The sequence below is a fragment of the Lethenteron reissneri genome, chromosome 65, assembly GCF_015708825.2.
Source record: "Lethenteron reissneri isolate LAM-NWPU_2019-01 chromosome 65, ASM1570882v1, whole genome shotgun sequence".
NCBI classification, from domain to species: Eukaryota; Metazoa; Chordata; class Hyperoartia; order Petromyzontiformes; family Petromyzontidae; genus Lethenteron; species Lethenteron reissneri.
The window spans coordinates 3,084,530-3,156,618 of NC_083843.1; the positions used below are offsets into that span (position 1 = coordinate 3,084,530).

Here is a 72,089-nt window from a genome sequence, read left to right on the forward strand (position 1 = left end):
CGTTTCAGCACGGATCTCCTCCTCTGACGGAGTCAGGTCCACCGTAGGAGGGAGGTCATCGTCGTCAGAAGAAGAAGCCGATGCCGGAGACGGAATAATCTTTTTTCTCAGTTGTTTTGCCATGCCGTTACACTTCTAACACCAGTGTAATAAAAGACTCGGACGCTTCTCTCTGTCCTGTGTCCTTTATTTGGGTTCGATTTCTTTTCCCTCACGGCACTCCCCCTTACTCTTCGCTCTGCAGCCCCAGGCTGCTATCGCTCACGTAGCCCCCTCACAGCACTCCCCTATATACTCTTCGCTCTGCAGCCCCCAGGCTGCTGTCGCTCACGTAGCCCCCTTCCCTCCTTGCAGACCCGCTGCTGTCTCGTCGTGCAGACCCCCGCTGCCCAACTCTGCCCTTGCAGACCCGCTGCTCTCTCTGCAGTCTCCTCGCTGCTCCTCCAGCCCCGGGGTCGGTCACTGTTGGCCGACGGTGCCGATCCTCGGGGTCCGTGTGTGTGTGGCGATCTCGCCACTCTCTCTTTCCCACTCCGCCCTGCGTGGCCTCACACTTTCCCAGTCTCCGATCACTCCCCTACTGCTTCCGGTTTCTCCCCTTATAGACCTGAACCCTCTGCCCCACGTGACGTAACTCCTCCCCCCCATAACGTCACTTCCGGAAGGTCGTTTACGCCCGCATTACATATTTAATATTTTTTTATTGTCCAGTCATCTTCGTGAAGAATAGACAAGCGCGTGCAATACGAGTCTATGTGGTGACATTGTTCACGTCAGTTCTATGACCACGTTTAAATAAAGGGAAGATTGAGGCATCATGCCACGATTGAGGCATTTGTCTGTAGACTCTTCATAAATTAAATATACGCGTGTATGCTCTTAGTTTAAAGTCATCATCGGACATGCTTAATCTGCTGCTGTATGTAACCTATTTAATTTTCTGCCAACTCTCACAACACTTGCATTGTAGTGATCCACCGAGCAGCTCCACACGAACTGATTTCATCGCTCCATCTCCTTGGTTGTCTTTCTCTTGGATGCGATTCATTCCGAGGCTGCACCTTTGTTATTCATCTTTACAATCGGCTGTCAACACGTGGCATCATAAATCCATAAACTAAACTATTTTATATTACCAGGTAAAGTCCACCGAGCTATATAGTTATTTTCTGAACCGGTCCAGGACGTCCTCTTGGTCAACTCAATCTCAAATGATGACCTGTTGTGGTGTGTAAACATTATCATTGGGGAGACAAAGGCCACCGGGCATGGTTCTGGCCACCCAACCCCTGGTGTGTTGTGCCGGTCATTACAGGTGCTCGCCATTACCACTTGCCCCAACAGTATGTTAAGGCTATGACGGAGACATTTATCTTAGTCTCGTCTGACTGTAGTATGGGTTGGTGGGTGGGGTGGGTGGCATTGTGCGCTAACATCAGTGGTGATTATCTCTTAAACGAGTGCCTAATACGATTTGTAATCATCCACACTAGGGAGATAAACCTGGTATTGCGAGAGCTTCACATCCCCCATAGCCTTAAAAGGTGCCCGCTTACACCACTGGCCTCACCTGTCTACGAAGATTACATGGGGGATCATTGTCTTCGTAAGTCTATGCACTGGTACATGTGTCTTTGTACGTCTCTGCGTTTGCAAAAGCATGACTGCACACACCCATTCCATGTTGAGTTCGAAATTTGTAGCTTGCCCCGATCTAAAGGGCGATGTTTGTCCAACTCCGTGAATGAGTGATTGTACATGCGGGAGGGAACCCGAGTACCCAGATACATCTAATTCGATGGAGCAGGTGGAGATTAATCCACTTGCTGTACTGCCATCTGCTGGCAAGCCAGGGTAAGGTGACCTCAGTGCCCAGGGGAAGGGACTGATCCACCTGGATTACAGGGGATCCCTCCCCAATGGAATCCAGTGCTGGATTTCAGGCACGCATGGCCACAGCCCGTGCTATGCAGGTGTAGCAGGGTTCCCGGAGACTTGACAACGTAGTTGGAGGCACACGCTTCTTTATTAACACCAGCACGTAACAGGCAAGCTTACAGTACTCGAAGGAGTAGCGGCCCCTTCACCCGTCTACGCTACGGAACACAACAGCCTGACTCACAGCTAGCTTACAGCTAGGTTACGGCACCCTGGATACCCAGACCGGCTCTTAGAAGAGCGTCGGTTCTGGGCTCTTGGGGCCACGCCGCTGGCTTGCCTGGTCGGCCCTTAAAAGGGCAGCGATCCCAGGAAGTTCCAGGGCCTGTCTAGCTGGTCTTCTTTCTTCACTGGTTACAGCTTAACACTAGACCCCGAGCCGTCCGGCTCGCCACCTTAAATAGCCATTCCCCCCTTGAGGGGTGGGGCTGTGGGGGATCCCAGCTCCGCAATAGCCCCCCAGGATAACAACGCGGACGTCGCAGTAAACACCTTCTTCGCGTACCGATGTAGCCACGCCCATTGTGTTTGTTTGCCATCTGCGGCAAGTCTAAATCCGGCCGTCTACAACGGCTCTACATCACCCCCCCCCCCTGTACAGCTCGCAGCCATCCTGGCTGCAACAAAATCGCAATAAAGATGCATCCCCCCCTTGAACCCGTGTGTGCCTCACAAATTTTTAACAACAACAACAAGAAGAACAAACCAACACGACGCACCCCGACGGAATAAATACCCCATCCCGTAAAAACAACATATATACAAGAACCGAGGGAGGTCGCCCGCAAGGGTCGCGTTGGCGGCCGGCCTCACAAAAGTCTGCGCGTTCTGGCGCGCGTCCTTGCAGCGGGGCCGTCACAAGGGACCCCCCCTTTGGTTCGGCCAGTGGCGGTTGTTAACAGTCCGGGTGTGAGGGTGTCTGGCACCGCTGCAGAGCGACCCCCGACCCCCCCGGGGGGGGGGGGTTGGCGGTCGTGAGCGTGTCACTCCTGGTGCGCCTGGAGGTGGAACAGACGGTGTTAAGTCAGGTGACAGCAGAGAAGTCGTACTCCGGGAGTCGGTGGACCCCTCACATGTTTGACCACGCGTGTGTGAAGTAGGAACATGGGGCGCAACGAACGGTTTTAACCTGGAGGGGTGCACAAACCACCGACGTTTCCCCCATCGGATACGCACACATTGTGGCCGCAAAACCTGCACCACCTCCACGGGCCCCCGCCACGGCCGCAGCAGTTTAGACGAGGTTGCTAGCGGGACTTGGGGACAGTGCAACCACGCCTGGTCACCCGGCTTAAACTGAAGCACGTGCACCCGACCCAGCCTGAGCCTCTCATTCACCTTCTGGCGGAGGTCAGAGTTCTGCATGGCCGCCTCCCGCGCCTCTGTCAATTTAGCGACGTTGAATTTCACATGTTCGGCCAATTTGGATTTACTATGCGGCGTGGAGATCCGCAGCTGAGTCGGAACAGGTGGGTTAGGCTCGCGGCCATACATTAGGAAAAAGGGCGAAAACCCGGTCGCCGCATGGGGAGCCATCCTGTATGCTGCCAAAACCCCCGGGATATGAAGGTCCCAATCGTTCTGGGATTCAGACACCTGCTGGGACAGCATGGACGTGATGGTCCGAAGCAGCCGCTCCACCATTCCGTCCGTTTGCGGATGATATGGGGAGGTACGAATCTTTTTCGTTCCCAGGAGCTCGCACACCTCGTGGAGAAGTTTCCCCGAAAAAATTTTACCCTGATCAGTCGGCAGCCTCTCCGGAGAACCTTTGTCGAGGACATAGCCCTGGACAAAGGCCTCCACGATGGCTGCTGCTGACTGGTTGGCGAGGGGCCAGGCCATAGGCCATCTCGTAAAATATTCTACCCCGGTTAACAGGTATCTATTCCCCCTAGGCGTAGCGGGGAATGGGCCCAGAATATCTAGTGCGACGAGCTCGTTAACTCGGGAAACTTTTACGGACTGTAGGGTGGGTTAGACCCCTTTGCTGGTGGCTTCCTTTGCGCGCACTGGGTGCATGACCCCAACAGGTCCTCCACATCCCTTGCCATGCCCGGCCATGAAAAATCTAGTTGGAGCGTGGCAAGGGTTTTGTGGGTCCCTAGGTGGAGGAGTCGCTCGTGCGCAGCCCACACGACTCTACCCCGCAATGCAGAAGGCACCACCAGCCGGTGTCGACGGGATTTGCCGTCCCAGTGCATGAGAAGGCCCTGGACCAACCCCCAGCAGTCGACATTTTCACCCCCCCGCACGATTCCCCCGATGCGACGGCGCAAAGCGAGGAGGGAGGTGTCCTCCATTTGGAGGCGCCCCCACTCCGCAACCGACAACCCCAGCAAGGAATCCCTCCCTTCTTGCTCGATAGGACCGGCAACGGAAGGCGCATCGGCGGCGGCTGCTAAAACCGAATTAGAGCTGACATTCGGAGGTCTGCAACGCCCTGAACCCAGAAGGCAAGCGCACTCAGAGGTGGGTGGCAACCGTGACAGAGCGTCCGCGTTGGTGTGGCGAGTGCCCTTACGATAGGTAGTTGCAAAATCGAAATCCTGAAGGATTTCCAACCATCGAGACAATTGTCCCGATGGCTGTTGAACCCGCAAAGCAAACTGCAGCACCGCATGATCTGTGCCAACGGTGAAACGCCGACTGTACAGATATGGGCGGTATTGTTGAATGAAGTACACGATTGCCAATAGTTCCCTATGGGTAACGCAGTATCTTTGTTCCGCCGGAGACAACACCCGACTGCCGTACGGAACCACATGTTCCACGCCCCCAATAACCTGGGAGAGAACGCCCCCGATGCCCGTGTTGCTTGCGTCCGTATCGAGCAAGAAGGGTTTTGTAAAATCCGGGTAACTCAATGGCGGAGCCCCGACTAGGGCGTCCCGGAGCGAGCGAAAAACAGCGTCTTTCTCCTTACCCCAATGAAATTTGACCCCCTTAGATGTCAAGGCATGTAAGGGTTTCGCAATGGTAGCGAAATCAGCGACAAACCGGCGGTAATATGATGCGAATCCGATGAAACTCCTGACCTCACCCACCGAGGTGGGAGTCGGCCAGGAGCTGACACATTCGTTTTGGCGGGATCAGTGGCAATACCTGAACGGCCCACAATGTGACCCAAATAGCGCACCGATTCGCGGAGCAAGAAACACTTCTGGGGCTTGAACTTCAAATTAGCAGCCCGCATTTTGAGAAAAACGGCACGCAACCTCTGGAGGTGTTCATCGAATGTTCTACTAAAGACGATGACATCGTCTAGGTAAATCAGACACGAATCCCACTGCAAGCTAGCCAGAACCAATTCCATTAATCGCTGAAAAGTTGCCGGCGCGGAATGTAATCCCATCGGCAAGTGATTAAATTGGAAAAGGCCCTGCGGCGTACGGAAAGCAGTTTTCGGTTTGGATTCCTCATCCAGAGGGAGCTGCCAGAACCCGGACAATAAATCCAATGTGGAGAAGAACCGCGCCCCTGCCAGGGCATCAAGCGATTCATCCATCCGGGGAAGCGGGTATGCGTTGGCTACAAAAATTTTGTTAAGCCGATGGAAATCCACACAAAAGCGCAATGATCCGTCGTGTTTTTTAACCAGAACGATCGGCGCGCCCCAAGGGCTGGTGGAAGGGGATATGATATCCGCAGCTAGCATGTCATCTACGGCAGATTTAACATGCTCCTTTTCGGCAGGACTCAACCGAAAGGGATTTTGGCGGATTGGCGCGCTGTCACCCGTGTCAATATGGTGTTTCAGCAATTTAGTACAGCAAATATCGTATTTATTTAGACTAAAAACATCTGAAAATTCGCGAAGGAGGACTCGAAGCCTCTCACGCTGTGGATCGGACAGGTCCACCGATCCCGCGCAAAGCGCATCGAGCCACCCCTCATCACGATCCGAATGTGGTAGCGAGGGTGAACCGGCGCTCACCTGAGCAACAACCAGTTCCTCACGAGGCACCGGCGTCGCGTGCGCGAGCACGGTCCCCTGAGGAACCACGGCCGTTCGCGACCCCACATTGAGGGCCGCGATGATGGGGTCCTCGTCCCCTTTGACCATGGTCTGGGCCGCTACCAAGTCGGGTCCGTTGACCCCGGCCCTCGATGGTCCCAACAGAACCCCCCGATCCCCGACGCCCTCCGCAAATGGTCGGCGCAGCCTAAGAGGTACGAGCATTTGAGCTCCCGGCGGTACGCGTACCGTCCTCGCGACCAGCGCCGTGTTGTATCCTAACCCTTCTTCCATAATTGAGATTAATAATATTTGATGATTTTTATATATTATCTTTTTACTTGTTTTTTTAATGAGTGAAGCGCACCAAACTGCAAAACACCAGGTGTTGTTAAGTAATGAACGAGAGGAGGGCTAGGATGACAGAATTTGCAACCTTGCTTCAAGGCAAAGGCAGTGAAAGGAAGCAGAGGCGCCTTTGTCTAAGTCACAACCACAGAAAGCCAGGAATCATCACTGATTGTGTGTTTAGGGATTCCGAGCTAATTAGAACACGTGCACACAGAAAGGGAGGTAGAAGCACGCCTTGTTCTCCTGCAGCTGAGGAAACAAAGATAAACCCAAAGAGGCCTTGGACCTGAAATTAAGAATAACATTCCCAGAGCAGAAGGTTGGAGGGACAGGGGAGAGCTGATTTAAAAAAAGTGTTGTATATCTCTCAAGGCGGGCAGACCCAGCTAAATAACACGGCTGCGGGGGTCACCAGAAGTTCGCGTTCGCCTAGTTAAGACAAAAAGCTCAATTATTCTGTATTGCTATTAAAGTAACGTTAAAGTCGGAACCTAACAACAGGGTAGGCTAAAGTTATCGATATTCACACCCACTCCAATTAAACCAGGCCACAAGTTACGCCTACTGAACCATCACCATTATTAAGTCAATATGAAATGTTATTTCCATACTTCAATACTTTCTATACAACTCGACCCGAAGCATATGACAATCAGAACCTTCCTAAGTCAAAATTGAATCGCACCCAGACAGGAGCGAATAGTCAATATAAGGTTGAAGAGGGAAGGAAATCAAGAGCACGGCGAACTGCAAACGTAAGCAAAAAGCCGGGAACAACACCAGCCCAGCAACAGCGAGTGGGGCTTCGACAGGCCATAAAGTAGAATAATAACTCCCGGGGTCAGGGGACACAAGAAGAAGCAGGCAGACAAAAACCAGAACTGACTCCAAGGTTCAACCGCCCTCACCTACTCAGGAGGGACGGAAATTAATGAGGCCTTGAATTAACGGCAGGCAACAACAACGGCGAGCAGAGATAGGGTGGGGCAAAGACTGCGGGCTATGGAATGCAACTTCGTGTCAGTAAAGCCCTGACAAACAAGTTAAGTTAAAGACATCACAATACATAATATCGCACATAACATCAATGTTAACGCTATTCACCGTAAACTATATTCCGCTTATATAACCATCCAGGCACCAAGGAATACGAATTCCTAGGATCAAGAAACTTACCCCTTAACCTAAGATATCGGAAATAAATTAATAGTAATAAGTATATGCATGAAAAGACAAAAGTAAAACTTATGGAAAAGCCAGGATAACGGGATGAATCACCACCAGGTCGAATATAAATACATAATAAAAAAAACAATGTTAAACCCAGGGTCGGAGAGAAAGGGAGATCCCGGCCGTCTTTGTATCCCCGCAGCGCGGGATAGGAGTGTGTGTACGCTCGGGGAAACACCTACACTTGGGTCGGGAACCACGATGGGAAACGACAGACCTTAGGTTACATACAGAATCATAACTGTGAAATAGTAAGGGACAAATGTTAACTTAAAACTTTTTAACCATTTCTTTGTGCGCCGGGTCGGAGAGAGTGTTGCCCCTCCCTCCAGGTTGTGCAACACGAACAAAGACGCCTATGAGACGATTTGTAACGTCTGTGTTTTGGATCATGAAGAAGGCCAGACAAGAGATAATATTGCACCCAGACAGAGAGACGACTTCGAGGCAATTTGTAACATCTGATTGTTTGCTCGTGGGTTTTATGGAGGGAGTGTGACAACGAATATACCGTCAGTGATGCACACAAGGACACACGGACATACGGACAGACACGTGGACACACCTGCCTACGGACAGATCCTGACACAGCAAAAATCGAAAGAAGTCCCGCCTTGTGGGCGGGATCCAGGGGGAATTTTCGGCATAAAGTAAAGGATCCTGAGCATTGGAAACCAGTGCAACGAGAGGGTCCACTCAGGAGCGCGACCGGGAGAGTCGGCTCAGGAGGAGTGCGACCAGTGGGTCCACTCAGGAGTGCGACCAGCGGGTCCACTCAGGAGTGCGACCAGAGAGTCGACTCAGGAGCGAGGGCGACCAGCGGGTCGACCCAGGAGCGAGCTCGACCGGGAGGATCGACTCAGGAGCGAGCTGCGACCAGCGGGTCGGCTCGACTCATCTTCAGCTCGTCAACCTCTGCCGAATCGGGGGTCTCTGCTGCCACCGGAGTGGTGAGCATCGCGGATCGGCGACAACCCAGAGCTGCACGCTACGAGCGAGTTGTGGGCGCCACCTACCGACCGGGTTCCGAACTGCGACAGCGTATCAACGGGCATCCGAACCAGTTCGCCACGGTGACAGGGGATCAACTGATACGTATGACGCGCACCGCCCCCTCACCACACGACCACCAGGCGTCTGTTTGACCTAAAGAATCGACTCCGAACACTGACTATTCAAGACAACTCTTACCACTCAAAAACACTCGAACCCATAAGCCATCCGTGGCTGGAAAGCATCACAACGAGACCGAGTGATGGCCCTCCGTCTCTTATAGGAGTATTCTTGATTTTATCTTTAATATTTAGTGGGCTGTACTCTTAATCGCATAAATTCCCAACAGATCCATCAATACGAACTGATTCTTGGCACCTCCTTCCGCCGAGCCACGCTCACGTGGGGAGTGGTGGCCCACCGGATCCTTATCAGGTGATCTGGTCCCCAATTAGTAAACTTGGTATAAGATAACGAGCTTCGGAAAAGGAGCACCGTCGCAGGCCCTTACTCCGAGCCGTTCTGAGATAACCTGCCGATGTATCTGTTGAGATTGGTGCCTTTAAGAATAATAACTGTTTTTGATTGTGTTTTTTTTTATCGCCGTATAATCTTTCAAGTATCTTTCAGTCATAATCGCCGCACGTACTCGCATCCTCTACAGAATATTCAACTGTTCCGTGACCCAAGGTGTTAACAACGTGATAAGGGTTGCGTATGATCAATAAGGAGTGCGGTACTGCGTGAACAATATTGAGTATAATCATTCATTAACGTTAAGGTTTTCTTAGCATAGTATTTGCATGTTTTAACGACTCTCTCTCTCACTAACAACCATCGCGTTATGCGGGATCCATGTGCCGTTGTCAAAGTGAAATCAGACAATCGTTGATGATACTGTATTGATGCCGTATTGACGTTCCGGGATTGAGAGTTCGCATACTATATCATAGTTAAGGTTGAATTAGTAATAAATTGATCAATACAGAAGTGGTTGTGTGATTCTTTCCTGAAATCTATGCATAAGATCTGCTTCTGCGTTGAGATTTGAACTTGGTGACCTTAATAAACACACTAATACATACTCAGTAAATGTTAAAGCGATAACGGGGTGAACCGGGGTCTGGTTATCATAACGACTTGCGTTATCATAATTACACCCACTCGCATAATTAATACGATTACCTCTCGAATTGGCATAATTAAAATGTGCGTAATTACATAAATTAACATATTTCCGGATAATTACACATTTGGCCAAATTTCATTTAATTATTATTATTTCCACTGAATATTCATAACCCACATATACAACATAATAATTTCACCCACGCACGCATACAACATAACAAATTTTCATACCCAACATATACAACAGCCGGTACCGTCGCAAACGCCGTACGGACAGTGGTAGCGGGGGATGACAAAAAGGCCATACGTCGGCCCGACGGGAGTTCAATCCATCCTTGGTCGATTAGTATACGAATGGGCATTTTGGCCAAGAAATCCGTCCCCAACAGGCACGGAACCGCCAGCGAGGAGGAGACCAATATCGGGCCGGATAATTTAATGTCCCCAATACAAGTTTGCGCGCGGATCTGTCCGATAATGCCCAACGAACCCCCATTAGCAGCGTAACATGGAACATCAACAGGGAGCAAGGGACGACTTTGAACGGGGAGAATGTTGTAAATCAAATCGGACACAATAGTCGCCGATGCTCCCGTATCAATCAAGACCCGTACCTCGACCCCATCAATATGTCCCACAACAACAGACGACCCCGACGACGCGGCAACAACACGATGAGCCAACTCGGACCACTGGGTCGGTTGGAACGCACACCCCACGGAGGTACGTTTTGGCGTGACAATGGATAATTTCTGACCCCCGTTCGTTGCGGTGTGTGAGTGAGTGGCAGGTGTGTGTGTGGGCCAACCATGTGGGGTGCCACGACTCGCCGGATTTCGCTGGGGAGACTTGGGTCGAGGCGCGACGTCCTGGCGAGGTGTCGCACCACGCTGTCGAGGAGCCCGGCATCCTGAGGCCACATGGCCCCGGAGGCCACAGTTGTAGCAGCGCGTGAGTGCTGCTGATGACTTGGGCCGATCCCGGCGGCTCGGTCCGTCCCGAGCTGAGCTGGCCGTACTCCGGACCTCCACTTCGTCGGGCGATCCACAGCGCAGATGTCTTCCGCTGGGAGGGCGGATGCAGCCACGGTTTGGCTGGCCGTCGCTTTGCTGGCCTTCCGACGTTGGGCCAGCAGGTTGGCATGGATATGCCGGGCGGCCCTCAACGAACATATTTCCGCGTCATCTTCAGCCAAGACGACGATGTCCAAATCATCGGCCAGCAGCGGTAGCTTCTCTGTGACCATGGCGTCCACCCCATCCTCGTCCATCCGTGGAAAAGCCGTTTTCGCCAGGGCCAGGAGAGCCGTGCGGTACGCCAGGGGCGACTCCTTGGCGCCCCGCTGGCGATCGTAAAACAGCTGGCGACAGTCTGAGGGTGGTCCATAGACCGCGGCGAGGAGTTGCAGCGCCATTTGCAGCGTGGCGCGCTTCGCCCTTGGTGCCGAGGTGAGAGTGGCGAGGGCATCGCTGTCAAGCATCGCCGGCAGCGCATGCAACGCCTCGTCGTCGGTCCATTTCGCCATCTCTTGATGGGCGAGGATGCGCCTCCGGAAGCCACCCCAGTCGCCTTCTCCTCCCACGAATTCCTTGAGAGGTGGCAGTCGCTGTTGCAGCGCAGCGTCCGTAGGCGAAAAACGCTCTCCGTCACTCCGTGCAGCTTTGGCGGGCTGGGCGCGTGGCAACGGCGGTTGCGGTGGTGACGTTTCGTTGTCCGCCGCTGCCGACGTGGCTTGTGGTTGGTGAGTATCGGCCACGTGACGTAGCCCCGCCTCGCCGTCAGCCTGCATTGTACTTGTGGCGGGAACTTCAAACTCAGCGTCTTTGGAAATGGCGGGAAACGGCATCGCATGTTGGCCGCCATCGCTCCGTGCAGCTCCTCCTGCCCCCAGTCGGGTAATCTGTTCCAGTGTGGCGGATGCAGCATAGAGCAATTCTGCCAGCCGAGAGTGGGCCAGCCGCAGTCCTTCAGACGACGGTCCCCACTCGTCTTGACGTTGCGGTGTGGGTGGACTTGGCTCCTGCTGCTCGAGTCCGCCCTCAGCCATTTCTGGCTCAAAGTCGGCCGTGGTTTCCTCCGCCCCCGTCTCTCTGGTACGAGTTGTCCGTCGTGTCTCCATCCTTGTAGAACCACTTCTGACACCAGATGTAGCAAGATTAACGGAGACTTGACAACGTAGTTGGAGGCACACGCTTCTTTATTAACACCAGCACGTAACAGGCAAGCTTACAGTACTCGAAGGAGTAGCGGCCCCTTCACCCGTCTACGCTACGGAACACAACAGCCTGACTCACAGCTAGCTTACAGCTAGGTTACGGCACCCTGGATACCCAGACCGGCTCTTAGAAGAGCGTCGGTTCTGGGCTCTTGGGGCCACGCCGCTGGCTTGCCTGGTCGGCCCTTAAAAGGGCAGCGATCCCAGGAAGTTCCAGGGCCTGTCTAGCTGGTCATCTTTCTTCACTGGTTACAGCTTAACACTAGACCCCGAGCCGTCCGGCTCGCCGCCTTAAATAGCCATTCCCCCCTTGAGGGGTGGGGCTGTGGGGGATCCCAGCTCCGCAATAGCCCCCCAAGATAACAACGCGGACGTCGCAGTAAACACCTTCTTCGCGTACCGATGTAGCCACGCCCATTGTTTGTTTGCCATCCGCGGCAAGTCTAAATCCGGCCGTCTACAACGGCTCTACACAGGTACAGTACAGTAGGTTGTTGGAGGGCAAGAACAGTGTGGTTGGAAAGTCTGTAGATAAGTTTATGAATGACAACAAAACAACAGAAGGCTTTAGCTGGTGGAGTAAAAAGGGGTAAGTTGTTGAGAGAGATCGGTAAATGTAGGTATTTCTATGAACAGAGCTATTCATCTATGAGCCACCCATTTAAACGCACACAGTTACTCAGAATAAATAATGTATAGTATCCACAGGCCGTGCGGATCGTAGGGGTTTGTTTGGACATACTTCACCACGCTGGCCAGTACGGGTTGGTGGTAGACATGGGATCTATATACACACCACATCAATGTCCAGCCTAGCAACTGGAAAATAACTCCAGAGGTTTTTTTGGGTTAGATCGCGTAAATATATAAATGTGTCGTTAAAACCCGCCACCACCCAACACAGCCAACTAATAAGGGTTGTCACGTAGACAGAACACGCCGTTGCTGATCATTGTTACAACGCTGTGGGCTCTCATGATAGTCTTTTCCGAGACCAAGGTGCTCTGCAAACCTTCTGGCTACCATCAAAGGTTTGTACACGAAGCCATCCAGATATACAAACACAGACATAACTTCATCCGTGATGATGGGTACAAACCGAGTAATCATTGGAAAGATGTTATTAACCATGTAAAAAAGATTTAACTACACATATTTGTACCATCTTATTTGACAGGTACTATTCTACTTTACCGAGTGTTGACATCCCCAGCGTTTAACAGTACTGCTTTTTTGTATTTGGATTGTCAGCCAACACCGGTTAAGTCGAGGTGCACCGATTGTTCTCTTTTAGCCCCGCCAACACGTTCCATTCCCTGGCTACCACATTCAGATAAGCCCCTCCCCCTTAACTTGTATTTAAGAGCTTGTTTCTTGTAATTTTGCCTCACTTGATACAGTAAATTTAGCTGTGACGGTCCCACCTGATGACGGAGACGTGTGTTGCCTCCGAAACGTCGTGATTTATTATTTTATTTATATTATTATAGATATTATTTTATTATTTATTTTTACCTACGTGACTTTACTGAAAAAACGTAAGAGTATGAAGCATCCTCAGTCTGTGCGCATGTTTCCACTGACGATGCACTCCGCCTTACGAATTGTAATCTTTTTCATCGTTTTCCAAAACAAAAATCACATTCACCAATAACACCACCATTAAAGGAAATGCATCTATATACACGATACGCGACGTTTATAGCAATTGCCATTCTTCTTAAACCCATTATGAATATGCTCTCAAGAAGAGCCATTACCTGAAACGTCACCAGTTACACGTTTTCCATTACTTTACTGTTATTAACCAATGTGTTGAGAGTTTGCTATCTTTGCTTGTGCACAACTGCCAACGCAGTGTCAAATAATAAGAATTCTAAATCTCTCAAGTTACGTAAGAGGTTTGATTTACGTTGAGAACTGACAAGCAGCTTAATGATTAAATACGTGCGACCTTTGGAGACCAACTATGAGTGGAATAATTCAGCAAACACTCGCACAAGGCTCAGCAGCATTCCGAAGTTGAGTGTCTTATCTCTTGAACATCTAAAATGTTAATAGTTTAAGCACGCGTTATTATTTAATTGTGCACTCTAAACAAAAGCAAACAAATCACTTCTGGGTAACCTTTGTATCGCTGCAACAGTGGTCAAGAGTCACCGCATTGGTGGCAAGATGTTAACAACCTCGCCTGGTATACAGGAGGTCGTGGGATCGATCCAGGCCCGAATGCCTGCTGTATATTTTTTAATCCTTTATATTAAGTTCACTTGCGACCGTGCAAATCTTTCAGTCGTTTTTTAACCCACTTCCCGTGATCCAATCGAGCTGACATTTTGCACACAGACTCGTTGTGCGTGACAATGTATTTTCGTCAAAAATTTTACACTTTAGGGAAAAATAAATTATTTTTAATTACCAATTGCTTAATGGTGGCAGGCATTCATCTGACCCATAGGTGGCAGCCATATCAAGCCAGAGGACGAGAGGACTCTAGCCGCCACGCATATAAAGGATTTATAGTGAAAAACTGTTTTTACGGGTTAATTTTTTAGTTATCACGTCTCTCTCCCCGTTGTCGCATAGATTTCTCTCCGGGTCCTACGTTTTTCCCCTCCACATTGAAAATTAATTTGAATTCAGAGTATTTGGCTGCTGCTATAAATATCCACGTGACAAGCCACTCCGTTGAGCTGTCATTTGTGATAACCAGGTCACACGGGAAAAAGAGCGACTCATCTCAGTGAGCCTTGCCTATGTGTGTCTCTGTATAAAGCCCTCTGTGTCCTGTCTAGATACCACTGTGCACGATTCTGTGTGTCTCGGTGTGTGTAGTACTGCATATGATTCTGTGTGTCTCTGGTCTGTGTGTAGTACTGACCACTATATACAGTTGTGTGTCTCTGTGTAGTACTGTACACTCTATATACACTTATATGTGTCTCTGTATAGTACTGTACAGTGTACACTATATACACTTCTGTGTGTGCCTGTGTAGTACTGTACACTATATATACACTTCTGTGTCTCGTGTAGTACTGTACACTATATATACACTTATGTGTGTGTCTGTGTAGTACTGTACACTAAATATACACTTCTGTGTCGCTATGTAGTACTGTACACTATATATACGTGTGGGGGCCGTTGGCCCCCGGGGTCTCCCCCGCCTGCATCCCCTGTTCCGGTTGCGTTGCCGCACCGCCCTAATACCCGCTAGGGTTTCGCCGGCATTCGAACGCGACGCCCCTGCTCATACAGCCTCGCGCAGCGCTCCCACGCTGCGAGCGTACGTACGCACAGCATCATCAATCAAACGCCATACTCCCCCTCACGCAGCTTCGCGCAGCACTCACTCGCTACGAGTATACGTATACACAGCCCCGCTCGCGTTCGTGCTCCCTCTTTGCGCAGCCCCACACTGTACTCGTCTCAACACCGAATACTCACGTTATGATCGCGCACCTGTATCATGCGCGTAGTGAACGTACGCGCACACACACCTCGGCGTGGCACCCGCTTCCACGTCGAATAACCATGTTACAATTGCGCACCTGTATCATACACGTAGTGAACGTACGCGCACCCACACGCGCAGCTCCGCGCACTCCAAACGCGACACCTTCTCTTGCGCCGCTCTATGCAGCGCTCCCACGTGGCGAACCACCGTATACACAGCACCACACGCGTTCACAATTCTCACCGAGATCACACGAGGCCACGATCAGCTATTAAGGATTTATTCTCGGCTACCTGGGAATTGTTGTTAAATCAGTATGAATCGACGAGGCTAGCCTACTCTGATACCCCGGGGCCTATTCCCTAGTTATCTGCTTACGATACTCTTTCACCTTCTTACTCACGGTTCGAAGTACTCGGCATCCCGTGGGTTTTCCTCGCTGCTCGTCTCGACACGTCGCACGGACGTCTGGAGGGCAGAGCTGGGAGCCGTCTTGACCGCTGGCTTCTTGGAGTGAGACCCCTCTCTGCCTCGTTACGTTCGCTTTTTATCCTATCTCCCCCGTCCCAGGCCCCGCCTCCCCTGCCCTCTCCCTCCTCCGGCGTTTATGCGCGGCGCATATTCTAATCAGTTCCATTCTCATGCCTCCCCATCACAATGGGTGGTCTGCTTGACTGCGCCGGTGCATGATGCCTTTGTTATGCCAATTATGCCGCGGCGTCCATCACAAACGCTCGCCGTGGGAATTTGTGCACGGGGTCCCCGCGTGCCTCCGCCCCTCTGATTATTCGTAATTCCAGCTTTACCCTTTAATTTCCCTAATAATGGCACCTACGCGCTCGAGCCCCTTTTTTCATGCCACTTAGGCCGTCTCGCTCCTCCCCTGCCTGTCTCGTCGATACGTGTGCGTGTGTGGGGGGTGCGTTTCAACCCCGGTGGCCGAGTGGCTCCTCGCCGCGACCATGCAATCGTAATGCCGGTCACAGCGCCGCGGTGCGAAGTAGCATCGGGGGAGGTCGTCCAATTCCCTGGTCGCCGGAAACCGTGAAGGTCATCCCGATAAGGGCTTCTCGGGTTAAAACCAGTCAGCCAGGTGATTTCCCCTCGGAGCTCTATGGGGGGGGGGGGGGGGATTGCGTGCGGGTGTGTTTATGTGAGGTGAGGTGAGGGGGATGCGGGGTCGGCTCCGCCACTTGGTGGTGGCGAGGTCGTAGATGGGGCGCCCGCCGAGCGGCTTCGTGGCGGCGGCATCACATACGTCTGTGTGTCTCTGTGTAGTACTGTACACTATATATACACTTCTGTGTGTCTCCTGTGTAGTACTGTACACTATATTTACACTTATGTGTCTCTGTGTTGTACTGTACACTATATAAACACTTCTGTGTGTCTCTGTGTAGTACTGTACACTACATATACACTTCTGTTTCTCTGTGTATTACTGTACACTATATATACACTTCTGTGTGTGTCTTTGTATAAAGCCCTCTATATCCTGTCTGTATACCACTGTGCACGATTCTGTGTGTCTCTTGTGTGTGTGTCTCTGTGTGTGTCGTGCTGTATATGTGTATGTGTGTCTCTAGTCTGTGTGTCTGTGTGTAGTACTGTACACGATATATATATACTTATGTGTGTTTCTGGTCTGTGTGTCTCTGTGTTGTACTGTACACTCTATATATACTTCTGTGTGTCTCTGTATGAAGCCATCTGTGCCCTGTCTGTACACGGCCACCACCACCAGCAGCAGCTGTGTTGGCAATGACCTGAAGCGGCCCTGGACCTCCCCTAGGTCGACTCAACACCAAATGCATCCTGCCTGTTTCGGTGTGTAGTGAACATCGCTGCTGGGCAGAGGCGAAGCCAGGCGGCTGTGGTGCTGACAGCCACCAACTCGTGAGCCGTCACGGCCTCCCTCGGCACTGCTGCTACTCGCTAACGGGACTTGTCCACACCATCTACTAATGCTAAACGGCGGAATTTGTGTGTAGTCTGTTTGCATATAAGTCTCTCTGTATATGTACAGCCTCTGTGTGTAGTCCTATACATGCTTCTGTGTGTCTCTAGTCTGTGTCGGTGTGTGTAGGACTGTACATCCCTCTTGTGTCATCTGTGTGTCTTTGTGTGTAGTACTGTACGTGATTCTGCGTATCTGTAGTCTGTGAGTCTCTGTGTAGGATGTGTATCTGTGTCTCCAGTCTGTGTGTATATCGGTGTAGTGTGTGTGTCTTTATAGTCTGTGTATAGTAATGTCTATGTTTCTATGTGTTTCTAGTCTGTGTTTGTCTCTGTGTGCGGGGAGTAGGCTGTGTGTGTGTATACAGAGTGTAGAGAGTAGGCTGTGTGTTTGTATAGACCGAGTGTTCAAGTGTAACATGCTGTGAATTGTGCACTGCACTACAACCCCAGTGAAATTAGTTAAAATCCCGTCGATGGCTCACATTTAAAGTAAGTAATATCTTAGTTTTAAATATTTTACAAATATCTAAACTGGTCCTGAACATCGCCAAGGTCGACTCCACCTTAAAAACGACACTTGGTGTAGTGTGTAAGCTTGAGTACTGGGAAGACTCAACGCCTTTCAGTGTCCCTCACCAGCCTTCATAGCTCCTCTGCTCGCTTACAGCACTTGCCCAGCGCCTCGATGGCTTGGAGAAATTAACTTCCTCGCCTGGTATACAGGAGATCGTGGGGTTCATCATGGCCCTGACTTCTATTGTATACAGTGAGGGAAAAAGTATTTGATCCCCTGCTGATTTTGTACGTTTGCCCACTGACAAAGAAATGATCAGTCTATAATTTTAATGGTAGGTTTATTTGAACAGTGAGAGAGAGAATATCAACAAAAAAAATCCAGAAAAACGCATGACAAAAATGTTATAAATTGATTTACATTTTAATGAGGGAAATAAGTATTTGACCCCCTCTCAATCAGAAAGATTTCTGGCTCCCAGGTATTGTTTATACAGGTAACGAGCTGAGATTAGGAGCACACTCTTAAAGAGAGTGCTCCTAATCACAGCTTTGTTACCTGTAAAAAAGACACCTGTTCACAGAAGAAATCAATCAGATTCCAAACTCTCCGCCATGGCCAAGACCAAAGAGCTCTCCAAGGATGTCAGGGACAAGATTGTAGACCTACACTAGACTGGAATGGGCTACAAGACCATCGCCAAGCACTTTGGTGAGAAGGTGACAACAGTTGGTGCGATTATTCGCAAATGGAAGAAACACAAAAGAACTGTCAATCTCCCTCGGCCTGGGGCTCCATGCAAGATCTCACATCGTGGAGTTGCAATGGTCATGAGAACGGTGAGGAATCAGCCCAGAACTACACGGGGGGATCTTGCCAATGGCCTCAAGGCAGCTGGGACCATAGTCACCAAGAAAACAGTTGGTAACACACTACGCCGTGAAGGACTGAAATCCTGCAGCGCCCGCAAGGTCTCCCTGCTCAAGAAAGCACATATACATGCTTGTCTGAAGTTTGCCAATGAACATCTGAATGATTCAGAGGACAACTGGGTGAAAGTGTTGTGGTCAAATGAGGCCAAAATGGAGCTCTTTGGAATCAACTCAACTCGCCGTGTTTGGAGGAGGAGGAATGCTGCCTATGACCCCAAGAACACCATCCCCACCGTCAAACATGGAGGTGGAAACATTATGCTTTGGGGGTGTTTTTCTGCTAAGGGGACAGGACAACTTCACCGCATCAAAGGGACGATGGACGGGGCCATGTACCGTCAAATCTTGGGTGAGATCCTCCTTCCCTCAGCCAGGGCATTGAAAATGGGTCGTGGATGGGTATTGTAGCATGACAATGACCCAAAACACACGGCCAAGGCAACAAACGAGTGGCTCAAGAAGAAGCAAATTAAGGTCCTGGAGTGGCCTAGCCAGTCTCCAGACCTTAATCCCATAGAAAATCTGTGGAGGGAGCTGAAGGTTCGAGTTGCCAAACATCAGCCTCGAAACCTTAATGACTTGGAGAAGATCTGCAAAGAGGAGTGGGACAAAATCCCTCCTGAGATGTGTGCAAACCTGGTGGCCAACTACAAGAAACGTCGGACCTCTGTGATTGCTAACAAGGGTTTTGCCACCAAGTACTAAGTCATGTTTTGCAGAGGGGTCAAATACTTATTTCCCTCATTAAAATGCAAATCAAATTATAACATTTTTAACATGCGTTTTTCTGGATTTTTTGGTTGTTATTCTGTCTCTCACTGTTCAAATAAACCTACCATTAAAATTATAGACTGATCATTTCTTTGTCAGTGGGCAAACGTACAAAATCAGCAGGGGATCAAATACCTTTTAAATTCTTTATATTAAGTTCGCTTGCTTGCTTTCGACCGTGCAAATCTTTTGGTCATTTATTAACCCACTTTCCGTGATCCAATCGAGCTGACATTTTCCACACAGACTCGTTGTGCGTGACAATTAATGTTCGTGAAATTTTTTTCCCAAAATTTTACACTTTTTAGGACAAAAATATTATATTTAAATACCAATTGCTTAATGGTCGTAACCCTCCACCACCCGACACGGCCAATCAGTAAAAAATGTGTCACGTTGACAAAGACAAATAGTTCACTGCTTTAGCCCACCGGTGTGTTGAAGCAACAACATTCACAATTTGAGTACGACGTTTCGCTGGTAATTACAACCAGCATCATCGGGCAATTCGCCAGAATGGTGAGGCTCTCCTGTGTCTCCCGTTCTTATATAGAGCAGCAGCAGGATGACGTCATCATTAACTCATTAACTCATCAGGTGCAAAGATTCAAGGGGGGAGTGATTGTAATTATATACTAGATTATTAATCAGGCTATTGTTACGATGCGAGTTGTAGATTAGTAATCATTTGGAATGTGTTTTATTGTGATTATGCTACATTAGTAATCAGTTAGTGGTTGTTTCCCTTATAAGTAATTGTAATGTATCTTATTTAATAATACGCTTCCAGGCCGCACTAAGCCTGTAGCTGTCTGAGCGATTAAAGTTATTTCTGTTTCTCTCAATTTCAATCGATTCTCTAATTAGTCTTTGCCAGAAGTAACTAGTTTTACACAACACTTCCACGTTGTCAAAATCAATTGAGTGTCCCTGTTGGCATGCATGTTCTGCTACTGCCGACAGTTGTGTTTGTGATAGTTTAATATTTCTCTGGTGTTCTTTTAGTCTTACACTAACGTTACGCCCTGTCTGTCCAATATAGCATCTGCCACATACACAATTAATCCGATATACACCTTCTGTTGATAATTTAGGTAATTCGTCTTTAGTGCACGTTACTAGTTGTTGAATTTTGTGTACTGTACCAAATCTTACTGTAATGTTTTGCTTTTGCAAAACACGGGCTAATTTATCAGTTACTCCTGAGATAAATGGTATTTTTATTGTTTTAATAATCTGATCGCTTTCAGCAGTGTTGCTTTGCGATCGTGATTTGGCTTTTAGTGCTCTGTTAATTTGAGCATTATTGTAGCCATTCTGTCTTAGTGCTTCTTTAACATGTTTAATCTCTCTCACTAGACTTTCACCATCTGACACTGTTTTAGCCCGATGTATGAGCGTCTTGATAAGAGAGGATTTCTGAGCTGGGTGATGATGCGAATCTGCATTCAGATAGGCATCAGTGTGTGTTGGCTTTCTGTAAACGCTGTGTGTTATTTTACCGTTTGGGCCATGCCCAAGTAAAATATCCAGGAACGGGAGTGTGTTATTCACCTCCATTTCCATGGTGAACTGAATGGCCGGGTTTTGTGCATTGAGATGATTTAGAAAATCGTTAAGTGTATCTTTACCATGTGGCCAGACAACCAAAGTGTCATCCACATATCTAAACCAAAAGGATGGTTTTAATGTGCTCGAGGCAAGTGCTCTGGTTTCAAAGTTTTCCATGTACAAATTTGCTATAGCAGGAGATAAAGGAGAGCCCATTGCTGCTCCCTCCCTTTGTTTAAAGAATTCGCCTCTCCATAAGAAGTAAGTGTTATTTAAACAATGGTCTGCGAGTTTTGGAATATCTTTTGGTAAACCTGTATTCTTTACCAGTGTATCAAGTAATTTAAGCGACTCGCTCACTGGAACCTTAGTGAATAGCGAAATCACATCAAAACTCACCAAAATATCATTAGGGTTAAGTTTAATATCTTTGATCATATTCACAAGATGTTCTGAATTTCTTATGAATGATGATGTCCTACCGATGTAAGGCTGAATTTGTTTAGTTACATATTTTGCTAATTTATAGGTGGCAGAGCCAATTGTACTGACTATAGGTCGTAAAGGGATGCCGACTTTATGGATCTTTGGTAGCCCATACAGTCTAGGTGGTTTTGAAGCCCTTGGCTTCATTAGGAATTGCTCATTTTTTGGGATTAATGAATTTGCAATGATTGCAGTAGTCTTACGTTCCAAAGTATTAGTTGGATCTCGTTTAATTTTAATGTAGGTACTTTCCTCTAATAAATCTTTAATTTTATTATCATAATCGGCTCGTGACATCACTACTGTAGTGCGGCCCTTGTCAGCTGCTAGGATTTGAATATCTTTGTTTAGACGAAGCTCTCTTAAGGCTTTTGCCTCGTTCGAGCTAATATTTACTTTAGGTACTTTACTATTCTCAATCATTTTGGCAACCTCGTGTCTAGTCATCTCTGCCTCATTATGTGGAAGGAGTCTTACTGCTGATTCTACCTCAGCAATTATCTCATCCACTGGAATTGTGCGTGGGGTAACGGCAAAGTTAAGGCCTTTAGAAATAAGATACATTACACTTATAAGGGAAACAACCACTAACTGATTACTAATGTAGCATAATCACAATAAAACACATTCCAAATGATTACTAATCTACAACTCGCATCGTAACAATAGCCTGATTACTAATCTAGTATATAATTACAATCACTCCCCCCTTGAATCTTTGCACCTGATGAGTTAATGAGTTAATGATGACGTCATCCTGCTGCTGCTCTATATAAGAACGGGAGACACAGGAGAGCCTCACCATTCTGGCGAATTGCCCGATGATGCTGGTTGTAATTACCAGCGAAACGTCGTACTCAAATTGTGAATGTTGTTGCTTCAACACACCGGTGGGCTAAAGCAGTGAACTATTTGTCTTTGTCAACGTGACACATTTTTTTACTGATTGGCCGTGTCGGGTGGTGGAGGGTTACGACACATTTATAAATAAACGCGATCTAAACCCAAAAATCGTTGATTATGAATAACATTGGTCGCGAAAGCCTACGTGTTAAACTGCTTAATGGTGCAATGCAATCATCTGACCCATAGGTGGCAGCCATCTCAAGCCAGAGGACGAGAGGACTCTAGCCGCCACGCATATAAAGGATTTATAGTGAAAAACTTTGTTTTTACGGGTTATACTTGTTCCCTCACTGTATGTGGAGTCTGTTGCTTTGCCGTGGTCGCGTGGATTTTTCTCCGGATCCTCCTTCCACCACATTTAGAATCAACATCACGCGTTTAGAGTATTTGGCTGCTATGCATTTCCACGTGGTAAGCCACTTTGTCGTGATAGCCTGGTCATTTATAAACAATACGCTAATAGCTCAGTGGGTTTTGTACTCCTGTCGTGTTTGTGTTTTGTATTTGTTGTGTAACGTTCTGACCCCCGTGCCACTACTGGACTATCTGTGACAAAATAGCTTCATAGCTCATCGGATTCCTCCTACAGCATTGTTGTGGCAAATAAATATATATAAATATATGAATAGATATTTACATGTAACTAAATATATAAATTATTGCTGCCCGTGACTCGAATTTGTGTGCGGCATGTTTACTAAATACCGGGGACGATTTTTATTTTTAGTTCCCAGTCCCTGTCACTGGGTGAAGTTCACGTGTAGTGGTGGTTGTGGTGATGGTTCTTGTGGTGATGGTTGTTGTGGTGATGGTTATTGGAGGTGGTGGTACTTGTTGTTGTGCTTGTTGCGGTGGTTGTTGTGGTGGTGGTGGCTGTGGTAATGGTTGTTGTTGTTGCTGCTCTACCGCCTTCTCTTGGCGAGCACCAGAGCCACGTGGCGCCCTCGCTGGGAGTTCCCAGCAGCGTCAGTGGTGATCACCCCCCCCCCCCCCCACATGCCGGGGCGGGCGTGGGGGGAGAGGGGGAGGGGTGACGTAGTGACGTCACCGCGTTCGGGGAGCGTGGGTGGTGACGCAGCAGCAGACGACTTGAACAGCTCGGACATTGTTTGCGCCTTTTGTGTTTGTCGATATCTCTTTATTTGTTTATTAATTTGTAGATTGAATGTGCTTGGCAGTGGCTGTGTGGAGCATTTTCTCCTCGTGTTTAATTAATGAACAGCACGAATGACGCTGTACACAACTACATTGTTGTTGTTGTTGTTTGTGTTCTGTATTTTTATTGTAGAATCGACGATACAAGCGTTACAATGCCTCTGTTGTAAGCGTACATTTATACTTTTTAAAATCAATAATTTTATGGTTTTGACTTAAAATTTTCTTGCTGCGATCAAAACGTCATGCGTTTTTGGTTTTTCATCTAAAAATTTTATTTTTATGTTTTTTTTATCTTTTTTTTATCTACGTGACTTTACCGAAAGAACGTAAAGAATATAATATTATTTTTGTTGTTGTATCTCTCCCACAACTCATGACAACACCAGTGTACAAACACATCCCCGTTCACCATTGCTGATCACTGCACCCCTACACCACAGTCACACTCCTCTGGCAGGGTGAATACATCCACGCTGGCATCACACACACAGAGCGGTACTTATTTTATCACCCCCACCCCGTGAAGGTTGTGAGGATTGTTTATGATCAGGCCCCCCGTTGTGATGGAGAGCAACGCAGCCCCTCGCCACTAACGAGGGTGGCGAGCGCCGTGCGTCGGTGGCGTCTGCCCTCTGCGCTGTTCACGTTCACCTCTCTCAAGACGCACCACTCAGATCCACAATCCTCACTGAGGCAACAACTTTACCGTACAACAACCCCCCCAACCACCACCTCCCCATCAGCACCCCAGGGTGTAGAGGCTGAGTGAATGTTTGGTGAAACGAGTGCAACAGCGCCATGGAGTCGGCACTGTAAAACGACAGCAGCCCCGCGTCCCAGTCCAGATGGACCCCGACTCTCCCCGGAGGCTTCGGCACCGACAGGGAGGTCTCTACCCCGCCATGCAGCACTGAGAAGCTGTCGCCACGTTTCTGTAGACACCAGGAGACGTCACTCCCTCCCAGGCGGCACTCAGAACCACTCCCTCTCCGTGGGATCGTCCCATACGCCACTCCAACCCGACACCACCTCGCGCTCCCCACGTCCACCTCCCAGTAGTGCTGACCCGACGGAAAGCTCTCAGAGCACAGGGCTTGGTAACAGCACTCAAATCGGTGTGGGTGATGGGGGCGACGCTGGGGGACATCGCTTCGCGTCACGGTCCTGAGATCCGAGGAAATCTGGAGGTCGTCGTGGGCTGAGTTTGTATCCAGAGTCGGCGAGCGTCCATCTGTAGTGAGTATTAGTGTACACATACTAATAATAGTTAGTATTAGTGTACACATACTACTATTAGTTAGTATTAGTGTACACATACTAATATTAGTTAGTATTAGTGTACACATACTAATATTAGTTAGTATTAGTGGACACATACTAAAATTCATTAGTTTTAGTATACACATACTAATATTCGTTAGTATTAGTGTACACATACTAATATTCATTAGTATTAGTGTACACATACTAATATTCGTTAGTATTAGTGTACACATACTAAAATTCATTAGTATTAGTGTACACATACTAATATTCATTAGTACTAGTGTACATATACTAGTATTCGTTTGTATTTGTGTACACATGCTAGTATTCGGTAGTATCAGTGTCCACACACTAACATTCGTTAGTATTAGTGTACACAGACTAATAATCATTACTATTAGTGTACACATACAAATTTTCGTTCGTATTATTGTACTCAAACTAATATTCGTTAGTATTAGTGTACACATACTAATATTCATTAGTATTAGTGTACACATACTAATATTCATTAGTACTAGTGTACATATACTAGTATTCGTTTGTATTTGTGTACACATGCTAATATTCGGTAGTATCAGTGTCCACACACTAACATTCGTTAGTATTAGTGTACGTATACTAATATTAGTTATTATTAGTGTACACACACTAATATTCGTTAGTATTAGTGTACACATACTAAAATTTGTTAGTGTTAGTGTACACATACTAATATTAGTTAGTATTAGTGTACACATACTAATATTCGTTAGTATTCGTGTACACATACTAATATTCATTAGTATTAGTGTACACATACTAATATTCGTTAGAATTCGTGTCACATACTAATATTCGTTAGTATTCGTGTACACATACTAATATTCATTAATATTAGTGTGTATATACTAATATGCGTTAGTATTTGTGTACACACACTAACATTCGTTAGTATTAGGGTATATATACTAATATTCGTTAGTATTAGTGTACGCATACTAATATTCGTTAGTATTAGTGTACACAAACTAATATTAGTTAGTATTAGTGTACACATACTAATATTAGTTAGTATTAGTGTACACACACTAATATTAGTTAGTATTAGTGTACACATACTAATAATCATTAGTATTAGTGTACACATACTAATAATCATTAGTATTAGTGTACATCTACTAATTTTCGTTAGTATTAGTGTACACATACTAATATTCGTTAGTATTAGTGTACACATACTAATTTTCGTTTGTATTAGTGTATATATACTATTATTCGTTAATATTAGTGTAAACACACTAATATTAGTTAGTATTAGTGTACACACACTAATATTAGTTAGTATTAGTGTACACATTCTAATTTTCGTTAGTATTAGTGTACACACACTAATATTAGTTAGTCTTAGTGTACACATACTAGTATTCGTTAGTATTTCTGTACACATACTAATATTCGTTAGTATTAGTGTACACATACTAATATTCGTTAGTGTTAGTGTACACATACTAATATTCGTTCATTATAGTGTACACATACTAATATTCGTTACTATTAGTATACACATACTAATGTTCGTTAGTATTTGTGTACGTATACTAATATTTGTTAGTTTTAGTTTATAAAATACTAATATTTGTTAGTATACATGTACACATACTGCTAATCACTCGTGATTAATAATAAGTGAATAATAATAATTAGTGAGTAATAATTTATAATAACAATAGTACTAAACTAACATGGCCATGGGTGTGTGTGCAGTGGTAGTGACCAGTGGTGATGATGCCAGCACCACGACATTGTGTGTCACAGCCTCGCACACTCTCACATCCACGCACAGACATTGTGTGTCACAGCCTCGCACACTCTCACACCCACACACAGACATTGTGTGTCGCTCCGCTGCTGGACGAGCGCCTCCCCGTGCCCTGGGGGGGGGGGGGGGTTATTTGACCATACTTAACCGCTCTCGTCGGTGCGCGTTGGCGATGGTGGGGATTGTGAACCTGGAAGCGTAGAGGTGCAGTACAACAATGGTTCACGCTGCATTGCCCTCTGTTGGTGTGATGTGTAAACATTTGGCACGAGCGAAACAAAGACTGCCGGGTGTGGTGTTAGCCACCCACCCCTCGTGTGCCGTGCCGGCCGTCATGGCTACTCGCCAACAGCACTGTATGTGCAGTGTTTCACTCTGTGTCGCTGTGCCTGTATTTCTCACTGGGCTGACTCTCGATCTGCCTGATGTCATCTCACTCACCTGGTATGCAGGAGGTCGTGGGTTCGACCCCGATTTTGATGCCTGCTGCTGCTGTATATTTGGAGTGTTTGTGTCTATCTCCCCGTGGTGGTCGCGCAGATTTTTTTCCGCGTCCTCCATTTTTTTACTTCCCATTTAGACTCAACGTCATGAGTTAAGATCATTTGGCTGTAACTATATATTTCCACGTAATAATCCACTTAGTTAAGTTGTCATTTGCGGCTAGTTCCCTTGTGAAAAAGAGCCACATAGCTCAGTAGACCTTACCTGGTAAAATAAAATATATTTTTTAATATGCACACCCCAATGATACGCCACCTGACTTAAACAACGTGCAGCAGCCTACCGAGTGGTGCCCGTCTGCATCGCTGCGTTTGTCATGGACGATGTTGACAGAGATAAGTGCAGAGTGCAGACAGAGACTCACACACGAGAGCCATGCGCTTCTTATTCACTCCTCCTAGCGAGATGACCTCTGTGAGCTCTTGGTGACTGAATGTGGCAGGAGGCGCATCCTGGATCTCCTGCAAGTCCGAGCTCCTGCACTCAGCACGGGACACGCAGAGTCTATGAAGGGTGCAGTCCGTCCACTCACACAGCACGGGACACGCAGAGTCTTTGGAGGGTGCAGTTCCTCCACTCACACAGCACGGGACACACAGATTCTATGGAGGGTGCAGTCCCTCCACTAAACAACACTAAGTGGCGGTGACGTCACCATGACGCTTTGTGCCAGGCTATGTGCACCTTGGGGCCACGTGAAGTGTCGAACGCCCGCTGGCAGGAGGTCACGGGGCAGACCCAGATGGTACAGGTCGACTGATTGAGACGGCTGGCTGATGCACCACCTGTGCCCGCTACTGTGCCAACTTGCTGTGCTTTAGCCACCCGGCGCTCTGCTCGTGGTTGTGAGCATCACTCCTCTGCCCACCGTTGTTGTTGGAGGGCCACTGCCTCCAACTGACCAGTAGCATCCTTCACGAGCCTCCTCCACAGAGGCCGATCTTGACACCGCTGGTACCAGTCATCGGCAATTCCACTCAGCTCCACATCCTCCTGTACCAGATCACTCCATCTCTGCTCTAGCCCGCGCTGCGTCCATTTAGCCCCCTCGATCCGGCCAAACAAAAGCTGTTTAGGCATGCAGTGGCTGGGCATGCGGGCTACATGACCCAGCGAACGCAGCCTTGCCTGCTGGAGGAGCTCACCGATGGGACTTTGTCCACATCTTTCAAGGATTTGTGAGCTCATCACACAATCCAGCCTGGTTAAACCCAGGATTGATCATTGGCTGGCAAGCCTAAACGTGTCTAACCAGCGAAGATGTTCCATTAGGGGAGTCCACATTTCGCAAGCATAGAGATGGGAGGGAATGACCGTGGCCGAGAAGACCTGAAGCTTTGTGTTGAGTGATAGACCAGCAAGTTTCCAAACAGCGTTACATAACCGATGAAAGAATGCTGCTCGACTTATTCGGAGTGAGACCTCTGCTGTTAAATTAGAGCCGGTCATGAGCACACTGCCCAGGTATGGGAAACTCTCCACTCTCTCCACAACTGCCCAATCACCGATTGGGTGTTGTGGGGGTGGAGTGCCCGACAGTACAAAATACCCAGGCAGGTGCTTGGTTTTGGTGGGGCTGATGGTAAGGACCCCCTCTTGGTGGCAAGCTCCAGGTTCAGCAGCAGCGCCTCCAACTCCTTCTCTGAGTGAGCAGCAATTACCAGATCATCGGCATACATAACATGGTTGAGCAATAGGGAGCCATCCCCTGACCACACCCGGGCATCGATCGGCCTCTCATTGTATCTGTACCAAATGGAAATTCCTCCGGTATAGCTAGTGAACACTTCACAAACTATGTGGTCAAAATAGATGTTAAATAATGTGGGAGCCAGAGGACATCCCTATCGCACCCCACGATGTACAGACAGAGAATGGCTCCGACTCCCAGCCATGTAGTTTTACCCGGGCCCGCTCACCATCATGAAGGTCCTTAATGATCGTGAGCAGAGGGTCAGGGTCTCCAAAAGCACGAAGAACAACCCAGAGCCCAGGCCTACAGATGGTATCATAGGCCTTGATGAGGTCAATAAAGCAGAGATGTAGGTCTTGTAGGAATTCCCTACACCTCTGCTGTAGCAGACGGACATAAAATATGGCATCTGTGCAGGACCGCCCTTTCCTGAAACCGCACTGTGGCCATGCAAGCCTCTCCTCAGCGTGCCAGGCAAGGCGATGTTGAATAATCCTTGCCAGGACCTTTCCCAACACACTGAGGAGTGAGGGAGTGAGATGCCCCCTTGTAGTTGTTCCAGTCTGTGCGGTCCCCCTTCTTAAAGAGGGGGGCCACCAGGGCATTCTTCCAATCCTGTGAAACCCGTACAATGGTCCAGACTTTTGTTATGATGTCATGTTGGGCAGTCTGTGCACAAACGATACCTCCCCTCAGCATTTCGCATGGGAGGTCATCTCTGCCCGGTGCCTTTCCTGGTCTCAGACTCTGGATCGCCTTCAGTAGTTACTTAACAGATGGCACCTCAGCCAGCCACTCACAGGGGGTGACTTCCTCCTCCAATTTTTGAGGCACCGCAGACTCAGCAGGGTCATCCCCATTTCGTCCCACGTTGCTTTTCTGGCTGAGGGATTTCCCCTCCCCCAGGACCTCACAGAAATGCTCAGCAAATCTGCAAACCTGTTCCTGGGGGTCGGAGATTGGATCACCATTTTTTCCTCTAATGATGGTAATAGGTGTGGCTCTGCAGGTTACTTTTTGATAAAATTAAAGAGCGATTTGTGATCGAGGGCCACTGCGGCAGACTTCATATCCTCAGCAACCCGCGATCACCACCCATCCTTGCAGCACCTCACGGCTCTCCGAACCTCCGAGCGAAGGCTGTGTTAAGCCTCCTCATTCTCCGTAGTGGGATGCTGTAGCCGATGAGAGTGGGCCTGTCGCTTTTTCTCAGCCAGCTTGAACACCTCCTCTGTCAACCAGGGTATCTTGGGAGGTCTGGATCGTGTACCCAAAGCAGCCATTGCAGCTGCATGAGCCACAGTCCTTAACCTCGCCCATTTCCCCTCGACATCAGGAGGAGTGGGGGACAATGCCAACCCCAGCTGCAATGATGATGAAATTTTCGCTTGCAACTTTCATCAGCTAGCTGAGACCATGCGACTAAGGGTTTTGTTGGCTTCCTGGGTGTACACCCACCACCGGAGTGGAATAATTGCAGGTGCATCTTACAGATGACAAGTCGATGGTCGGTGGGCAGATCAGCTCCACAGTAGGTCCTGATGTCAAAGACATTGGCCCGCATCGCCTGTTCCATCACTATGTAGTCCAGCAGATGTTCTTGCTTGGACACGGAATTTATCCATGATGTGGTGTGGATGCGCTGATGCCGGAACAGCGTGATGGTAAATACAAGTCCATGGGCTGCACAAAAATCTAGCAGCCTCCTTCTGTTGTTATTGAGATGATCTGTCCCATGCCTTCCAATTACTCCAGACCAGGTGCCAGCATCATGACCAACTCGGGCATTGAAGTCACCCAACAAGATTACTCTAACTGGAGGCGCAACTTCAGCTAGCACCTGCGACAGGAGGTCATAGAAGGCATCTGACTCATCGGCCTTGCCTGCATCCCTCCACAGATGTTCGTCTTCAGTGGGGGCATAAGTAACCATGACCACCACTCCTCGCCTCTGGTTGATGAGAAAGCGAGCCCAAAGTAGCCTAGGGCTTACAGCTTCCCACACCTCACCGCCATGCTCCCACGCTCCCTTCATTCTTTTATTCAGAAGAGCCACACCCTGTTGTTTGGCAGTCTCCTGCCCCAAGTAGAGAACTGTCCACCCCTCATGGTAGCAGGAGCCAGAGCCGGTCCACCAGACCTCCTGAATATGACAGAGATCCAGGCGGTACCGGTCCAGCTTCCGACAGAGGAGTGAAAGCCTCTCCTCCACAGTGAGCGTTAGGATATTACACGTGGCCACACGTAGTGGTTTTTTGTTGTTACTGGAGAAGCCCCGAGGATAAAGATTCAGTCTCCAGGCTCCGCCAAATGGGGTTTAGCCAGGAGACGTCATAGACGCCTGTCCCCCCAGGGCCTACGGCACAATCTCGTTTATTACATTTTGTGGTCGTGGTTTAGTGGTAATTCATTAAAGGTGGAGGGGTTACCAGCCCCTCGCATCCATCCAGAGGCCACATTTAGCCACTGTCTTGGTTACAAATGCCATGAAGGGAAAGGCCAACCGGAATTGGCCCTCCCCCCACGGCACTGCCCACGACAGCGTTGCCCATCCGGCACCACAAGGAGGCAGGGGGTTGTTTTGCCCTCCACTCACACAGCACGGGACACGCATAGTCTATGCAGGGTGCAGTCCCTCCACTCACACAGCACGGGACACTCAGAGTCTTGTGCAGGTCCATGTCTCTCGACACAAGGACAATACGGAATACAACTGCGTTTCAATGGGGTTTTATGGAATCACATCACGACCGTTCACTGATTTGTCCACCAGGTGGAAGACAAAGCTAGATTTTGAGTATGGGTTAGTACTGACCTGAGACTCTCATGCAGGGGATCCTGAAAAACATAAACCCGCATTTCACATTAACATTGACATCTTAAACAGATGCCACACCTCCACACAGTCACCTGCTGCGTATGGTGGAGCGCAACATCAAGGAAATAATAAATACCAGCAAACAGAGAATGATGAAAAATAGAGTAATCTGTGTGCTTTTACTGTTAAGCCTTTCATTATTAAATTTTGACTTAAATCTTTTGTGGCTGCAGGAATTCATATGAATGTGCTGAGATCGAAACGTCGTGAGTTTTTTGTTATTTCTTTATATTGTATATTTTTTATCTTTTTATTTTTTTTCTATCTACGTGACTTTACCGAAAGAACCATGGAATATGAATTCCTGCAGTCACGAAAGCTTTAATTCTAAACATATAATACCTATTCTTATTTTTTTTCATCGAAACAGGATTCGTTAAACTGGACATGTACCCCAACACATGACAAAGCCACTCCTTGCAAATCTAGTCTAGCAGGTAAACAAGTTGTTAAGTAACGTTCAACAACTCGTGTTTTGAACTCTGAATAAACTAATCTTTGGTATTTTACCAGGATAGGGCAACTTGGCCATGTCACTCTTGTTCAGTAGTGAGCTGCCTATCACAATGATAGCTCAACGAACTGGCTGATGTGGACATTTATAATAGCAGCTAAATTTTCTGAATGCGTGATGTTGATTCGAAATGTGGAGTGAAAAACCAGAGGACCTGGAAAAATAATCTACGCGTGCACAGAGTGAGAGAGACGTAGACTCCAAATTTACAGCAGGCATCGTCAGAGTCGGGGTAAAACCCATGACCGCCTGCATACCAGGCCAGGTAAATGGCAATGTTGTACTGGACAAGTCCAGGTCAGAATGTCACACGGAAGCAAACGCGCGTCTATTTTTGGACACCGCTGCTTGCTCCCAGATCGAAAAACAATAAAATAAGATTGCAAACAATGTCAACGTCTCACAGGGCGGTGTGCATCTGCTGGTTGGAGATAAACCCTCTGATAAACCAAGGCTGTGAGTATAAACTATTAAGAAATACTTTTTTTATACCTTTCCAGGTAAGGCCCACTGAGCTATATAGCTCTGCTTCAGAAGTAACTTTGCCAGATTTTAAAATAAAAGAATTGGATTATCGTGTGGAAATTTATAGCAAATTACAATAAACACGTGATGTGATTCTAAATGTGGAGGGAAAAACCGGAGGACCACACATCCACGAGGTGAGAGAGAGGCACAAACTCCAAATATACAGCAGAAGTCAGGGTTGGTATCGATACCATGACCTCCTGCATATCAGGCGAGGTAGTTAACATCTCAGAGCCACCACGGCGAGTGAATGGAGGTGGTGCCACCTGCAGGAATGAGAGCGGCTCCTGCACGGCGAGGGCGGTGAGCAGCTGGTTGATCTCCCGCTCCAGGCCGCGTGCTCTGCTCTCGTAGCGAGTGATGTCCGCCTGGATGCGGGACAGCACGGAGCAGCCCTCCTCGTCCACGCGCTCCAGCACCTCCCTCTCCTCCTCCCTCAGCTGCTCTCTCCGGCACTCAAACTCTAGGCTGATCCGTGCCTTGATCTCACGCAGAGACTCCTACACAGACAGTGCCGAGTTGTTGAGTCACTCATTAGGTAATGACGCAATGTGGTGTCAATGATTGTGATCATACCTCGATTATGTACATGGAGGTGGGTGACGTATGCATCGGGAGCTCATGAAGATATAAAGCACAGGGAGAATGAGAATGGGATATACTGTAAGGGGTTAATATCATAGGCAAGGGTAGTATTTGAAATACGTAAGTCTGTAGCTACACGTTGCCGAGTGTCTATCTGGGGAAAATGAAATACATCTCTACGGGTATCATTCTGATCTGTCTGTCTGTCCGTCCCACTCTGGATCTACCAAACAGTGCATGGGACTGAAATGCGCATTAAACCGAAACAATTTTCTTGCCGAGGACATTCCAAGAAAATTGCGTCAAAGTTTCTGCGAATATACAGAACAAATACACTACACATTGCTCTATTGTTTTAAATGAAAAGGTGCTGAAATAGACAAACACTGCTGATTTCGAAGGTAATACTCATGTCCACTTCCGCTTGCACTCAGGCTAAGTTGATGTGATTCAGATTTGGGTGAGCCAGAAAGGAGGAATCTCAATCGTTCATAGCAAGCATCATGGTTGTGATCAATGAAGGAATCGACAGGACAAGTCTCCAATTTATATTCCAGCATGGATCGATTCCACCCCCCCTAAACCAAAACTGCTGTCATGTTGGAAGTAGCGTCGTAAATGAAGTTTCTGTGTCATACCGTGGAAGCCTTCTATTCACGTAGTAAACGTGTGTTGCAAATCTGGCCGTCCTAAACTGGTTGTAATGGTACCCACATTTTTTTCCTGAAGTGTAAAGATACACAAAGGAATATATTTAGTTGAAGATTAAAGTTTCAGAAATATTTTGCGCTCAAATAATGGGCTTTATAAAAAAAGTGCTGACAGACAAACACGGTTGCGAACTCACACTTTGCCTTGTTAGAGTTTTATGGCGTTTATTTTGTAGATTTACATTTTGTAGATTGCAATTCACTAAAGTTGTATCCCGCGCCAATGCATGGGGCAGTGTTCGTCAATGATAAGAGCTAAGTTTAATGAAATACGATTCATAGGCAAACCAGAAAAGGGAATTGTGCGGCTGCCATCTCTTTCTGTACCTCCACGTGCCGGTAGTCGTCCCTGAGTGTCCGTGTCCGTGACGCCGCCGTGTTCCTCTTCTCCTCTCTCCCCTCCTTCTTGACTCTGAGCTCCTCCTGCGTTTTGGTAGATAAATAAATAAATACGCGGTGCTCACCATTGCCATTGGTGGATCACTGATATATCATCGTCATCCTGCATCTCTGATTAACACGGTTGTCTACGAAAGAAGTTAAACTTAAACACATACATCTGTTGTCATATTTCTGGATACGTCTCGATTTTTTATTTTAATTTTCCCACGATTGTATATCGACTGCACTGTCCATGTCATGTATTGAGACAAAGAATCCAACTGAACTACTGCAGAGCAATGCAATATCCTGTTAGACAACATCATTGACAAATATCACATACATCTATCTATTCAATCTATATAAATAAACGTCTAACTTTATCTGTGATGAATGCTGCACTTCCCGTCGTTTTCATGCAGGGGGCGCGTCGGTTTGAACGACAGAGGCGCGATTACGTTGGAATCGGTCTGCAGAACGAGGCGATTCGGTGTTGATTCCCAGAATCGATTCCCAGAATCGACTTGGCCCCCACCGACACGACTTTGCCATTTGTCTTGCAATGACGACGACAATTTCCCATTTTCCCCGCATACGCTATCACAATCAACAAGTCGCAGGGACAGACGTTCCATTGCGTTGGTAAGCACACAACTTTACCTATCTTTCTATGATGAATAATATAATAACATAAGATAACATTTCTAAACGGAGCATCGGATGCTTGCAGGAATGCGTCGTTCGTGTACAAATCTTGTGACTTTCCTGGCCGAAGGCAGTAAATGCTTTTGTGAGGGGTGCCACAGGCGCCCCCGAACAACTAGTTCTATGATATGTTTTAAACCTCTTCCAGTGATGGATGTAGTGGCTTATCACACGCCCTACTATACATAGTAACTTCGTCAAACTAAGATTTTGAATCTCACGCAAAATATGATTTCACATGATGTCAAATGTTGAGTCGGCTTAGACCATCAACTCTCTAAACTTGGGAATCCAGTTTAAACCATGGGAGGCCGACTAGATTCCAACTCAGTATTACAGCGTTACCAACTCAGCGTTCTGACATCTGAGCGACCCTGCCACCTCTCCCTGGGTCTCCCTATAAAGGGGCGTTTGGTCTTAACAGGGGCTCACCTGGTGGAGGTGAGGGGTCACGACCCACTGATGTGAATCTCTCAACCTCCTGTAACAATGTGGATAACAACGGAACATGACACTTCACCTGTCTTGTCTGTTGTGCTTTTTCCACTGTGATGACTCTGTGCCCGGAGTGGTCTCCTGCGACGGGGCAGACTGGGCAAACCGGAATCTTGTCCTGTTCACAGTAAAGAATGAGCTCCTCTCTGTGCTCCCGACACCTTCTCTCCTCCAGGTTTGCAATGGGAGCCACCAGGAGATGTTCTCTCAGCTTGGAATTCTCCAAGTGAGGCCTCAAATGTGTCGCACAGTACGATGTCTCGCATCTCACGCAGGTCTTCACTGCAGGAGTGTGGCCGTCCCTGCAGTTGTCACACACGATGGCCAAGGCCATCCCTTCTCCAACTCTGAGCTGCTCCACAAGGTTGTCGAGGGCCACGTTCTTTTCCAGCTGGGGTCGCATAGGGAAGAGTGCTCGACACTGCGGGCAGCTGAAGCTGCTCGCCGTCTTCCAGGCGGTCTCCAGGCACCGGAGGCAGAACGAGTGTCCGCAGCTCAGCGTGCAGGGGCAGACGAACGTGTCCAGGCAGATGGGGCAGCGCAGCTCACTATCCACACTCTCACTGGGAGTCGCGCTCGCCATGACCCATGGGCTTCGCTGAGATCGCTCGCTGTGTGGCTCAGAGAGACGCTGGACCAGGACGTCTCTCTTATAGTGACGGTGAAGAAAAAAGTAAAATACTTAAAATATTTTCATTGTCGTCACTGACATCACGAGACTGCATGGAATGTGAACCCGCGCCCCGAGGTGCGCAAACAGCAGCCTCGAGGTGAATACGGCTACTGTACACACCGCTACATGAACAAAATGTATCAAAGGAACTAAAGAAATGAGTTGTTAATATAAGTCGTAGAGGTTCAGTTGCGATGGCTGATTTGTGAAATGAGTATCGAGAGATAAAGTAATCTTTCCAAAGCTTAGCGTCCAATTTGCTGTCTATGGTACGACAGAACAATGGATTGCATGCCACGGTCTCTAGGAGATGTTATCTCCCTCGCATTATGGCTGCTTTATATTTAGAGTTTGTTTCTCTCTTTCTGTCTCCCCTTGATAGCGTGAATTTGTATCTGGGTCTTCCGATTTTCTCCTCTAAATTTAGAATCAACATCACGCGTTTAGAGTATTTGGCTGCTATCAATTTCCACATAAACCGCTTCATTGTACTCTCATTTGTAATAGCTAGGTAGCTTCTGACAAAAAGCCACATAGCTCAGTGAGCTTTACCTGGTACAATTAAAAAGAGTTTGTGTCTTTGTAGATATCTCATGATGTCCTGTAACTCCATCTTCGGGTAATTACCCCAACGTGACAAGTTGCTTGAATGTCATTGTGGCATCTGAGATGTAATTTGTCTGTAGCCTCCCGTGACCCATCCAGGAATCTGGAGCCTTTTGCTAGCTGTGTGAATCTATCACCAACTCTACCTGGTGGTGATGTCACCATCTCTCACCTTGTCCGAGACTGCAGATCCCCGTTCCAATCATTCACAGCCACACCCACTCTTTATTTCACCTGCGTTGTTTCACATTCACACGCACAGCTATTAAACACGCGTCCTCCATCCATTTTTCCACAGCCCCTCCCCTCCCCAAGCGCTCCGGTCTTTGCTCATCACACCACGCTGCTCCTCGGGCGTGTTGAGGCACAGCGTGGTGCGATGCACAGACGTCGTGGCAGCTATAAAAGCCTGACGGCCTCTCCTGAAGGCTTTCAGAACAACCAGAAGTTTTCTTGATTTGAAGCTTTCGTGACTGCTGGAATCCATACTCTTTCCTTCTTTCGGTAAAGTCACGTAGGTATAAAATAAAATAAATCACGACGTTTCAGGCGCAGCACAAGCGTCCGTCAACACAAGCGTCCGTCATCACCACCTGATGACGGACGCTTGTGTTGCGCCCAAAACGTCGTGATTTATTTTATACCTACGTGACTTAACCGAAAGAACCAAAGAGTATAGAAGTGTACTTCCCGGAGTAGAGCCCTTTAAGCTAATAAATTCTGTTTCATGGTTTAATTTTCCAGCAGACATCATCAAAGCATTATTTCATTAAAGACCCACTCACTGGCCCAATCATACACTCAAGCACTCACACACTCACTTGTCCACTCACTCAACCACTCACTAACCCACTCACCCACTTATAACACCCACACACTCATTAAATCATCCTCCCACTCGCTCACTCTTTCACAAAAGTTTACTTCTCTGACTAGAGCCCACTGAGTTAAGGAAGTTCTTTCTCAAGGGCGCCTCGGCTGGCAGATGTGGGCAAGTTTTGTCGTTGGAGGCCTGACTCTCGCCAACTCTCTGCCTGCCACGAGAGACCGGGGCGGTGCCTCTACCTACAGTTGACAAGGGTCGCCAACCAAAATAACAAGGCCATTTTTCTTCAAATTCGGTAAAAAAAAATATTTTCAGAGTTGCCGCCACAATGCATGTGAATGAGACATACATTTGGAACGTCTTTCACATCGTACCTAGCCAACAGCGCTAATCGGGGGTGCAGGGGAAGGACAACAAACTAAACACAACTCAGAAGCAGTTCTAAAGAAATTAGTCTGTAAATTTTTATGATTTGAAAGGCCCATAGCTCCAGTGGCTTCCTGACCGAACCGGATCAGTCTTGAGCTCAGGCAACAGCAGGTGGAATGCGTTGTACGAGTGATAACTGGCGACACCTGTTTTTCTGTATGGGGGTGTTTTTTTGCAATCAGGTTAATGGGTTGCATTTTTGAGGCATTTTTTTTTGTTTTCCATGATGCCCAATCGTTTTTTTGCCACGCGTCAATCTGCACCCTGGACACCCTCTCTTGTTAATGAGATGTTCCATATGGGGGGGGGGGGGACATTTCCCAGGTGAAATATTTGACGTTTTACCACGGGCCATCCTCACTGCTTTGGAAATGGTGGTCGTGCAATGCGTGGTTAACTTGCATAGGGGCCAAAAACAAGTCGGCTCAGCTTGTGCCAAATCAAATTACATCCGTTAAGGAGCACAGAGTGACATGATGGGAGCAAATGTCGTTATAACAAAGACAAATTGCCCACCAATCGCACCAATTTGTATGTTTTAAACGGTTTCTCTAGTTTGTATTTATTTTATTTACGAAGTATATCTCTTTCACGCTATATATTCGTTGCATATGGTTTCCCTTTATTTTGCCCATTCGGTGATAGCCGCTGAGGTCGTGACGAGATTTTTTCCATTTTTGTTTTTCTATGCCCTCAATACCGTTTCTGTCCTGCTGTAACGTGCACCGATGCCTACTTTAGTGAGGGCGATATTGTCACCATCACTGCTCTGTCTACTGTACAGTCGACGTTCACCATCCTCGGAAATGTAGGTCCCATTGTGCGCGAATGTCATTTTTCCAAATTCCAAAAATAACACCGGAAATTATTTCCCATTTTTATTTTACCAGGTAAGAACCACTGAGCTATATAGCTATATTTATATTATATATAACTATTTTTATGAAGCAACCTGGCTATGAGAGGACAACGAATGCTTATAATGTGCAAAATTTACAGCAGTCAATTACTCTGAGCATTTGTTCATTCTAAATATGGAGCAAAAACCCTGGGGAATACAGGAGGAAATCACATGACCAGGGGGAAAGAGAGAAAACATGCAAACACCAAATATACAGGCGTCAGGGTCGAGATCGAACCCATGACCTCGTGCATACCAGGCAAGGGAGTTAACATCTCACCACCACGGTGAGATTTATCTAAATTCTGATTGCACACAGCAGCTGCAATCATTGCATGCTACTGGCAGACTCCTGCACCGGTTAACGCTTGCAGATGAGACTCATTCTGGTCTCTCCAGTTCTCGGCAGGTTAAACTTTGAATACCTATTTACGTACCCACCTGGTCACAATCAGAAATAAATCAAGGGGGTTACCGAGGCAGAGTTGATGAGGGGGGTTCTAACAACGTATTAGGCAGTGGACAGGTGACGTTCCCTGGATAGTTCCAGATATTGTGAGTATAGAGGCTACGAGAATGGCCACCAACCTAGACTGACGTAAACGCACATACGTGCACAGACCCACATAACAGAACTAGTTTCTACGTCCTACTCAGAGGAACCATGGAACTTGTGGAGACCCATTAACGAACACTGCAGTGGAGCTGCAGCGCCTGCTGGGAGTAAGAAGTTATTGGAGTGGAATGAGCAGGCTGGAGGCAAGGGTGGTTGTCTTTGCTCGGATCACTCGCTGTGTGGCTCAGAGAGATGCTGGATCAGGACCTCTCACATAGCGATGGTGAAGATGGAAGTAAAATCCTTAAAACATTTTCATTGTCGTTATTGACGTTATGAGATACTGCTTGGAATGTGAACCTGCATCTTATGTGCACAAATACAATGCACACGGCTAATGTGCACACCTATTGTAATTTAACTTTAATGAACAAAATATGTCAAAGGAATCTACTCTTTAAAAAAAAGAAACACATGAAATGAAAAAGAACACTTGAAGAAATAATTTATGGTTGATATTAATGTAAATCAGAGGCTCAGTTGCGAAAGCTCATTCGTGAGATGAGTATCGGGAGATAGACTCATCCTTCCACAGCTGAGTGCACAAGTCGGTGTCTATGGTAAGACAGCAATGGATTGGGTGCCACAGTGGGGAGATGTTATCTCCCTCACCTGGTGTACAGGAGGACCTGGGTTTTATTTGACGCTTGCTGTATATTTAGAGTTTGCATCTCTCTCTCTCTGCGTGGTCGCATGAATTTTTCTCTGGGTCCTCCGGTTTTTCCCTTCACATTTATAATCAACATCACGTGTTTAGAGTACTTGGCTACCATACATTTCCACGTGATACGTCACTTCATTGTGCTATCATTTGTGCCCAGTTGCTTCTGAAAAAGAGCTACAAAGCTGAGTGGGTTGTACCTGGTAAAATAAAAAGTAGTTGGTGTATTTGTAGATATGTCATGATGTTCTGTAACTCCATCTCAGTTGTATTACCCCAACGTGACGAGTTGCTTGAATGTCATTGTGGCATCCGAGATGGAATTTGTCTGTAGCCTCCCGTGACCCATCCTGGAATCTTGAGCTATTTCCTTGTGTAGTGATTTGTAGCGTCACTACTGTGTAAACACACACGCACACGTGTGACGTCACTATGCGGGGGAGCGTCACTACCACGCGGGTCTTCACACAAACACATGACGTCATCCCGTCTGGAGGCTGGAATGACGTCGGGGCTGGTTCAGGGGATCTGGAGGCCGTGGTTGAGGGCCACGGGGGTTGTGAGAGGTTGTAACACTCTGAGTGAATCTGACTGGACACGTGATTGGATCAATGTGGGGGCCAGGGGCCCCGGAGCCAACTAGGGGGCCAGGTGGACAGCTGAGGAGCTTCTCGAGAGTTCTCGAAGGTGGGCGTGACCGGGTTTGAGGCTGCTCGTGTCAAGAAAGAAGATGCCTCGTGAAGACGCCTCGTGAAGAAGAGTCAAGCCTCAGGACAGCGTGACCAGCGAGTAGCCCTCCTGGCTTGGTCATGCTAGCTGATGGTGTGTGTTAGCGAGAATAGGTCGGTGGTCACCACCCTATGTAAAGTATTACGTTGAGTTAACAATAAATAGTGTTGCCTCCCAAGAAGTTGTGTGTGTGCCTAATTCGAGCCCTTTACATTTGGTGTCGGAAGTGGCAAACGTTAGGGTAGACTTACCTTGAGTGAGGCGCAATTATCACATGCCGTAGGCAACCTGCAAGGCATTCCTCAGGAGAAGAAGACGACGACGGAGCTCTCGTCCCGCCGACAGCCCGAGGGATGGCAGCCCCGGAGAGCCCCGTCGACGTGGCACTGCCAGTGGAGCAGCACAGTGCGGTCCGACCATCTCCGGCTGACGATTGTCGGGCGACGAGCGTCCACCTCGCAGAGTTGCAAGGCATCACGGCGGAGCTGGTCGCCAAGCTCGATGTCGGCCAGCCATCAACGGAGGAGCCGGGGCCGGGACCACGTGGTGACGCCACTGCCGTGGCTGCAGTCCGGCCGCGTGAATCGCCCGCCACCCCGGCGGACCACGCGGCAGCCATTTTGGTGGGAACGTGCGGCGAGGAGGCCGCCATTTCCCGTCACCCACCAGCCGCACAGTGAGACGTCCGTGTGCTGCATCGCCGACTCCCCTTCGTGCAGGAATTTACAGCGGTTGGCGGGGATTGGGAGGAGTTTAAATGCCTTTTCTCCGCGAGCTGCACCTTGGCGGGGTGGACGGACGAGGAAGCGTTAAAGGTGCTCCCCACGTCTCTTGATGACGACGCGTTGGGGGCGTTTTGCGCCATTCTGCCTGCACGGCGCTCCACGCTGGCATTGGCCTTCAAGGAGATGGCTGCCATTTACGACCCGCCATCCACTATCCGGAAGAGATTCGTAGAACAACGGCAGGGGGAGACCAAGACGCCCCTCGCCTTCAGAAGCGCCCTCCTGTCACTGGCTCAGGCGGCGTTCCTTAAACTTGGGCTGACAGGCATCGACTCCCTGGTGATAGACTGGTTGTTGGGGCTGGCAAAGGAGCTGAATGTCGCCCTGGACGACTATCCGACATCCCTCGTGATCACGCGGTGTATCCAGTCCCACCTCAGGTTGAAGAAATGCTCGGGCCTCGTGGCCTGTGCTACACCAGCGGGCGAGACGTCCGAGGAGGATGAGTCCACCCTGGTTTGCGCCGCCGTGACCGGCGCCGGAGGCCAGAGGGGAGCTACCGAGCACCAAGGGAGGCGCAATTGGCTTCCACGTTACCCTCCCCGGCCGGGCTACACTTACGGCATCTGCTTCAATTGCGGGCGGCCGGGACACATCACTGTGGGGTGCCGGACACCACGTGGAGGACGTCCTGGGCTGCCATCCTCATCTCCTCACCCGCCTTTGACTTCTAAGGGTCCCCAGGCAAGTCGCGGTGCACCACACATTCGGCCCTTGTTTCCACCTCACCCATCTTTCGAACATGTTGATCCATGTACGATCATTACTCCTTCCCGTTGGGTTGCACCACGCAGGGGTTCCGCCGCGTCGTGTGAGAATTGGGCCTTCCGGCATGCCCAGTGCTTGCAGTTGGCCCGTCAAGTCGTGGCCATGGCCGCCGGGTCATCTACGGTCGTCGGGTCCATTCAGGGCATTGATGTGCGGATCCTCATTGCCACCATTATTTCAGAATAATTTTTTTATATTTTGCCGGCTAATTGCTGCCTGTTATGTCCCTATTTTGCGGCTAATGGGGCTTCGCTGGGAATTTTGGGTCATATAGTCATGGAGGTTTTCATCGGTGGCATTTCATTGCGGGGACCCGTCCTGGTTTCTAATTCTCTGGTGGTGCCATGTTTGTTAGGGACAGACTTCCTCGGGAAGATGTCCCTAAAAATCCTCACGGACCACAGGTGTTTGGAGTTGCCTTCAGAGCAACGGATTGCATTCTTATCATCGTCCAATGACATGGCCAAGGGCTGTGCGTCGGTACAGGTGCTTGTTACTGATATGGTTACGATTCCGCCAGCGGGACAGATGCTCGTCCCCCTCCGGTTGCACAAGCAACTTACTCGCAATGCCACCGAGGGGAGTATCGTGCTAATGCCCACAAATAAAGCAGCCCGAGCGATGGCGCTTGTGGGGGCGCAGACGTTGGTGTCTCTCGATCGCTAGCCCTTTATTCAGGTGTTGAATGTTGGCTCAGATGTGTCTGTTATTCAGGCGGGTATGGTACTCACTCACGCGCCGGCCGTGGTAATACGGGCAGACTGTGTTGCAGCCGTGGATGGGTCGCGTGGCGGCGTGCATGAGCGGGCTTGCGATACTAAGTGGGACGACTGCCTTTGTGATGAGAGTCAGGACCTCTCCCACGGTCAGAGGACCGCATTGCGGGCTTTGCTGGTGGAATTCTGGGATGTTTTCAGTCAGGAAATTTGATCTTAGTCGTAGCACCCTTTTGAGTCACCACATTGAGACTAGTCACTCCCCCCCTATTCAACAAAACCCCTACCGGCTGAGCCCGGCCGAGAAGGAACATTTGCGTCTAGCGGTCGATGAGATATTGGTCGCCGACGTGAGATCCCCATCCACGTGTCCCTGGGGTGCCCCGATGGTGCTTGTGAAAAAGCACGATGGGAGTCTGCGCTTTTGCGTTGACTTCCTTAAGCTCTATAAAGCATCAGTGGCAGACACCTATCCTCTGCCCTGTATAGATGACTAGTTGGACGCGTTGGCAGGGGCCATATTCTTTTTATTTCTTGATCTCCTTTCGGGTTTTGCCAATTGCCTCTTGATGACTCCTCCAGGCCTAAGACGGCTTTTTGAACGCCGCGAGGCCTGTTCGAGTTCAACAGACTCTCGATGGGCATACACTCTGCCCCAGCTACCTTCCAAAGGTTAATGGAGTTGGTCTTGGCAAGACTCAAGTGGGACTCCTGCAAAATTTATTTTCGACGATGTAAATGTGTTCGGACGCACGTTTGAGGAACACCTCGGTCGGCTGCATGCTGTTTTTCCTCAAGATGAGACAGGATAAACTAAAATTCAAGCCACAAAAGTGCCATTTGTTGCAAAGGTCAGTGCGGTACCTCGGCCACATTGTGAGTGAATCGGGTATCGTGACTGATCCCGATAAAACTGCGTGTGTGAGAACGTGGCCCACCCCCACATTGGTGGGTGAGGTCCGCAGTTTTATTGGCTTCGCTTCAAATTAGCGTCGCTTTAAGCCCAGATTCACCACCATTGCCATGCCTCTTCATGCTCTCACGGCAAAATGGCAGAAATTTAATTGGGGCGTGGAGAAGGAGGCCGCCTTTGTTGCCTTCCGGGACTGGCTGGTGCGTGCCCCTCCCCTGCGGTACCCAGATTTCTTTCTACCCTTTATCCTGGACACCGATGGCAGTAATACGGGCATCGGTGCTGTGTTGTCGCAGGTGGTTGGAAGCGTTAAAAGGGTGGTAGCGTATGGGAGCAGGGTGCTCTCGCCAGCCGATCAACGTTATTGTGTAACGCGAAGGGAGGTGCTTGCAATTGTATTTTACATGTAGCAGTACTGGCCCTATTTATATGGCAGGACTTTTGAGGTGTGCTCCGATCAAGCCGCCCTCCAATATGCTCTGCGTGTTGACCAGCCTTCGGGAAAGTTGTTGCCCTGGTTGTAAATCCTTCAGGATTATTCCTTCCAGGTTTTGCATCGTAAAGGTACCCGGCACACAAACGCCAATGTGTTGTTGCTCCACTGTAGGTCTCCAGAGGCACAGTCACCTCCCATTGTTGCGGCAGCGTCGACGCCCTCCACTTCAACACCCGTCTCTTGTGATGCTGTCTTGGAGTTGTCCCACTCCGAGTAGGGGCGCCTCCAGAGTGTGGACGCTTCCCTCTTGAAATTGCGCTGCCGTGGTGATATGCTGGGGGATGCCGCGGGCCGGCGAAGGGTTGCTCCTGTGGTCCTCAAAGGGGGCTTGCTGATGTGTTGGGATGGTGGGCTGCAGCATCATAACATCGTGGTGCCCACATGCCTCAGGGGCAGGCTGGTCGTCGCCGTTCATGAACGGCTGAAACATTTGGGACGGCACAAGATGCTTGCTGCCCTGAAACTCGATTATTTTTGGCCCGGCATGGTGGCGGACGTCGCGAATATCATCCTTGCAGTCAATTAAAGTGTCCCGCATTAATGGGCTATGGCTCTTGATATATTGGGTCCTTTCCCCACTACGGCCCGGGGGAACAAATATTTTCTTGTGGGGGTTGAATATTTCTCACGGTGGCCTGTTGCTTGGCCGCTCCCGAATCAGATGGCCGTTAGTATTGCCTAGGCGTTTCGGTATGGGTACGTGCTGGACAAGGGGTCCCCGGAGCCCCTCCATACTAACAGCCCCACCCACTGCTTATTTGACCTGCGTTGTTGTTTCACATTCACACGCACGCACGGTTATTGAACACACATGCACATGAAGCCACACAAACGGCAATCGGCGTTCGCCGTTAAGCGGCAGCGATATCACCATGCCGCTTGGTGATGTCACCACGCCACTTGGTGATGTCACCACGCTGCTTGGTGATGTCACCATAGGTATTCATTTCCCAAAACACATGAACCCATTTGTACTATCGTTATCACGTTATGAATGAGTGAATCGAGTCTTGATCTCTTCGTATAGCAGTGTGGCCGCTCTGTGTTAGATAAAGGCCCACAGAAGTTGACATCGCAGAGGCACCTCTAAGAAACTTTCAAAGTGGAGACCTCGGGTCCACAGGCACAGTAGATGGCAGTCGTTTACCCAACCACTCTACATGAGAGTAATGTTCGTTGCACAAGAGCCAACTGTGGTTGGTTTATTACTTCAGAGAGATGGTATGTAGTCAAGTTAAGGGCTGAAATTCTACGCGATGGGTATTTTTTTGCAGATATTGGTACTGTACATAGCTGTCTAGATTTTGTTGGTGATGATTCTTTTAGGAGGAGCCCGAGACTCTGTCCTCGTCTCGTGACTACTCACCAGGCTAAACACACCGTGATAACATTGGGTAGAAAACATCTAAATTATAGATGTTTTTAAATATACAAATCGTGAGCACGAATCGTGATAATCGAAGCAGGGGGGGCATCTGATTGGCTCAGAGCAAACGCCGCTCTCATTGGTCGAGCGAATGATGAGGGCGGGTACATTACCTCGTCCAGTGCTGTTGTGCATTCAAACTCAGAGACTTTGTAGATTTGTTGATTTCATAACTTTTTGTTGCTGTTAAATGTACTCCAGTACAAAGAGCACGATAACGAATTGGCATTCTACATGGGTCACGCTAAGCCTGTCCTGCCGGTATTCATAAAATTTTTGTTTTAGATAGCGTATGTGTCGTAACTCTCCACCACTCGACACAGCCAATAAGTAAAGGATTTGTCATGTAAACAAAGCGCCACTTAGTTACTACTTCAGCCAACCGTCGTGTTGGAGAGTAAATCCACTACATTTACAATTTGAGTACGACGTTTCGCTGGAAATTATATCCAGCATCATCGAGCGATTTGCCAGAATAGAGAAGCAATCCACCTGCTTCTGATAGTAAATCGATCAAGATGACGTCATCACTGAACCCATCAGGTGCAGAGATCAGAGGTTGAGGAGGGGGGAGTTGATGGAAATATATATTAGATTAGTAATCAGTTAATAAGCATGTGTTTCCTCTATAAGGCGAGGAGTCTGGTGCCATCTGAGTAGCGATGGTGTTTTACGCCAATGCTCTTAATGAGGCTGCCAATAGGAGATGCGTAGGCCGTGAGCAGCATGAAGTCGAGGTCAGAATCGTGAGAGACTCTCCATGGGAGCTCGGATTCCGCAGACAAAGACTCCCCGCTTTGACCGAGAAACCCCGGCAGCCTGAGCAGTCAGACGTTATCTACCGTAGGGCAGGACCGCTGATTATGAAGTGATATTCCAGGAGGCCAATGAAGGGAGGAGAGTCTAACAGTGACCATGGTGAAGAGATGTCAAGGCTAGTCTGGTGATGTGAGTTAAATATCTGGCCACGTTTAACATCATTGATGAGTTGATCATTAAATGGGCCTCAACCCCACTTCACCAACCCGGATTGTATTTGTATGCTCCTATTGTATTTATCACGAGAAAGCAATTTTCGTTTATTTTAACGTTCGTAATCGAAGTGCATTGTCTTCGTTTAGGCTGCGCGTTGAAGAATGTGCTGCTGACATCTTAAGGAGTCACAGTAGAATGAACGCCTGTAAATGGCCACTTCAACACCAGGAGCATGCATGAGAAACGTGACGGTCAACACGCACCCCAACCCAGACAACCACACGTGGAGTATTTGCATTTGATGGGGCTTAGTGCACCTCATTCATCCAGTAGACGATAACAAAAAACATCTGGAATAAATATCAATTGGCTTGGAGCAATGCTTGCCACTTCGTTCCGAGGTTCCATCACTGCGGGTGCTGTCACCATTACTGCATTGTCTACTGCACAATCGACGTTCACCATACTCGGACATCATTCACAAGGTTAGGCTCATTTTGTGCAAGTGTCATTTTTCCAAATATAAAAATAATACCGCATATAATTTATTATTTTTATATTACCAGATAAGGTCCGCTGAGCTACACTGGACAGCTCTTTTACGGAAGCGACCTGGCCACATACAATAGCTCAACAAAGTGACGAATTACGTGGAAATTTCAAACAGCCAAATTCTCTGAGCATGTGTTAATTCTAAATATGGACCGAAAAACTGGAGGAACCCAAATGAAAGTACACGTGCATTCAAACACCAAATATACAGACGTCAGGTTCGGCATTGAACAAACGACCTCGTGCATACCAGGCAAGAGAGTTAACATCTCACCACCACGGCGAGATGTTATCTCAATTGTGATTGCACACAGCAGCTGCAATCATCGCCTGATACTGGCAGACTCCTGCACCAGTTTAAGCTTGCAGATGAGACTCATTCTGGTCTCTCCAGTTCTCGGCAGGTTAAAATGTGAATACCTATTCACGGACCCACCTAGTGACAATCAGAAAAACATCAAGGAGGTTACCGAGGCAGAGTTGATGAGGGGTTTCCAACAAGATTTTTGGCAGGGGACAGGTGAAGTTACCTAGAGAATTGTAGATGTTGTGGGAATAGATTCTACGAGATTAGCCACCAACCTAGACTAACATAGAGACCCACATGTGCACATTCCATAGAGCAGAACGAGTCTCCAAGACCCACTCAGAGGAACCCGTAGACTTATAGACACCCATTGACGAACATTGAAATGCGTCAGCAGCAGATGCTGGGCGCACGGAGTTATCGGATTGGAACGAGCAGGCTGGAGGCAAGGGTTGGTGGATTACAAACTCAAAACTGCATTACCTGTGGGCATCGAGATGGCGACGTCCTGCCTCGGCAGGGTATGATGGCAGTACAGCAAGTGAACAAATGTCATCTGTACAGGAATTGTTATTGCCACAACCCTGCTAATCATACACGTTCAAGTGTTCACATCCCCTCATAATCCAAGTGCATTGTCTTCGTTTTGGCTGCAAGTTGAAGAACGTGCTGCTGACATCTTAAGGAGTCACAGTAGAAGTAACTTTTGTATGTCATATTGAACGCATGTAAATGGCCACTTCAGCACGTGGAGCATGCTTGAGAGACGTGACGGTCAACACGCACCCCAACCCAGACAACCACACGTGCAGTCTTTGCATTTGATGGGGCTTAGTGCACCTCATTCATCCAGTAGACGATGACAAAAAACATCTGGAATAAATATCTGTTGGCTTGGGGCAATGATTGCCACTTCGTTCCGAGGTTCTATCACTGCGGGTGCTGTCACCATTACTGCTCTGTCTACTGCACAGTCGACGTTCACCATCCTCGGACATCATTCACAAGGTTAGGCTCATTTTGTGCAAGTGTCATTTTTCCCAATATAATAATGATACCGCATATAATTTATTATTTTTATATTACCAGGTAAGGTCCGCTGAGCTACACTGGACAGCTCTTTTACGGAAGCGACCTGGTCACATACAATAGCTCAACAAAGTGACGAATTACGTGGAAATTTCAAACAGCCAAATTCTCTGAGCATGTGTTAATTCTAAATATGGACCGAAAAACTGAAGGAACCCAGATGAAAGTACACGTGCATTCAAACACCAAATGTACAGGCGTCAGGTTCGGCATTGAACGCACGACCTCGTGCATACCAGGCAAGAGCGTTAACATCTCACCACCATGGCGAGATGTTATCTCAATTGTGATTGCACACAGCAGCTGCAATCATCGCCTGCTACTGGCAGACTCCTGCACCAGTTTAAGCTTGCAGATGAGACTCATTCTGGTCTCTCCAGTTCTCGGCAGGATACACCTTGAATACCTATTCACGGACCCACCTAGTGACAATCAGAAATACATCAAGGAGGTTACCGAGGCAGAGTTAATGAGGGGTTTCCAGCAAGATTTTTGGCAGGGGACAGGTGAAGTTACCTAGAGAATTGTAGATGTTGTGGGAATAGAATCTACGAGAGTAGCCACCAACCTAGACTAACATAGAGACCCACGTGTACATACCATAGACCAGAACGAGTCTCCAAGACCTACTCAGAGAAACCCGTAGACTTATAGAGACCCATTGACGAACATTGAAATGCGTCAGCAGCAGATTCTGGGAGCACGGAGTTATCGGATTGGAACGAGCAGGCTGTAGGCAAGGGTTGGTGGATTACAAACTCAAAACTGCATTACCTGTGGGCATCGAGATGGCGAGGTCCTGCCTTGGCAAGGTTTGATGGCAGTACAGCAAGTGAACAAATGTCATCTGTACAGGAATTGTTATTGCCCCAACCCTGCTAATCACACACGTTAAAGTATTCACATTCCATCGTGATCCAAGTGCATTGTCTTCGGTCAGGCTGCGCGTTGAAGAACGCACTGCTAGCATCTTAAGGAGTCACAGTTGGAGTAACTTTTGTATTTCGTATTGAACGCCTGTAAATGGCCACTTTAGCATCTGTAGAATGCTTAAGGGACGTGACGGTCAACACGCAGCCCAACCCAGACAACCACACGTGGCGTATTTGCATTTGATGAGGCTTAGTGTACCTCATTTAGCCAGTAGACGATAACAAATAAACATCTGGAACTTCAGGGACATCTGAAAAATGTCATGCAGACTTCAAGAAATATGAGGCAAGATGCATGGATACTATGTATGTTGCATTTACAATATCCGTGTTTTTTTAGGCAGTCTCGATTACTTTTGAGACGATAGACTATACCCTCATTTTGTCCTCAAATAGCCTGAAACATGTCACGTGATTTGTTTGATTTTGTTTGAAGTGCAAAATGGAATGACAACTCATGCTTTAACTATTCGCATTGTAGCTGTTCAAGAGATAAGGCGCTCACGTGTGGAATGCCGCTGAGGCTTGTGCCAGTGTTTGCTGAATCATTCCACTTCTAGTTGGTATCCAAAGGTCGCAGGTATTTTAACGTTAATGCTGACTGTCAGTCCTCAACGTAAAACAAACCACATATTTATCTTCTAGATTTAGAATTATTATTTGATGACACTGCATTGGCAACTGTGCACAAGCAAAGATAAGCTATCAACACATTCGTAAAAAAATAGCAAGATAATAGAAAACGCGTAACTGGTGACATTTCAGGCATTGGCTTTTCTTGAGAGCATATACCAAATGTGTTTAAGAAGAATGGCAATAGCTATAAACGTTGCGTATTGTATGTATAGACGTATTTCATTTTATGACGATGTCATTGATGCATGTGTTGAGTTGTTTTGAAAAACGATGAAGATGATTACAATTCGTAAACAGTAGCGCATTGGCAGTGGAACACGCGCACAGACTGAAGAGGCTACACCACCGTCTTGATCAGCGTCACTCGGTGGAGCCCACCTGAGTGGAAGCCTTTTGAGGGAGTTGGGGAGGCTGGTGGATGACGAATATTTGGGAAACTCAAAAATAGATGAGGCTGCAAAATAGCCAGATGTTGTACATGAAGCGGGTTCGTTGGCATGTTTTGTTTACGTGAGAACCCTTACATGTTGGCTGCGTCAGCTGTTGGCGGGTTTTAACGACACATTTAAATATTTACGCGATCTAACCCAAAACAACTCTATTATGGAGTTATTTTCCAGTTGCTAGGCTGGACATTGATGTGGGTAGAACAGGGTAAAGCAGAACATTTCAATGTTGTACTGCAATATGTACCTCTGTCTATAGATCCCACGTCTACCACCAACCTGTACTGGTTGGCGTGGTGAAGTATGGCCAAACAACCCCAAGATCCGCACGGCCTGTGGATACTATACAGTAAAACCTTGGATTGCAAGCATAATTCGTTCCGGAAACGTGTTTGTAATCCAAAGCACTCGTATATCAAAGCACTCGTATATGAGTTGTGATCACGTGACGCTCTGCAGACAAAGCGTATATACGTGTAATGCGGTTGTAAACGGCCCTTCTGAGGTGCCGTCAGGGGGGGAGGAGTTAGGTCACGTGGGGGGAGAGGGGTTGAGTATAGAAGGAGGGGAACCGGAAGAGCAGGGAGAGTGACGGGGAACCAGGAACAGAGGAAGGCCACGAAGGGCGAAGCGGGGTGTGGCGAGATCGCCACGAACACGGGGGGAGCGAGGATCGGCACCGTTGGCCAGCGGTGACCGACCCGAAGCAGCGAGGAGGCTGCAGTCAGCAGCGGGGCTGCACAGAGAGAGTGGGCAGCGGGTCTGCATACAGTGACAGCCAGAGGGTCTGCACATAGGGGTAGCAGCAAGTCTGCAGGGAGGAGGTTACAGTAGATGAAGCAGAGAGTCAGAGGGGTGAGGAAGCTATAATAGCAGTGAATAGCCGGGGGCTACAAATACAGGAGTTATAACAGAGTGCCGTGTGGGTAAAGACGTGAACCTGAATAAAGACACGAAGACAGAAAGAAGTGTTCGAGTCCTTTTATTACACTGGAGTCAGAAGTGAAACGGCATGGCGAAACAACTGAGGAAGAAGAATATCCCATCTCCGGCGTCGGCTTCATCATCGGACGACGACGATCTTCCTCCTGAGGTCGGCTTCACTTCGGCGGAGGGAGAGATCCGTGAGGGCCCGGGTGTGGAGGAGGTTGCCGCTGCGCCCGACCCATCTGCGTTGAAGGACGAAGATTTAAGATGGACCCGGATGGCGGAGCAACTGGCGACCCTAAAAACCGTCATCACGGAGTTGTGTGACCTTGTCACGCCAAGGGCGGCGTTGGAAGGTGATGGTGGTGATCGGCAGGAGCCCGGGTCGTCTTCGATGGCGCCGCCATCGACCACGCGGCGTGAAGACGCCATCTTGGGCGTGGCGCACCACGGAAGGCGGGAAGCCGCCATCTTGGGGCCGCCACGAAGATCGTCCGCCATCTTGGCGACACCGCGTTGCGACGCCTTGCTGAACTTGCCGCCGGAAGAGTCGGTGACGGACGGAAGCAGGCCAAGGAGCCGCAGTCGTCACCTTACAACTGTTAAGGAGTTCTCCATCGGGGGCGATTGGAGTGCGTTCGCTTGTCGATTTTTGGCGGCGGTACGAACGGCAAGGTGGACGGACGCCGAGGCGCTGGAGGTGCTTCCGACTCTCCTTGACGATGAGTCTGTTCGTTTTTTTCGCTCTATAAAAGCTGCGAAGAAGAAAACATTGCGTGGAGTGTTCGACGAAATGGCGGACGCGTACGAGCCACCGGATGACGCCCATCGCCGCTTCGTGCAGCGGCAACGCGCACCGGAGGAGTCGCCTGTAGCGTACAGGGGCGCCGTGCTGGAACTCGCGATGGCCGCTTACCCGGAGACGGAGCCTGACCTGCTGGAACCTCTCATCTTGGGGAAGATGTTGGAGTTATCCCGGGATCTGGGCATTCCTATGCCGGCTTGCGGTCACGAGAAACTCACGTCCCGGACCGCGGCTAAGTGTTTGGACGCCCAGTTCAATCTCCGCCGCTGGAAACAAGTCACGGCGTGGACGGGCGGTCCTGTCGTCGATGGGGGGGCCGTAGGGTGGGACCCTACAAAGGCCGTGTACGTGCCGGATGCGACCGGCCCAAAGGAGCTGTCGGCCGCCTCCACTCCGTGGCCGGCTCGAAGCGAGCCGGGGCCGCGGGCTCCGCCGCCGGCGCGGCCACGTCGGGGCGGGGTGCCTGCTGCGCGCCGACCCGACGTCGACTGTTTCCGCTGCGGCCGTCGGGGCCACTATGCCAGGGACTGCTGGGCCCGGGTTCCGGGGCCGCCCCAGCAGGAGGCCTCGATCGCGGACGTCCCAAAGAAAGACCCTCCGGCACAGGCAAGTCGGTGCGCACCAGACACCCGGCAAGGCCTGACACCTCACTCATCGCCGTTGTTGTGCGACGCGGATGTTCTAAAATATGGGAGGCCAGTATCTGCGCCTTGTCGCTCGATAACGCAGTGGCGTAAGTTGGCTCGGCGGGTTGTCGCGGCCGCTACAGGTTCGTCCACTGTACCGGGGTCGATCCAAGGGGTGGACGTGCGTATTTTGGTGGATTCCGGGGCGTCCGCGACCATTATTTCGGATGTCATATTCCATCTTTTGAACATCCCACCGGGGGCCGTGAGGCCGGCTTACGCTTCCTGCATCGCTGCGAACGGGGGTAGTATGGGCATCGTGGGACAGGTGGACGCTAATATTTCTATCGGGGGGGTCTCGGCCTCGGGCGTTGTGTTAATTTCGAGGTCCCTGGCGGTTCCTTGCTTGTTGGGCACGGATTTTTTGGCTAAGATGCCCATTTTAATTAGAATCAATGAAAATTGCATTGAACTGCCAGGGGGCCGCAAATTGGCGTTTTTACAGTCCACCTGGGGGCGACCGGCTCCGGTTGCCCAGGTGCAGGCGTTATCGGAAGTTTCAGTTGATATTCCACCTGGCTCGCAGATGCTCATTCCCCTACGATACCGGAAGCCGGTTCCGGGTCGGCAGAGTGCTTGTGGAATTTTGCTGTCGCCGTCCGCCGCTGTTACGGGCGGATTGGCACTGGTGGGGGCGCAAACCATTGTCCGTCCGGATCAGCGCCCGTTTTTGCAGGTGTTAAATGCGACTTCTGAAAGCGTGTGTGTGCCGGCTGGTACCGTTGTGGCACACGCCACTACGGCGTTTACGGCTCAGAGTGACATTCCGGACGGGGGGCTGGTGGGTGGTGTTTCACACGACGGAGGGGTGGACGATCGTTGGATCGCCGAATTATGTGCGGAAAATTCGGCCCTTTCCGCTGAGCAGCGTTGTGCGATTCATAAATTATTAGCGAGCTATTCCGATGTGTTTAGCTCGGACGATTTGGACTTGGGACGCACCTCGCTGCTCTCTCATCACATCGAAACGGGGGACGCGGCCCCTATCCGCTTGAACTCGCGTCGGATGAGTCCGGCTGAGCGTGAGCACGTTCGAGGGGCAGTGGAAGACATGTTGAAAGCGGATATTATATCTCCGTCTAATAGCCCGTGGGGTGCGCCTGTCGTGTTGGTTAAAAAGAAAGATGGTAAATTACGATTTTGTGTGGATTTTCGGAAGTTAAATAAAGTGTCGGTGGCAGATGCGTATCCCCTGCCGCGTATGGACGATTCTCTCGACGCCTTGTCAGGGGCTAAGTTTTTTTCAACGCTAGATCTCTCTTCGGGCTTCTGGCAGCTTCCCCTTGACGAGCCCTCGCGGGAAAAGACAGCGTTCCGTACGCCGCAGGGGTTGTTCCAATTTAACTGTATGCCGATGGGGTTGAATGCAGCCCCTGCCACCTTTCAGAGATTGATGGAGTTGGTATTGACGGGGTTGCAGTGGGAGACATGTCTCATTTATTTAGATGATATTATTGTCTTCAGCCGCACATTTGATGAGCATTTATTGCGGTTGGAGGCCGTTTTTGCCAGAATGCGTTCTGCTAATTTGAAATTCAAGCCTAAGAAATGTCATCTACTGCAACGTTCCGTTCGATACTTGGGACATATTGTTAGTGCGGACGGGGTGGCCACGGATCCAGAGAAAACTGCGTGTGTCCGGGATTGGGCAACCCCCGCCACGGTGGGTGATGTGCGTCGGTTTTTGGGGTTCGCCTCATATTACCGGAGGTTTGTTCCGAATTTCGCTACTATCGCCAGGCCTTTGCATCTCCTTACTGGGAAGGGGCACAAATTTGTGTGGGGACCGCCGGAGGAGGCGGCGTTTCGGAGCCTGCGCGACCTACTGGCTACTGCGCCGACGTTGGATTATCCGGATTTTGAACATCCCTTCATTCTGGATACTGATGCGAGTGACACCGGGATTGGGGCGGTGTTGTCCCAGTCAAAAGGTGGTGTTGAGCGTGTGGTGGCGTACGGGAGTCGGGTTTTGTCTCCCGCGGAAACTCGTTACTGCGTCACTCGCAGGGAACTTTTGGCTATTGTGTATTTTCTCCGCCAATTTCGACCGTATCTGTACGGTCGGTCGTTTATTGTCCGAACGGACCATGCGGCCTTGCAGTACGCTCTTAAGATGGACCAGCCATCCGGACAATTGGCGAGATGGCTGGACACGTTGCAAGAATTCTCCTTCCAAATTCACCATCGGAAGGGTGTGCGTCACGCTAACGCGGACGCACTGTCCAGGTTGCCGCAACAATCCCCTTGTGCGTGTGCGTCGGGGACGCATAGGTGTGGACCGGCTCAGCCCCCCCCTCAACCTGTCGCGCGGGCAGTGGATGTTCTCGAACCTCCGCTTACACCGGGACCGGTTGAAGGGGGACCGGCTGACGGGATTTTGCGTCTTCCAAGGTCTGTGTGGATTCGGGAGCAAATGTTGGACGATTCTTTGGTGTCGTTACGGAAACGAACGGAGAAGGCGGGTAAGGAAGTCGGTGCGGGTGGTAATTCGGAAACTGCTCTCCGAGATGGGTTACTGATGTGGAGGGAAGGGATACAGGAACACTGGCGTCTCGTTGTGCCTGCGTCATTGCGCTATGAGTTGATTCGATCTTTGCACTGTGACACACTTTTACACCTGGGGGTGCAGAAAACCCTATTGACGCTGCAACGAGACTATTATTGGCACGGCATGACGACGGATGTCGTCGGTCACGTTCGCGCGTGTCCCGATTGTGCCCGCCGTAAGCCGCCTAAACATCCATATGTTCCGCCGATACAATCGATTAAAGTATCTCGGGTTAATGAGTTGGTGGCGTTAGATATTTTGGGACCCTTTCCGCCATCAGCTAAAGGGAATAAGTATTTACTGGTGGGGGTGGAGTACCTCTCTCGCTGGCCGATGGCCTGGCCCTTGCCTGACCAGTCAGCGGCGTCTATCACGGACGCCTTTCTATTTGGGTATGTAATGGACAAAGGAGCTCCGGAGAGGCTCCTTACGGATCAGGGACGTAACTTTTCGTCTAAATTGTTGGGGGAGGTGTGTGCGGCTCTTGGAACTAAAAAGATACGGACGTCCCCCTACCACCCGCAAACGGATGGTATGGTGGAACGGTTGAATCGGACTCTGTCCGCCATGCTGTGCCATACAGTCGGGGAAAACCAATCTGATTGGGATTTGCATATCCCTGGGGTGCTTTCGGCGTATCGCATGACGCCGCACGCGGCTACTGGATACTCGCCGTTTTTCCTTATGTACGGCCGTGAGAACGTGCCGCCGATTCATGACCAGTTGGGAACCGGTGCGAGGGGGCCTGTTAAGCCTCTTCCTGAGTATATTAAGGACAACGTTCGGCGTGTCGCTGAGGCGAGGGAAAATGCCCGCATGGCTACTGCCAAGGCTCAGGCCAGGAATGAGCGGTGTGCCCGACGTTCAAAGGGGGAGTGTCCCTGGAAAAAGGGGGACCTGGCCTGGCTTCATTGCCCACAGGTGCGGCCAGGTACATCTCCTAAATTACATCGACCTTGGCAGGGTCCGGTCCGCCTCATTGAGGTTCCCAACCCACAGTCGGCGCGTGTTCAGGTTGGTGCACGGCGTTGGTTCGTGCACACGTCCCGGTTGAAGCCATACATTGCCCCACGGCCGGATGCGTCATCTCCCCAAGTTGCCTTGCCGGGGTCTGTTGCTGCCGACTCGCCCTTGCCTGTGTCTGCTGACCTTGCGAGAGCGCCTGTCGTACCCTTCACAGACAAGCCGGCCGTGACAGCGCAGGGAGGAGGACCTTCCGCTTGTGGGACGCCGACCGGAGCCGCAGAACCCACGGGACCTGCAGCTCTTCCTATCCCTCCGCGGACGCGAGTACGGGATGTTTCTGGACGCGAGCGGGACAGTGGCGGGCCTCCAATGGCGACGGAAGAACTTGCGCCCGTCGCCCCTAAAACCCTTCCACGTTCCCGCTCGGCGGGTGGGCCGCCGACCGTCCGGGACGGCCCGGCTACCCGTACTCGCTCGAAATCCCTCACGTTTCGTTAGATTGTGTTGTGTTGTGTTATTGTTATAATGTTCTTCAATGCTTCGTGTCTTTTTGCGTGTTGGCCCTTTACACCCGCATTGCTTTTCAGGTTGCAATTCAGCCGAGGTCGGCTGGATTTTCTTTAGGGGGGAGGGTGATGTAATGCGGTTGTAAACGGCCCTTCTGAGGTGCCGTCAGGGGGGGAGGAGTTAGGTCACGTGGGGGGAGAGGGGTTGAGTATAGAAGGAGGGGAACCGGAAGAGCAGGGAGAGTGACGGGGAACCAGGAACAGAGGAAGGCCACGAAGGGCGAAGCGGGGTGTGGCGAGATCGCCACGAACACGGGGGGAGCGAGGATCGGCACCGTTGGCCAGCGGTGACCGACCCGAAGCAGCGAGGAGGCTGCAGTCAGCAGCGGGGCTGCACAGAGAGAGTGGGCAGCGGGTCTGCATACAGTGACAGCCAGAGGGTCTGCACATAGGGGTAGCAGCAAGTCTGCAGGGAGGAGGTTACAGTAGATGAAGCAGAGAGTCAGAGGGGTGAGGAAGCTATAATAGCAGTGAATAGCCGGGGGCTACAAATACAGGAGTTATAACAGAGTGCCGTGTGGGTAAAGACGTGAACCTGAATAAAGACACGAAGACAGAAAGAAGTGTTCGAGTCCTTTTATTACATACGTACTACTCGTATTGCAAAACCTCGCTCGTTTATCAAATTAGTATTTATTTTTAAAAAAAATTTGCTCGTCTTGCAAAACACTCGCAGACCAAGTTACTCGCAATCCAAGGTTTTACTGTAAATTATTTATTCTAAGTAACTGCGTGCGTTAAAATGGGTGGCGCGTAGATGGATAGCTCCGTCCATAGCAGAAATACGCAACTTTACCGATCTCTCTCGACATCTTTGACCCTTTTTTACTCCACCATCTAAAGCCTTCGGTTGTTTTGTTGTCATTCATAAACTTCTCTACAAACTTTCCAACCACCCTCTTCTTGCCCTCCACCAATCAACTGTACTGTACCTGCATAGCACTGGCTGTGGTGATGCGTGCCTGAAATCCAGCACTGGATTCCATTGAGGAGGGAGGGATCCCCTGTAATCCAGGCGGATCACTCCATTTCCCCTGGGCACTGAAGTCACCATACCCTGGCTTGCCAGCAGATGGCAGTACAGCAAGTGGACTCGTCTCCACCTGCTCCATCGCGTTAGATGTGTCTGGGTACTCGGGTTCATCATCGAACTCGCCTCTCCTCCTCCACTCGAGCAGCTGCGCTGTGAGCAGCTCGGCAGCGTGGCCACTGACGACCCCTCAAGTCCATTCTCATTGACGTGCGCACACTCCTTCACATTGATGTTGTAGCTCGTGTGCCTACATGCGGAGGGTTCTGCCACGCGTGGTTTCTTTGATTTTAATATAAAATATATTCTCAACAGCAGTGATTTCCCCCATCAACAGCAGTGATTTCCAGCGTTCGTGCGAGTGAGTAAGTTCATCCAAACCGCACCGGGATTGTTCACCCGACGCTGGGGGGACGAGCCGTCTCGAGCACGCCCTGCCCAAAGGACGTCCACAACGCGCCCAGTGTCTCTCAACTCCGTGCTCTGTACAAGACGCAGCTACTCACACTCGCTGCCCCAAACATCCACCACTTAACAAGGGGGGGGGGGGAACGGTTTATTTATTATTTATTTGATTAGCTTGTTGTTTAATTTATTACTCGCCTTTTGCCCATCCTAGGACGGAAGCTGTAATATCTACGAAAATATTGAGCACAGTATAATTGTGTCGTGTGTAAATTTAATGGCAGTGAATCTTGCACAAAATAATATCATCAAACACCTCACTTCATGTGACTGTAGCACTACATTTAACTGACCTTCAATTAGTTAGAAATCACTGCTCTGATACTTCATTTTCTCATGATTTCGCTCGCTGGGGTTGTAATCAATTTAAATTCGATACAATGTCTGGAAAATCACGGAGAAATGTAAATATTTTATAATATTTTAGAAGCAAAAATGAGACTTACCTTTTATTTCAAGTGCTGAAGAAATAAATAAAGACACCGAATACACTTTGTTGCTGCGTATAATTATTTATTTGATTAACTTTCAATAAAGAAACGTCAAATTTAAAGCCAATTTGCGTAAAAAAATGTATTTCCGCTCGCCCTGCAGGAGTGTTGAAATCCACCCGCTCATGATTATTAATGAGGGGGGGGCTGTTTTGCAGTGACGTCACGTACGGATGTAGCACTGTGATGCATAGATTTATTTTTGACCGTCACTTTCTGTAAAGAATTGTCATATTTGAAGCGACTTTGCGACAAAATTATTTCCACTTGACTTTCTTCCGCGTGAGTATAGAAATAAACCTGGTCATGATTATTTTATTATTAATGACGGGGGGAGGGGGTGCGGCATGTGGAGTGACGTCACGCGCCTTACACACATTTCTGGGCTATTCTCATAGGCCTTTACGAGGTCAGCTGTAGGTTTTGCAGCGCCTAGAATGACTTAGTAGGCCAATCCTTGAGTGACAATCTTTGCCACAGCATTTGCAAGTGAATGCGGTGGCAGCTCCAGAGGTGTTTATTGCTTTTTTTTACGTGGCTCCCTTTTGGTCTGCCAAGCAGTGTGTCTTTTCTCCTCGCCTCTCCTGAGGCCTGTTTTCCCAGCCTGCTGCCAGCTGACAGGTTTCTCCCAGTCATTTGGGTTGATGTCGCAGCTCTTCATGTCCCGTTTACAGATATCTTTGAAGCGCAATACTGGGCGACCAGTGACACATATGACTGAGTAGAGAGAACATGCTGGGAATGTTGGCCAAGTTGAGGACTGAGGTGTTGGGAATGCGATCTTGTCATCTGATACCGAGGATGCGCCTGAGACATCGGAGGTGGAATGTGTTTAGTCGATGTTCTTGATGGGCATATGTTGTCCAGGACTTAGACCCATAGAGGAGGGTGCTAAGGACGCAGGCCCGATACACCTGCACTTTGGTGTTAAGCGTTAGAGATTTGTTCTCCCACACTCTTTTGGTGAACCTGAACATAGCTGCAGACGCTTTCCCAATGCGCTTGTCAATCTCTGTGACAACGGACAAATTGCAGGTGATAGTGGAACCCAAGTAGGTGAAGTCCTGAGCGACTTCCAGGGTGTAGCTGCCAATGTTTATGGAAGGGGTGTCTCTGACATCCTGGCCCATGACATTGGTCTTTTTCAGACTGATTGTCAGGCCAAAGTTGTTGCGGTATCATCAGCGAATAGGAGTTCTCTGATGAGGACTTTGCGGAATTTGGTTTTGGATCTGAGACGGCCAAGATTGAAGAGTTTGCCATCAGATCTTGTATGGAGAAAGACTCCCACTTCTGATGACCCAAAGGCATGTGTGAGCATAAGTGAGAAAAATATGCCAAACAGTGTTGGGGCAAGCATTGCACCGCTGAGTATGAGAAATTCCTCTGAGGTGGTGCTGCTGTGCTGAATTGTTCCTTTCATGTTGTCATGGAAAAAGGAGATGTCTGCCTGCAGCTTCGGTGGGCAGCCGGTCACTTTGAGGAGTTTGAAGAGGCCTCCCCTATTCTTAGGTTTTTTCGGTTAAGTCACGTAAGTAAAACATCAAAATAAAAATAAAATAAAATAAAAAATCACGACGTTTCGGAGGCAACACAAGTCTCCGTCATCAGGTGGGACCGTCACAGCCGAATTAGCTGCATCAAGTGAGGCAATGATTCAAGATGTAATCCCTTATAAGCAAGTTGAAGGGAGGTGGAGAGGGGGGGTGGAGAGCTTATCAGACTGTGGTAGCCAATGAATGGAAACGTATCGGGAGGGAGGAGGGGCGGTGATCAAAGACTGCACGTAGTGCTCAACACAATGAATGGAAACGTGTCGGGACGGAGGGTGAGCGGTGATCAAAGACTGCACGTAGTGCTCAACACAATGAATGGAGACGTGTCGGGATGGAGGGTGAGCGGTGATCAAAGACATCACGTAGTGCTCAATACAATGAGCAGAATGGGGGCGGAGAGGCCTGATACAACATGATAGACAAAAGAACGAAAATGTCCATGTTTATATCAATGCTGGCTGAACAATAAAGAGATTACTGTTAAACACTGGGGATGTTAACACTCGGTGAAGTAAATTAAAATAGTGTCTGTCAGATAAGATGGTCCAAAAAAGTGTAATTAAGTCTTTTTTGCGTGGTTAATAACATCTTTCCAATGATTACTGAGTTTGTACCCATCATCACGGTTGAAATTATGTCTGTGTTTGTATATTTGTATGGCTTCGTGTACAAACCTTTGATGGTAGCCAGGAGGTTTGCAGAGAACCTTGGTCTCGGAAAAGACAATTTCATGAGAGCCCGCCGAGTTGTAGCAATGATCGGCAACGGCCGAAGAATCAGTTCTGCCGTGTTTCAGATCTGACTTGTGCTCGCGGACACGATCAGCAACATGACGTTTTGTTTCTCCAATGTAGCAATCACCACAAATGCAACTCAATTTGTAGACTCCAGGATACTGTAAGTCAGGAACGACATCCTTCACAGATGGAATCAGTTCACGGATTTTATGCACTGTACTGAATCGGACTTGGATCTTATGTTTGTTTAGAATTTTGGAGATCTTTTTGGTCACGCCTGCTATGTATGGTAACGTGATAGTTTTGGTCGGAGTTTCATGTGGCTGTTTCTTCTGTGTGGTGGGAGAAACCGCTTGGCGGATAGTACGGTCAGAGTATCCGTTCATCCTGAGGGCCCGATGTACATGTCTCAATTCACCGGTCAGGTGGTGTTGGTCAGAAATGCCATGGGCTCTGTGGTATAGCGTTTTGATGAGAGAATTCTTTTGAGATGGGTGGTGGTGGGAATCCGGTTTCAAGTAGGAATCTGTGTGGGTGGCTTTCCTGTAGACAGAATGTCCCAAGGATCCGTCAGGTCTCCTCTCAAACAGAATATCCAAAAATGGTAGTTTACCGTCTTTCTCTACTTCCATAGTGAATCTGATGGATGGGTGTCTAGAATTGATGTGGTCTAAGAAGTGGTTCAGTGCTGGGAGGCCATGTGGCCAGATGACGAAAGTGTCATCAACATACCTCTTCCAAAAGGAAGGACGCAGGGTGGATGTCTGGATGGCGTCTGATTCAAACTTTTCCATGAACATGTTGGCTATAACTGGTGACAAGGGGGAGCCCATAGGGGTACCCTCATTCTGTTTGTAGAAGGTGACATTCCAGGTAAAATAGGTGTTGGTGAGGCAATGCCTCACCAGCGCAGGTACATCAGAATTCAATCCATGTTGGACTAAGTCCTCAATTATTGTTAGGGTGTCCGGTACTGGGACTTTGGTAAACAAAGATACTACATCAAAGCTGACGAGGATGTCATCCGGAGATAGTACCATGTCCTTAACCATAGAGACTAATTGTGTTGAGTTGAGTACTGTGTTGAGCACTACGTGCAGTCTTTGATCACCGCCCCTCCTCCCTCCCGATACGTTTCCATTCATTGGCTACCACAGTCTGATAAGCTCTCCACCCCCCGACCTCTCCACCTCCCTTCAACTTGCTTATAAGGGATTACATCTTGAATCATTGCCTCACTTGATGCAGCTAATTCGGCTGTGACGGTCCCACCTGATGACGGAGACTTGTGTTGCCTCCGAAACGTCGTGATTTTTTTTTTTTTTATGTTTTACTTACGTGACTTAACCGAAAAACCTAAGAATATGAATCTTTGCAGTCACGAAAGCTTCAAATCTAGAATTAAGGCCTCCCCTACTGATGGGGTCAAAGGCTTTTGTAAGATCAATGAATGCCAAGTACAGCGGCATTCTCGGTTCTCGACATTTCTCCTGTAGCTGACGCAAGGAGAAGAGCATGTCAATTATGGACCTTCCTGCTCTGAAGCCACACTGAGCCTTAGGATACGTCCTCTCAGCTAGTATTTGTAACCTGCTGAGGACCACACGGGCAAAGGTTTTCCCCACGATGCTCAGCAGGGAGATGCGACGGTAGTTATTGCAGTCCCCACGGTCACCCTTGTTTTTATATAGGGTGATGATGTTGGAGTCTCTCATGTCTTGAGGGCATTGCTCCTTCTTCCCAGCACTAGCAGATAAGTTCATGGAGTTTTGTGAGGACGGCGGGTTTCGCACATTTCAGTACCTCAGGTGTGATGCCGTCCTGTCCCGGGGACTTGCCGCTAGCTAGTGAGTTGATGGCGTTGTCTAGTTCCTTCAAGGTTGGAACATTGTCCAGTTCGTGTATCGTTGGTAAGGGCTTTACAGCAGCAAGGGCAGCTTCTGACACACTGTTGTCTTGTGAGTAGAGCTCGTCTTGTGAGTAGAGCTTTGAGTGTTCTACCCACCTGGCCATTTGCTCTTGTTTATCAGTGATGATGGCCCCTGTGCTGGATTTAAGGGGGGCAGTCCTCCTGATGTTTGGACCAAAGGCTGTCTTGATGCCTTCATACATGGCACGGATATTGCCAGTGTCTGAGGCGAGTTGGATCCTACTGCAGAGGTTCACCCAATAGTTGTTGGCGCAGCGTCTGGCGGTCGTTTGAGCTGCACTGCGGGCAGCTTTCAGAGCCCTTAATGATCCTGTTACTTGGGACTTGCTTGTACTTCATTAGCGCCATGCGCTTGGCTTGGAGGATCGGTTTCAATATAGCCAGGTGTTCCTCAAACCAGTCTGTGTTCCGCCTTGTCTGCTTACCGAAGGTATTGATGGCTCCATTGAAGATGGCGTCTCTGATGTATGCCCATTTTATCTCCACGCTTCCATCTGGTATGTCGTGTAGGGACTGCTCAAGGCTGTGTTGGAATGATTGAGTGAGCTCTGGGAGGGAGGTTTTGGCAGAGTTGATGCTTAGGTAGCGCTTTTGTTTAATACTAACTAATACTAGTATGTGTCCACTAATACTAACTAATATTAGCATGTGTACACTAATACTAACTAAGATTAGTATGTGTACACTAATACTAACTAATATTAGTATGTGTACACTAATACTAACGAATATTAGTATGTTCACACTAATACTAACTAATATTAGTATGTGTACACTAATACTAACGAATATTAGTATGTGTACACTAATACTAAATAATATTAGTATGTGTCCACTAATACTAACTAATATTAGTATGTTCACACTAATACTAACTAATATTAGTATGTGTACACTAATACTAACGAATATTAGTATGTGTACACTAATACTAACTAATATTAGTATGTGTCCACTAATACTAACTAATATTAGTATGTATACACTATTACTAACTAAGATTAGTGTGTGTACATTAATCATAACTAATATTAGTATGTGTACACTAATACTAACGAATATTAGTTTGTTCACATTAATACTAACTAATATTAGTATGTGTACACTAATACTAACGAATATTAGTGTAATAACAGCCATAGAGGGTTCACGTGGGGATTGGCTTGCCGGTCCTGCTTTGTAGCCAATAAGGGATGAGTCAGGGAGCATGGCCTCGGCGTGATCACGGCATGTTAGCAGGGGTGATTGGCCTGGCCAATCGGGGCCTCAGCTAATGGGGAGCCGGATCAGAGGCATGGTCCCGGGGTTGACAGGGAACCATCGGGAACGGTCAACGCTGTCTATAGAGGATTGGCTGGGGGGTACCACATGACAAAGGGATTAAGTTAGAGAGAGAGAGAGCGGTCGAGAGCAGACTTGGGAACGAGCAGAGCAGGAGTCACACGCGTACGGGGGCTCTGGGTGCCACGTGCGCGGTGGGGACTTGGCGAGAGGTCTGCCCTCTCTCCGTTGTCTGTCAGCAACGGGGAGTGTGTAAAGTGTAACTGTGGAAGTTGATAATAAAAAGGACTGATTCCGGAAGCCGTCTCAAGAAGGTTTATTACATTGGTGTCAGAAGTTCTTCTGCGACCGTTTGGGTGATCGTCAAGATGTCCAAGCACCTCAGAAAAAAGAACCTGCCGGAGCCTCCATCGGAGGAAGATGCCGAGACGGACGAAGATGAGCTGTTGGGAGCTACAGCCCCTATGCCGCCTGCTGATACTGTTCTCCTCGACACCTCTCAGCGTCGACCGGGAGAAGATGCGACCACCGCAGGAACGAAAGACGGATGGCGGATAATGGCGGAGCAGATCGAGTCACTACGCGCCATTCTGCTGAGTCTGGTGACCGCGGTGGCGGCCTCACCAGCCGTGGGTCGCCAGATTGCGGATCAGCTTGACGCCGCGGGAAGGGGTCCTACAAAAGATTCGGAGTCCGCCATTGCTCCTGCCACGCGGGAAGAAGCCGACGTTTTGGGCGGGGCGGCGGCGCGGGAGCCGTCGGCCGCCATTTTGGGCGCGCCTGCCGCCACGCGGCCGCCGGCCGCCATTTTGCCTGCGACGGGTGGAACGCGGGAACAGCAGTCGGAGACGCCCGCGGCGCGCGCTTGCCACCGCGGACATCGCCTTCCACAAATTAAAGAATTTCTCGCCGGGGGCGATTGGAGTGCTTTTACGTGGCGCTTCGAGTCAGCCTTTAGATCCGTGAATTGGATGGAGGAGGAGGCGCTGGGAGCGCTACCTACACTGCTTGATGATGTTTCTCTGGGGGTCTTCCGCTCCATCCCGGCGTCCAAGAAGAAGACGCTGCGAGATGCGTTCGCAGAGATGGCGGAATTTTACGACCCACCGACGTCAGCCACCAGAAAATTTATGTCGCGTCGCCGAGGATCGGAGGAGTCGCCTTTGGCTTATCGGGGGGCGTTGATGGCGATGGCCATGGCGGCCTATCCCGACGCGACGGCCAAACATTTGGATCCTCTCATCCTTTCCCGTATGCTGGAGTTGTCTCAGGAGCTCAACATCTCTCTACCAGTGTGTGGCCACGAACCGCTTACATCGCGATGGGTGGCGCGCTGCCTGGACGCTAAGTTTCATATCAAGCTTTGGGACCAGATGGCGGTGTGGACGGGAAAACCCGAAATAGACGGGCCGCCCTTGGGGTGGTCTCCACGACTGGTTGTCCACTGCCCTGACGACTCTGGCGACGACGACATGCTGGCTGCTGCTGTTCCGCATGGGATTCCGGGACGGCGGCTGCGCGACCAGCGTGGTGACTATGCAGGCCGTCCACGTGCAGGGGCCGGGTCATCCGACCGCCGGCCGACGACGGCCTTGTGTTTCAAGTGCGGCAGACGGGGCCATTTCGCCCGTGACTGCCGCTGCCGACCTCTGCTGTCGCCTCTTCCGCCAAGGGGACCTCCATCTCCTCCACCTGCTGCGGAGCTGCAACAACCTCGGGCGAGTCAGCACAAATCGGACACCCGGCAGGTCATGTCACATCATTCATCCACTCGCACTCATTCTTACACTCCTAAGAATAATTTTACTCCTCCTGCACCATTTACACGCTCTGCTACACAGTGGAAGAAATTGGCTCGCAGGGTTGTGGCTGCGGCGTCGGGCTCGTCGATGGTACGGGGTACCATCGACGGCGTTGACGTCCGTATTTTGGTGGACACTGGCGCATCTGCTACCATCATTTCAGATGTTATTTTTCATTTGTTGTCCATTCCTACGTCGCAGATACGCAAGGTTAATGATGCGTGTGTTGCCGCAAATGGGGGAAGCATGGGTATCTGTGGTCAGGTAGATGTGAGCATCGCTATCGGAAATATTACCGCCGCAGGACCTGTGTTGATCTCTCGCTCGCTAGCTGTCCCATGCTTGCTTGGTACTGATTTCCTGCGCCGGATGCCGCTGAAAATACGGGTCGACCAGGATTGTTTGGAAATGCCGGGGGGTCGTAGGATGTCGTTCCTGCCTTCCCTGCTGGCCAGTGCGCCTACAGGTAACGCAGTTACTGCCGTGGTCGCTGCTACGGTGGAGGTTCCGTCGGGAGCGCAAATGCTCATTCCGCTGCGTTACCGAAAACCCCTTCAAATTGGAAGGGATGCGAAGGGCGTGCTATAATCCCCATCGAATTCGGTATCTAAATCTTTTTCTTTGGCGGCGGCACAAACGATCGTGCGACCGGGTCAGGCACCTTTCATACAGGTGTTGAATGGGGGACCTGACCGCGTTGTTGTTCCGGAGGGATCGGTGCTGGCTCACGCCACTACCGATTTCGCCTCTTGTGACGAAACGCCGCGCGTCCGGATGCCCGCTGGTGGGCCTCCACACGATCGTTCGCAAGAACGCTGGATCGCAGATTTATGCGGGGAAAATTCTTCCTTGTCGAATGAACAAAGGAATGCTCTGCGTTCACTATTGCTGCGGTACGCTGATGTTTTCAGCAAAAATGATTTGGACCTCGGCCGCACGTCGCTTTTGTCGCACCATATTGACACCGGTGCGGCACCTCCCATCTGTATGCACCCTCATCGCATGAGCCCAGCGGAAAGGGAACACGTGCGCGGAGCAGTAGATGAATTGCTGGCGGCGGATATTATCTCGCCGTCCAACAGCCCTTGGGGCGCGCCCGTCGTTCTGGTTAAGAAAAAAGATGGTGGTACGAGATTTTGCGTGGATTTCCGCCGGTTGAACAAAATTTCGGTGGTGGACGCGTACCCCTTACCGAGGATGGATGACTCATTGGATGCTTTATTGGGTGCTAAATTCTTTTCCACCCTTGATCTGTCCTCGGGCTTCTGGCAGCTTCCCCTCGATGACGACTCAAAAGCCAAAACGGCATTCCGCACGCCGCAAGGTCTCTTTGAATTCAATCGGTTGCCTATGGGCTTGAATGCGGCACCGGCGACGTTTCAACGGCTCATGGAATTGGTGTTGGCTGGACTACAGTGGGAAACGTGCCTCATATATCTAGACGATATCATTGTCTTCAGCCGCACGTTCGAGGAACACCTCCAACACCTAGAGACGGTTTTTCAAAGAATGCGGACGGCTGACCTCAAGTTTAAACCTAAGAAATGCCACCTTTTGCAACACTCCGTCCGTTACTTGGGTCATATTGTCAGCTCGGACGGCGTGTCCACTGACCCTCTGAAAACCAAATGTGTTCGAGAGTGGCCCACACCCACTTCCGTGGGTGATGTTCGGCGGTTTATTGGATTCGCTTCCTATTATCGCCGCTTCGTTAAGAACTTTGGGACGTTGGCGAAACCATTACACGTTCTAACGGGCAAAATCAAAGGTTTAAATGGGGAGCGGAGGAAGAAAATTATTTTACAGCACTTCGGGACCACCTCGCCACGGCGCCTACGCTAGATTACCCAGACTTCTCACAGCCGTTCATCCTTGATACGGATGCTAGTGATATCGGCATTGGGGCCGTTTTGTCGCAACGTAAGGACGGGGTTGAGCGAGTGGTGGCGTACGGCACGAGGGTTCTGTCCCCTGCGGAAACGCGATATTGCGTGACAAGGCGGGAACTTTAGGCAATTGTGCATTTTGTTCGATTGTACCGGCCGTACCTGTATGGAAGGAAATTCCTGGTTCGCACTGATCATGCGGCTTTGCAATACTCCTTGAAATTGGATCAGCCGTCGGGCCAATTGGCTCGGTGGTTGGAATCGTTACAGGAATTTTCCTTCCATATTACATATCGAAAGGGGGCCCGTCACGCGAACGCTGACGCGCTCTCAAGGCTGCCACCTGTTCCTCCGTGCACTTGCCTGACGGGCACGCACCGCTGCGCGGCACCGCCCACCTCGCCCTGCCCGGTTATGGGGGCGATAGCGAATGAGGACGACGCAGGGGCGAAAGCGAGTGATGACGAACAGCAGGTGTCGGTGGACACCGATGATACCTTACGGCTGCCGCACGCGGTCTGGTTATGTGAGCAGGAGGCTGATGCCTCGCTGTCTCCGCTACAGAAATTGGTAGGGAAACAAAAATCCCAATTGGCGGGATGGAAGTGGCAGATGTTCCGAGGCAAGTCGGGACTGTTAATGTGCACCGACGGGTTGTCTGACCGACCACGCTTGGTCGTGCCTACTTCGCTTCACTACGACCTGCTTCGCGCTCTGCACGCTGATAAGTTGATGCACCTCAGCGTCCAAAAGACTTTGGCCGTGATGCAAAATGATTTTTTCTGGGCCGGCATGACGGCAAACGTCAATGACTTTGTCCGCTCATGCCATGATTGTGCGAAGAGGAAACTGCCTCGGAACCCCTATGTTTCGCTGTTACGTTCCATTGAGGTGTCCCGCATCAACGAATTCGTTGCTCTGGACATTCTGGGCCCGTTTCCCCCGTCGGCTAGGGGCAATAAATACCTTCTGGTCGGGGTGGAATATTTTTCTCGATGGCCGATGGCCTGGCCTCTACCCGACCAGACGGCAGCGTCCATCACCGATGCTTTCTTGAACGGGTATGTCATGGACAAGGGGGCACCTGAGAGGCTGCTCACAGATCAAGGGCGGAACTTCTCCTCTAAATTGCTTAAGGAGGTTTGTGACGCGCTGGGTACAAAGAAAATTCGCACTTCCCCATACCATCCACAAACAGATGGTATGGTGGAACGATTCAACCGTACCCTCTCGGCTATGCTTTGTCACACGGTCAGTGAAAAGCAAACCGATTGGGACTTGCACATACCAGGCGTCTTAGCGGCATACCGCATGGTTCCACACACGTCCACGGGGTACTCACCATTTTTTTTTATGTATGGCCGTGAGAATGTTCCACCCATCGATGTGCAACTGGGTAAGCCGAGTAAACAACCGTCCCGCTCCTTGCCTGATCACGTGCGGGACTCGCTTGAGTGAGTTACGGAGGCGCGAGAGGCTTCCAGGTGTGCGACGGCCCGTGCCCAGGCAAGGAACGAAGGGTATGCGCGTCGATCGCGTACTCGCATGCCTTGGTCAGTGGGAGACCTGGCGTGGCTCCACTGCCCCCAGGTACCGACGGGCACATCCCCCAAACTGCACAGGCCGTGGCGGGGGCCCGTGATGCTGGTAGATGTTCGGAACTCACAAAGTATCCGCGTTCAGTACGGAAATCGTCGGTGGTATGTTCATTCCTCGCGACTTAAACCCTATGTTGACGCGCGTGTCGGTCCTTCATCCCCACTAGCTGACTTGCCGGGTTCTGCCGGGCCGATTACGCTGATTGCCACGCCTGTTGATCCCAAGGGGGACTGTGTTGTGCCTCCTACAGATGAACAGGTTCTGAGGGCTGAGGAAGCCCCCGCTGCCCCCCTTCCAACGGGGCCTGCCCTGGACATGACCAAGAACCAACAACCTTCTTCTTCTTCAAGCGTACCACCTCCTGTCGATCTGAAAGCAAAGCAACCATGCGCTGGAAGCGGAGAGGGTCCCGCGTCGCGTACGCGATCAAAATCCCTCCCGTTTCATTAACGTTTGATCGTCTAGCTGTTCTCCCTGTCGTTACCGCGCTGCAGGGGCGCCCTAATGTATGTCGTGTTTTTTTCATGGGTGACTGTTTTTAAGTGTTGTTCGGCGCAGGGACGCCGTTTCACCCTTTATTGTTAAATGCACCTTGGTGCCCTAATAAGTTGTTTTACGGAATTGGTCGATCACCCTTTTCCCAGCCGAGACGGCTGATTTTTTTCACCGGGGGGGGGGGGGGGTGATGTAATAACAGCCATAGAGGGTTCACGTGGGGATTGGCTTGCCGGTCCTGCTTTGTAGCCAATAAGGGATGAGTCAGGGAGCATGGCCTCGGCGTGATCACGGCATGTTAGCAGGGGTGATTGGCCTGGCCAATCGGGGCCTCAGCTAATGGGGAGCCGGATCAGAGGCGTGGTCCCGGGGTTGACAGGAAACCATCGGGAACGGTCAACGCTGTCTATAGAGGATTGGCTGGGGGGTACCACGTGACGAAGGGATTAAGCTAGAGAGAGAGAGAGCGGTCGAGAGCAGACTTGGGAACGAGCAGAGCAGGAGTCACGCGCGTACGGGGGCTCTGGGTGCCACGTGCGCGGTGGGGACTTGGCGAGAAGTCTACCCTCTCTCCGTTGTCTGTCAGCAACGGGGAGTGTGTAAAGTGTAACTGTGGAAGTTGATAATAAAAAGGACTGATTCCGGAAGGCGTCTCAGGAAGGTTTATTACATTAGAATGTGTACACTAATACTAACTAATATTAGTATGTGTATACTTATACTAACTAATATTAGTATGCGTACACTAACACTAACTAATATTAGTATGTGTACACTAATACTAACTAAGATTAGTATGTGTACACTAATACTAACTAATATTAGTATGTGTACACTAATACTAACTAATATTAGTATGCGTACACTAATACTAACTAATATTAGTATGTGTACACTAATGTAGTGTTGTACAGACGGACTCTTCAACGTCTTTTGTAGCACACACTTTTATTCGTCTTATGAACACAGTCCCTATGCACTGAGGGGTATACGGTCCCCTCACCCGTTACACTCAGAACGTACAAGCGTCCGCACCCTACAGGCTACATAATATCCCGCTCTTTCAGTGTCCTCTGACTGGACCTAGGGGATGTCTTCCCGCCCACTGGTTACACTGAACTCTAGCCCTTATAAGGGCTGGAGGGCTTGGTCCAGGGTCCTAGGCTTCTTCCGCCGTCTTGGGTCTCCGTGTAGTCGAACTCCCTCAGAGCTCTGAGCACTCTG

The 72,089-nt window shown here is 49.3% G+C and overlaps 1 protein-coding gene across 1 annotated transcript; it reads right to left on the reverse strand.

The window, feature by feature from the left end:
- Positions 1-23,715: 23,715 nt before the first annotated feature.
- Positions 23,716-36,247, reverse strand: LOC133359452 (E3 ubiquitin/ISG15 ligase TRIM25-like). Its single transcript, XM_061577867.1, has 6 exons — positions 35,639-36,247; positions 34,360-34,455; positions 33,004-33,237; positions 31,633-31,655; positions 27,489-27,601; positions 23,716-24,784 (listed from the first exon to the last, which is right to left on the reverse strand). Exons 1-6 carry the CDS (start codon positions 36,194-36,196, stop codon positions 24,210-24,212), a joined length of 1,599 nt encoding a protein of 532 aa, XP_061433851.1. The 5' UTR covers positions 36,197-36,247; the 3' UTR covers positions 23,716-24,209.
- Positions 36,248-72,089: the final 35,842 nt, after the last annotated feature.

What these genes read in the sequence shown, in the direction of transcription:
- LOC133359452 (XM_061577867.1), bottom strand. Translation starts at nt 36,196, where the DNA reads ATGGCGAGCGCGACTCCCAGTGAGAGTGTGGATAGTGAGCTGCGCTGC. An exon ending in ACGACTACCGGCACGTGGAG is followed by an intron (nt 33,238 to 34,359) that starts GTACAGAAAGAG and finishes CTGTCTGTGTAG; the next exon opens with GAGTCTCTGCGTGAGATCAA. An exon ending in CCCCTGCATGAGAGTCTCAG is followed by an intron (nt 27,602 to 31,632) that starts GTCAGTACTAAC and finishes TGCTGAGTGCAG; the next exon opens with GAGCTCGGACTTGCAGGAGA.